We start from the raw sequence: 72089 nt of genomic DNA on the forward strand, positions 1-72089 counted from the left end.
CTGAAGGGAAGCATCGGAATCTAAAATTGGACTCACAGGAGAGGTTCAAATCATAGAGAGTTAAAGTGTCAGTCCTCTTGTACTTAAGTCGGCATTGTGCCTTTTGTATTAAATTCGGATGCAATTTCTGTGCTTCATCGTCAATAAGAAGTTCCAAAGCATACAGTAAACCTGAAGAGAAGCATCGGAATCTAAAACTTGACTCACAGGAGAGGTTCAAATCATAGAAAGTGAGAGTGTCAGTCCTCTTGTACTTAAGTCGGCATTGTGCCTTTTGTATTAAATTCCAATGCAAACTCTGTGTTTCATCGTCAATAAGAAGTTCCAAGGGATACAGTAAACCTGAAGTGAAGCATCGGAATCTAAAACTGGACTCACAGGAGAGGTTCAAATCATAGAAAGTGAGACTGTCAGTCCTCTTGTACTTAAGTCGGCATTCTGCCTTTTGTATTAAATTCCAATGCAAACTCTGTGTTTCTTCGGCAGTAAGAGGTTCCAAGGGATACAGTAAACCTGAAGTGAAGCATCGGAATCTGAAACTGGACTCACAGGAGAGGTTCAAATCATAGAAATTTAGAGTGTCAGTCCACTTGTAGTTAGGTCGGCATTGTGCCTTTTGTATTATATTCGGATGCAACTCTGTGTTTCATCGTCAATAAGAAGGTCCAAGTGGTACAGTAAACCTGAAGTGAAGCATCGGAATCTAAAATTGGACTCACTGGAGAGGTTCAAATCAGAGAGAGTAAGAGTGTCAGTCCTCTTGTACTTAAGTCGGCATTGTGCCATTTGTATTAAATTCGGATGCAATTTCTGTGCTTCATCGTCAGTAAGAAGTTCCAAAGCATACAGTAAACCTGAAGAGAAGCATCGGAATCTAAAACTTGACTCACAGGAGAGGTTCAAATCATAGAAAGTGAGAGTGTCAGTCCTTTTGTACTTAAGTCGGCATTGTGCCTTTTGTATTAACTTCCAATGCAAACTCTGTGTTTCATCGTCTATAAGAAGTTCCAAGGGATACAGTAAACCTGAAGTGAAGCATCGGAATCTGAAACTGGACTCACAGGAGAGGTTCAAATCATAGAAAGTTAGGGTGTAAGTCCTCTTGTACTTAGGGCGGCATTGTGGCTTTTGTATTATATTGGGATGCAACTCTGTGTTTCATCGTCAATAAGAAGGTCCAAGGGATACAGTAAACCTGAAGGGAAGCATCGGAATCTAAAATTGGACTCACAGGAGAGGTTCAAATCATAGAGAGTTAAAGTGTCAGTCCTCTTGTACATAAGTCGGCATTGTGCCTTTTGTATTAAATTCGGATGCAATTTCTGTGCTTCATCGTCAATAAGAAGTTCCAAAGCATACAGTAAACCTGAAGAGAAGCATCGGAATCTAAAACTTGACTCACAGGAGAGGTTCAAATCATAGAAAGTGAGAGTGTCAGTCCTCTTGTACTTAAGTCGGCATTGTGCCTTTTGTATTAAATTCCAATGCAAACTCTGTGTTTCATCGTCAATAAGAAGTTCCAAGGGATACAGTAAACCTTAAGTGAAGCATCGGAATCTAAAACTGGACTCACAGGAGAGGTTCAAATCATAGAAAGTGAGACTGTCAGTCCTCTTGTACTTAAGTCGGCATTCTGCCTTTTGTATTAAATTCCAATGCAAACTCTGTGTTTCTTCGTCAGTACGAGGTTCCAAGGGATACAGTAAACCTGAAGTGAAGCATCGGAATCTGAAACTGGACTCACAGGAGAGGTTCAAATCATAGAATGTTAGAGTGTCAGTCCTCTTGTACTTAGGTCGGCATTGTGCCTTTTGTATTCAATTCGGATGCAATTTCTGTGCTTCATCGTTAATAAGAAGGTCCAAGGGATACAGTAAACCTGAAGTGAAGCATCGGAATCTAAAATTGGACTCTCAGGAGAGATTCAAATCATAGAGAGTTAGAGTGTCAGTCCTCATGTACTTAAGTCGGCATTGTGCCTTTTGTATTAAATTCGGATGCAATTTCTGTGCTTCATCGTCAATAAGAAGTTCCAAAGCATACAGTAATCCTGAAGAGAAGCATCGGAATCTAAAACTTGGCTCACAGGAGAGGTTCAAGTCATAGAAAGTGAGAGTGTCAGTCGTCTTGTACTTAAGTCGGCATTGTGCCTTTTGAATTAAATTCCAATGCAAACTCTGTGTTTCATCGTCAATAAGAAGTTCCAAGGGATACAGCAAACCTGAAGTGAAGCATCGGAATCTAAAACTGGACTCACAGGAGAGGCTCAAATCATAGAAAGTGAGACTGTCAGTCCTCTTGTACTTAAGTCGGCAATCTGATTTTTGTATTAAATTCCAATGCAAACTCTGTGTTTCTTCGTCAGTAAGAAGTTCCAAGGGATACAGTAAACCTGAAGTGAAGCATCGGAATCTGAAACTGGACTCACAGGAGAGGTTCAAATCATAGAGAGTTAGAGTGTCAGTCCTCTTGTACTTAAGTCGGCATTGTGCATTTTGTATTAAATTCGGATGCAATATCTGTGCTTCATCGTCAATAAGAAGTTCCAAAGCATACAGTAAACCTGAACAGAAGCATCGGAATCTAAAACTTGACTCACAGGAGAGGTTCAAATCATAGAAAGTGAGAGTGTCAGTCCTCTTGTACTTAAGTCGGCATTGTGCCTTTTGTATTAAATTCCAATGCAAACTCTGTGTTTCATCGTCAATAAGACGTTCCAAGGGATACAGTAAACCTGAAGTGAAGCATCGGAATCTAAAACTGGACTCACAGGAGAGGTTCAAATCATAGATAGTGAGACTGTCAGTCCTCTTGTACTTAAGTCGGCAATCTGCCTTTTGTATTAAATTCCAATGCAAACTCTGTGTTTCTTCGTCTGTAAGATGTTCCAAGGGATACAGTAAACCTGAAGTGAAGCATCGGAATCTAAAACTTGACTCACAGGAGAGGTTCAATTCATAGAATGTGAGAGTATCACTCCTCTTGAACTTAAGTCGGCATTGTGATTTTGTATTAACTTCCAATGCAAACTCTGTGTTTCATCGTCTATAAGAAGTTCCAAGGGATACAGTGAACCTGAAGTGAAGCATCGGAATCTGAAACTGGACTCACAGGAGAGGTTCAAAACATAGAAAGTTAGAGTGTCAGCCCTTTTGTACTTAGGTCGGCAATGTGCCTTTTGTATTATATTCGGATGCAACTCTGTGTTTCATCGTCAATAAGAAGATCCAAGGGATACAGTAAACCTGAAGTAAAGCATTGGAATCAAAAATTGGACTCACAGGAGAGATTCAAAACATAGAGAGTTAGAGTGTCAGTCCTCTTGTACTTAAGTCGGCATTGTGCCGTTTGTATTAAATTCGGATGCAATTTCTGTGCTTCATCGTCAATAAGAAGTTCCAAAGCATACAGTAAACCTGGGGTGAAGCATCGGAATCTAAAACTGGATTCACAGGAGAGGTTCAAATCATAGAAAGTTAGAGCGTCAGTCCTCTTGTACTTAAGTCGGCATTGGGCCTTTTGTATTAAATTCCGATGCAAACTCTGTGTTTCATCGTCAATAAGAAGGTCCACGTGATACAGTAACCCTGAAGTGAAGCATCGCAATCTAAAACTTGACTCTCAGGAAAGGTTCAAATCATAGAAAGTGAGAGTGTCAGTCCTCTTGTACTTGAGTCGGCGTTGTGCCTTTTGTATTACATTCCGATGCACTTTCTGTGTTTCATCGTCAATAAGAAGGTGCAAGGAATACAGCAAACTTCAAGTGAAGCATCGGAACCTAATACTGGACTCACAGGAGAGGTTCAAATAATAGAAAGTGAGAGTGTCATACCTCTTGTACATAAGTCGGCATTGTGGCTTTTGTATTAAATCCGGATGCAATTAGTGTGTTCCATCGACAATAAGAAGGTCCAAGGGAACCAGTAAACCTGAAGTGAAGCATCGGAATCTAATGCTGGACTCACAGGGGAAGTTCAAATCATAGAAAGTTAGAGTGTCAGACTTCTTGTACTTAAGTCGGCATTGTGCCTTTTGTATCAAATTCGGATGCAATTTCTGTGTTTCATCGTCAATACGAAGGTCCAAGGGATACAGTAAACCTGGATTGAAGCGTCGGAATCTAAAACTGGACTCACACGAGAGGTTCAAATCATAGAAAGTGAGAGTGTCAGTCCTCTTGTACTTAAGTCGGCATTGTGCCTTTTGTATTAAATTCAGATGCAACTTCTGTGCTTCATCGTCAATAAGAAGGTCCAAGGGATACAGTAAACCTGAAGTGAAGCATCGGAATCTAAAACTGGACACACAGGAGAGGTTAAAATCATAGAAAGTGAGAGTGTCAGTCCTCTTGTACTTCAGTCGGCATTGTGCCTTTTGTATTAAATTCGGATGCAAACTCTGTGTTTCGTCGTCAATAAGAAGGTCCAAGGGATACAGTAAACCTGAAGTGAAGCATCGGAATCTAAAACTGGACTCACAGGAGAGGTTAAATCATAGAAAGTTAGAGTGCCAGTCCTCTTGTACTTAAGTGGGCATTGTGCCTTTTATATTAAATTCCGACGCACACTCTGTGTTTCATCGTCAATACGAAGGTCCAAGGGAAACAGTAAACCTCAAGTGAAGCATCGTAATCTAAAACTGGACTCACAGGAGATGTTTAAATCATAGAAAGTTAGGGTGTGATTCCTCTTGTTTTTAAGTCGGCATTGTGCCTTTTGTATTAAATTCTGATGCAATTTCAGTGTTTCAAAGTCAATAAGACGGTTCAAGGGATACAGCAAACCTGAAGTGAAGTATCGGAATCTATAACTAGACTCACAGGAGAGGTTCAAATCGTAGAAAGATACTGTGTCAGTCCTCTTGTACGTAAGTCGGCATTGTGCCTATTGTATTAAATTCGGATGCAAACTCTGTGTTTCATCGTCTATAAGAAGTTCCAAGGGATACAGTAAACCTGAAGTGAAGCATCGCAATCTAAAACTTGACTCTCAGGAGAGGTTCAAATCATAGAATGTGAGAGTGTCAGTCCTCTTGTACTTGAGTCGGCGTTGTGCCTTTTGTATTACATTCCGATGCACTTTCTGTGTTTCATCGTCAATAAGAAGGTGCAAGGAATACAGCAAACCTCAAGTGAAGCATCGGAATCTAAAACTGGACTCACAGGAGAGTTTCAAATAATAGAAAGTGAGAGTGTCATACCTCTTGTACTTAAGTCGGCATTGTGTTTTTTGTATTAAATCCGGATGCAATTAGTGTGTTCCATCGACAATAAGCAGGTCCAAGGGAACCAGTAAACCTGAAGTGAAGCATCGGAATCTAAAGCTGGACTCACAGGGGAGGTTCAAATCATAGAAAGTTAGAGTGTCAGACTTCTTGTACTTAAGTCGGCATTGTGCATTTTGTATTAAATTCCAATGCAAACTCTGTGTTTCATTGTCTGTAAGAAGTTCCAAGGGATACAGTAAACCTGAAGTGAAGCATCGGAATCTAAAACTGGATTCACAGGAGGGGTTCAAATCATAGAAAGTTAGAGCGTCAGTCGTCTTGTACTTAAGTCGGCATTCTGCCTTTTGTATTAAATTCCAATGCAAACTCTGTGTTTCTTCGTCTGTAAGAAGTTCCAAGGGATACAGTAACCCTGAAGTGAAGCATCGGAATCTAAAACTTGACACTCAGGAGAGGTTCAAATATTAGAAAGCTAGAGTGTCACTCCTCTTGTACTTATGTCAGCATTGTGCCTTTTGTATTGAATTCGGATGCAATTTCTGTGTTTCATCGTCAATAAGAAGTTCCAACGCATACAGTAAACCTGAAGTGAAGCATCGGAATCTAAAACTTGACTCACAGTAGAGGTTCAAATCATAGAAAGTAAGACTGTCAGTCCTCTTGTACTTAAGTCGGCATTGTGCCTTTTTATTAAATTCCAATGCAAACTCTGTGTTTCATCGTCTATAAGAAGTTCCAAGGGATACAGTAAACCTGAAGTGAAGCATCGGAATCTAAAACTGGACTCACAGGAGAGGTTCAAATCGTACAAATATAGAGTGTCAGTCCTCTTGTTCTTAGGTCGGCAATGTGCCTTTTGTATTAAATTCGGATGCAATTTCTGTGTTTCATCGTCAATAAGAAGTTCCAAGGCATACAGTAAACCTGAAGTGCAGCATCGGTATCTAAAACTTGACTCACAGGAGAGGTTCAAATCATAGAAAGTGAGAGTGTCAGTCCTCTTGTACTTAAGTCGGCATTGTGCCTTTTGCATTAAATTCCAATGCATACTCTGTGTTTCATCGTCAATAAGATATTCCAATGGATACAGAAAACCTGAAGTGAAGCATCGGAATCCTAAACTGGACTCACAGGAGAGGTTCAAATCATAGAAAGTTAGAGTGTCAGTCCTCTTGTACTTCAGTCAGCATTGTGCCTTTTGTATTAAATTCGGATGCAAACTCTGTGTTTCATCGTCAATAAGAAGGTCCAAGGTATACTGTAAACCTGAAGTGAAGCATCGGAATCTAAAACAGGGCTCACAGGAGAGGTTAAATCATAGAAAGTTAGAGTGCCAGTCCTCTTGTACTTAAGTGGGCATTGTGCCTTTTATATTAAATTCCGATGCAAACTCTGTGTTTCATCGTCAATACGAAGGTCCAAGGGAAACAGTAAACCTGAAGTGAAGCATCGTAATCTAATACTGGACTCACAGGAGATGTTTAAATCATAGAAAGTTAGGGTGTGATTCCTCTTGTTTTTAAGTCGGCATTGTGCCTTTTGTATTAAATTCGGATGCAATTTCTGTGTTTCATCGTCAATAAGAAGTTCCAAGGCATACAGTAAACCTGAAGTGCAGCATCGGTATCTAAAACTTGACTCACAGGAGAGGTTCAAATCATAGAAAGATACTGTGTCAGTCCTCTTGTACGTAAGTCGGCATTGTGCCTTTTGTATTAAATTCGGATGCAATATCTGTGTTTCATCGTCAATAAGAAGGTGCAAGGTATTCAGTAAATCTGAAGTGAAGCATCGGAATCTAAAACTGGACTCAAAGGAGAGGTTCAAATCATAGACAGTGAGAGTGTCAGTCCTCTTGTACTTAAGTCGGCATTGTGCCTTTTGTATTAAATTCCAATGCAAACTCTGTGTTTCATCGTCTATAAGAAGTTCCAAGGGATACAGTAAACCTGAAGTGAAGCATCGGAATCTAAAACTGGACTCACAGGAGAGATTCAAATCATAGAAAAATAGAGTGTCAGTCCTCTTGTACTTAAGTCGGCATTGTGCCATTTGTATTAAAATCGGATGCAATTTCTGTGTTTCATCGTCAATAAGAAGTTACAACGCATACAGTAAACCTGAATTGAAGCATCGGAATCTAAAACTTGACTTACAGGAGAGGCTCAAATCATAGAAAGTGAGAGTGTCAGTCCTCTTGTACTTAAGTCGGCATTGTGCCTTTTGTATTAAATTCCAATGCAAACTCTGTGTTTCATCGTCTATAAGAAGTTCCAAGGGATACAGTAATCCTGAAGTGAAGCATCGGAATCTAAAACTGGACTCACAGGAGAGGTTCAAATCGTAGAAATATAGAGTGTCAGTCCTCTTGTACTTAGGTCGGCAATGTGCCTTTTGTATTAAATTCGGATGCAATTTCTGTGTTTCATCGTCAATAACAAGTTCCAGGGCATACAGTAAACCTGAAGTGAAGCATCGGAATCTACAACTGGACTCACAGGAGAGGTTCAAATCATGGAAAGTGACAGTGTCAGTTCTTCTGTACTTAGGTCGACATTGTGCGTTTTGTTTTAAATTCCGATGCAATTTCTGTGTTTCATCGTCAATAAGAAGGGGCAAGGTATACAGTAAACCTAAAGTGAAGCATCGAAATCTAAAACTGGACTCACAGGAGAGGTTCAAATCATAGAAAGTGAGATTGTCAGTCCTCTTGTACTTAAGTCGGCATAGTGCCTTTTGTATTAAATCCCGATGCAATTTCTGTGTTTCATCGTCAATAAGAATGTCCAAGGGATACAGTAAAACTGAAGTGAAGCATCGGAATCTAAATCTGGACTCACAGGAGAGGTTTAAATCATAGAAAGTTGGATTGTCAGTCCTCTAGTACTTAAGTCGGCATTGTGCATTTTGTATTAAATTCGGATGCAAACTCAGTGTTCCATCGTCAATAACAAGGTCCAAGGGATACAGTAAACCTGAATTGAAGCATCGGAATCTAAAACTGGACACACAGGAGAGGTTCAAATCATAGAAAGTGAGAGTGTCAGTCCTCTTGTACTTAAGTCGGCAATGTGCCTTTTGTATTACATTCGGATGCAATTTCTGTGTTTCATGCCAATAAGAAGGTCCAAGGGATACAGTAAACCTGAAGTGAAGCATCGGAATCCATAACTGGACTCACAGGAGTGGTTCAAATCATAGAAAAATACATTGTCAGTCCTCTTGTACTTAAGTCGGCAATGTGCCTTTTGTATTAAATTCGAATGCAATATCTGTGTTTCATCGTCAATAAGAAGGTGCAAGGTATTCAGTAAATCTGAAGTGAAGCATCGGAATCTAAAATTGGACTCAAAGGAGAGGTTCAATTCATAGAAAGTTTGAGTAACAGTCCTCTTGTAGTTAAGTCGGCATTGTGGCTTTTGTATTAAATTCGGATGCAATTTCTGTGTTTCATCGTCAATAAGAAATTCCAAGGGATACAGTAAACCTGAAGTGAAGCATCGGTATCTAAAACTGGACTCACAGGAGAGGTTCAAATCATAGAAAGTGACAGTGTCAGTTCTTCTGTACTTAAGTCAACATTTAGCGTTTTGTATTAAATTCCGATGCAATTTCTGTGTTTCATCGTCAATAAGAAGGGGCAAGGTATACAGTAAACCTTAAGTGAAGCATCGGAATCTAAAACTGGACTCACAGGAGATTTTCAAATCATAGAAAGTGAGAGTGTCAGTCCTTTTGTACTTAAGTCGGTATTGTGCCTTTTGTATTAAATTTTGATGCAATTTCTGTGTTTCATCGTCAATAAGAAGGTCCAAGGGATACAGTAAACCTGAAGTGAAGCATCGGAATCTAAAAAAGAACTCACAGGAGAGGTTCAAATCATAGAAAGTTATAGTGTCAGTTCTCTTGTACTTAAGTCGGCATTGTGCCTTTTGTATTAAATTCCAATGAAACTCTTTGTTTCATCATCAATAAGAAGGGCCAAGGGATACAGTAAACCTGAAGTGAAGCATCGGAATCTAAAACTGGAGCCAAATGAGAGGTTCAAATCATAGAAAGTGAGAGAGTCAGTCCTCTTCAACTTAAGTCGCCATTGTGCATTTTGTATTAATTTCCGATGCAATTTCTGTGTTGCATCGTCAATACGAAGGTGTAAGGGATACAGTAAACCTGAAGTGAGCATCGGAATCCAAAACTGGACTCACAGGAGAGGTTCAAATCATAGAAAGTGAGAGTGTCCGTCCTCTTGTACTTAAGTCGGCATTGTGCCTTTTGTATTAAATTCGGATGCAATTTCTGTGTTTCATCGTCAATAAGAGTGTCCAAGGGATACAGTAAACCTGAAGTGTAGCATCGGATTCTAAAACTGGACTCACAGGAGAGGTTCAAATCATAGAAAGTTAGAGTGTCAGTACTCTTGTACTTAAGTCGGCATTGTGCTTTTTGTAATAAATTCGGATGCAATTTCTGTGCTTCATCGTCAATAAGAAGGTCCAAGGGATACAGTAAAACTGAAGTGAAGCATCGGATTCAAAATCTGAACTCACAGGAGAGATTCAAATCATAGAAAGTGAGAGTGTCAGTCCTCTTGTACTTAAGTCGGCATTGTGCCTTTTGTATTAAATTCCAATGCAAACCCTGTGTTTCATCGTCCATAAGAAGTTCCAAGGGATACAGTAAACCTGAAGTGAAGCATCGGAATCTAAAACTGGACTCACAGGAGAGGTTCAAATCGTAGAAATATAGAGTGTCAGTCCTCTTGGACTTAGGTCGGCAATGTGCCTTTTGTATTAAATTCGGATGCAATTTCTGTGTTTCATCGTCAATAAGAAGTTCCAAGGCATACAGTAAACCTGAAGTGAAGCATCGGAATCTAAAACTTGACTCACAGGAGAGGTTCAAATCATAGAAAGTGAGAGTGTCAGTCCTCTTGTACTTAAGTCGGCATTGTGCCTTTTGTATTAAATTCCAATGCATACTCTGTGTTTCATCGTCTATAAGATATTCCAATGGATACAGTAAACCTGAAGTGAAGCATCGGAATCTAAAACTTGACTCACAGGAGAGGTTCAAATCATAGAAAGTGAGAGAGTCAGTCCTCTTCAACTTAAGTCGGCATTGTGCATTTTGTATTAATTTCCGATGCAATTTCTGTGTTTCATCGTCAATAAGAAGGTGTAAGGGATACAGTAAACCTGAAGTGAGCATCGGAATCCAAAACTGGACTCACAGGAGAGGTTCAAATCATAGAAAGTGAGAGTGTCCGTCCTCTTGTACTTAAGTCGGCATTGTGCCTTTTGTATTAAATTCGGATGCAATTTCTGTGTTTCATCGTCAATAAGAGTGTCCAAGGGATCCAGTAAACCTGAAGTGTAGCATCGGATTCTAAAACTGGACTCACAGGAGAGGTTCAAATCATAGAAAGTTAGAGTGTCAGTACTCTTGTACTTAAGTCGGCATTGTGCTTTTTGTAATAAATTCGGATGCAATTTCTGTGTTTCATCGTCAATAAGAAGGTCCAAGGGAAACAGTAAACCTGAAGTGAAGCATCGGAATCTAAAACTGGACTCAGAGGAGAGGTTCAAATAATAGATAGCTAGAGTGTCACTCCTCTTGTACTTATGTCAGCATTGTGCCTTTTGTATTAAATTCGGATGCAATTTCTGTGTTTCATCGTCAATAAGAAGTTCCAACGCATACAGTAAACCTGAAGTGAAGCATTGGAATCTAAAACTTGACTCACAGGAGAGGTTCAAATCATAGAAAGTGACAGTGTCAGTCCTCTTGTACTTAAGTCGGCATTGTGCCTTTTGTATTAAATTCCAATGCAAACCCTGTGTTTCATCGTCCATAAGAAGTTCCAAGGGATACAGTAAACCTGAAGTGAAGCATCGGAATCTAAAACTGGACTCACAGGAGAGGTTCAAATCGTAGAAATATAGAGTGTCAGTCCTCTTGTACTTAGGTCGGCAATGTGCCTTTTGTATTAAATTCGGATGCAATTTCTGTGTTTCATCGTCAATAAGAAGTTCCAAGGCATACAGTAAACCTGAAGTGAAGCATCGGAATCTAAAACTTGACTCACAGGAGAGGTTCAAATCATAGAAAGTGAGAGTGTCAGTCCTCTTGTACTTAAGTCGGCATTGTGCCTTTTGTATTAAATTCCAATGCATACTCTGTGTTTCATCGTCTATAAGATATTCCAATGGATACAGTAAACCTAAAGTGAAGCATCGGAATCTAAAACTGCACTCACAGGAGTGGTTCAAATCATAGACAGTGACAGTGTCAGTTCTTCTGTACTTAAGTCGACATTGTGCGTTTTGTTTTAAATTCCGATGCAATTTCTGTGTTTCATCGTCAATAAGAAGGGATAAGGTATACAGTAAACCTAAAGTGAAGCATCGGAATCTAAAACTGGACTCACAGGAGACGTTCAAATCATAGAAAGTGAGAGTGTCAGTCCTCTTGTACTTAAGTCGGCATAGTGCTTTTTGTATTAAATCCCGATGCAATTTCTGTGTTTCATCGTCAATAAGAATGTCCAAGGGATACAGTAAAACTGAAGTGAAGCATCGGAATCTAAATCTGGACTCACAGGAGAGGTTTAAATCATAGAAAGTTGGAGTGTCAGTCCTCTTGTATTAAGTCGGCATTGTGCATTTTGTATTAAATTCGGATGCAAACTCAGTGTTCCATCGTCAATAAGAAGGTCCAAGGGATACAGTAAACCTGAAGTGAAGCATCGGAATCTAAAACTGGACACACAGGAGGGGTTCAAATCATAGAAAGTGAGAGTGTCAGTCCTCTTGTACTTAAGTCGGCAATGTGCCTTTTGAATTAAATTCGGATGCAATTTCTGTGTTTCATCGTCAGTAAGAAGGTCCAAGGGATACAGTAAACCTGAAGTGAAGCATCGAAATCCATAACTGGACTCACAGGAGTGGCTCAAATCATAGAAAAATACATTGTCAGTCCTCTTGTACTTGAGTCGGCATTGTGCCTTTTGTATTAAATTCGAATGCAATATCTGTGTTTCATCGTCAATAAGAAGGTGCAAGGTATTCAGTAAATCCGAAGTGAAGCATCGGAATCTAAAACTGGACCCAAATGAGAGGTTCAAATCATAGATAGTGAGAGAGTCAGTCCTCTTCTACTTAAGTCGGCATTGTGCATGTTGTATTAATTTCCGATGCAATTTCTGTTTTTCATCGTCAATAAGAAGGTGTAAGGGATACAGTAAACCTGAAGTGAGCATCGGAATCCAAAACTGGACTCACAGGAGAGGTTCAAATCATAGAAAGTGAGAGTGTCAGTCCTCTTGTACTTATGTCAGCATAGTGCCTTTTGTATTAAATCCCGATGCAATTTCTGTGTTTCATCGTCAATAAGAATGTCCAACGTATACAGTAAAACTGAAGTGAAGCATCGGAATCTAAATCTGGACTCACAGGAGAAGTTTTAATCATAGAAAGTTGGAGTGTCAGTCCTCTTGTACTTAAGTCGGCATTGTGCATTTTGTATTAAATTCGGATGCAAACTCTTGTGTTCCATCGTCAATAAGAAGGTCCAAGGGATACAGTAAACCTGAAGTAAAGCGTCGGAATCTAAAACTGGACACACAGGAGAGGTTCAAATCATAGAAAGTGAGAGTGTCAGTCCTCTTGTACTTAAGTCGGCAATGTGCCTTTTGTATTAAATTCGGATGCGATTTCTGTGTTTCATCGTCAGTAAGATGGTCTAAGGGATACAGTAAACCTGAAGTGAAGCATCGAAATCTATAACTGGACTCACAGGAGTGGTTCAAATCATAGAAACATACATTGTCAGTCCTCTTGTACTTGAGTCGGCATTGTGCCTTTTGTATTATATTCGAATGCAATATCTGTGTTTCATCGTCAATAAGAAGCTGCAAGGTATTCAGTAAATCTGAAGTGAAGCATCGGAATCTAAAACTGGACTCAAAGGAGAGGTTCAATTCATAGAAGGTTTGAGTAACAGTCCTCTTGTAGTTAAGTCGGCATTGTGGCTTTTGTATTAAATTCGGATGCAATTTCTGTGTTTCATCGTCAATAAGAAGTTCCAAGGGATACAGTAAACCTGAAATGAAGCATCGGTATCTAAAACTGGACCCACAGGAGAGGTTCAAATCATAGAAAGTGACAGTGTCAGTTCTTCTGTACTTAAGTCAACATTTAGCGTTTTGTATTAAATTCCGATGCAATTTCTGTGTTTCATCGTCAATAAGAAGGGGCAAGGTATACAGTAAACCTTAAGTGAAGCATCGGAATCTAAAACTGGACTCACAGGAGAGGTTCAAATCATAGAATGTGAGAGTGTCAGTCCTTTTGTACTTAAGTCGGCATTGTGCCTTTTGTATTAAATTCCGATGCAATTTCTGTGTTTCATCGTCAATAAGAAGGTCCAAGGGATACAGTAAACCTGAAGTGAAGCATCGGAATCTAAAACTGGACTCACAGGAGAGGTTGAAATCATAGAAAGTTAGAGTGTCAGTCCTCTTTTCCTTAAGTCGGCATTGTGCCTTTTGTATTAATTTCGGATGCAATTTCTGTGTTTCATCGTCAATAAGAAGGTCCAAGGGAAACAGTAAACCTGACGTGAAGCATCGGAATCTAATACTGGACTCACAGGAGAGGTTGAAATCATAGAAAGTTAGAGTGTCAGTCCTCTTGTACTGAAGTCAGCATTGTGCCTTTTGTATTAAATTCGGATGCTAACTCTGTGTTTCATCGTCAATAAGAAGGTCCAAGTTATGCAGTAAACCTGAAGTGAAGCAACGGAATCTAAAACTGGACTCACAGGAGAGGTTCAAATCATAGAATGTTAGAGTGTCAGTCCTCTTGGACTTAAGTAGGCATTGTGCCTTTTGTATTAAATTCCAATGCATACTCTGTGTTTCATCGTTTATGAGAAGTTCCAATTAATACAGTAAACCTGAAGTGAAGCATCGGAATCTAAAACTGGACTCACAGGAGAAGGTCAAATCATAGAAAGTGACAGTGTCAGTTCTTCTGTACTTAACTCAACATTTAGCGTTTTGTATTAAATTCCGATGCAATTTCTGTGTTTCATCGTCAATAAGAAGGGGCAAGGTATACAGTAAACCTGTAGTGAAGCATCGGAATCTAAAACTGGACCCAGAGGAGAGGTTCAAATCATAGAAAGTGAGAGTGTCACTCCTCTTGTACTTAAGTCGGCATTGTGCCTTTTGTATTAAATTCCGATGCAATTTCTGTGTTTCATCGTCAATAAGAAGGTCCAAGGGACACAGTAAACCTAAAGTGAAGCATCGGAATCTAAAAAAGGACTCACAGGAGAGGTTCAAATCATAGAAAGTTATAGTGTTAGTTCTCTTGTACTTAAGTCGGCATTGTGCCTTTTGTATTAAATTCCAATGAAACTCTTTCTTTCATCATCAATAAGAAGGGCCAAGGGATACAGTAAACCTGAAGTGAAGCATCGGAATCTAAAACTGGAGCCAAATGAGAGGTTCAAATCATAGAAAGTGAGAGAGTCAGTCCTCTTCAACTTAAGTCGGCATTGTGCATTTTGTATTAATTTCCGATGCAATTTCTGTGTTTCATCGTCAATAAGAAGGTGTAAGGGATACAGTAAACCTGAAGTGAGCATCGGAATCCAAAACTGGACTCACAGGAGAGGTTCAAATCATAGAAAGTGAGAGTGTCAGTCCTATTGTACTTAAGTCGGCATTGTGCCTTTTGTATTAAATTCGGATGCAATTTCTGTGTTTCATCGTCAATAAGAGTGTCCAAGGGATACAGTAAACCTGAAGTGTAGCATCGGAATCTAAAACTGGACTCACAGGAGAGGTTCAAATCATAGAAAGTTAGAGTGTCAGTACTCTTGTACTTAAGTCGGCATTGTGCTTTTTGTAATAAATTCGGATGCAATTTCTGTGCTTCATCGTCAATAAGAAGGTCCAAGGGATACAGTAAACCTGAAGTGAAGCATCGGATTCAAAATCTGAACTCACAGGAGAGGTTCAAATCATAGAAAGTGAGAGTGTCAGTCCTCTTGTACTTAAGTCGGCATTGTGCCTTTTGTATTAAATTCCGATGCAATTTCTGTGTTTCATCGTCAATAAGAAGGTCCAAGGGAAACAGTAAACCTGAAGTGAAGCATCGGAATCTAAAACTGGACTCACAGGAGAGGTTCAAATAATAGATAGCTAGAGTGAAACTCCTCTTGTACTTATGTCAGCATTGTGCCTTTTGTATTAAATTCGGATGCAATTTCTGTGTTTCATCGTCAATAAGAAGTTCCAACGCATACAGTAAACCTGAAGTGAAGCATCGGAATCTAAAACTTGACTCACAGGAGAGGTTCAAATCATAGAAAGTGACAGAGTCAGTCCTCTTGTACTTAAGTCGGCATTGTGCCTTTTGTATAAAATTCCAATGCAAACTCTGTGTTTCATCGTCTATAAGAAGTTCCAAGGGATACAGTAAACCTGAAGTGAAGCATCGGAATCTAAAACTGGACTCACAGGAGAGGTTCAAATCGTAGAAATATAGAGTGTCAGTCCTCTTGTACTTAGGTCGGCAATGTGCCTTTTGTATTAAATTCGGATGCAATTTCTGTGTTTCATCGTCAATAAGAAGTTCCACGGCATACAGTAAACCTGAAGTGAAGCAGCAGAATCTAAAACTTGACTCACAGGAGAGGTTCAAATCATAGAAAGTGAGAGTGTCAGTCATCTTGTACTTAAGTCGGCATTGTGCCTTTTGTATTAAATTCCAATGCATACTCTGTGTTTCATCGTCTATAAGATATTCCAATGGATACAGTAAACCTGAAGTGAAGCATCGGAATCTAAAACTGCACTCACAGGAGTGGTTCAAATCATAGACAGTGACAGTGTCAGTTCTTCTGTACTTAAGTCGACATTGTGCGTTTTGTTTTAAATTCCGATGCAATTTCTGTGTTTCATCGTCAATAAGAAGGGGCAAGGTATACAGTAAACCTAAAGTGAAGCATCGGAATCTAAAACTGGACTCACAGGAGAGGTTGATATCATAGAAAGTTAGAGTGTCAGTCCTCTTTTCCTTAAGTCGGCATTGTGCCTTTTGTATTAAATTCGGTTGCAATTTCTGTGTTTCATCGTCAATAAGAAGGTCCAAGGGAAACAGTAAACCTGACGTGAAGCATCGGAATCTAATACTGGACTCACAGGAGAGGTTGATATCGTAGAAAGTTAGAGTGTCAGTCCTCTTGTACTGAAGTCAGCATTGTGCCTTTTGTATTAAATTCGGATGCAAACTCTGTGTTTCTCCGCCAATAAGAAGGTCCAAGGGATAGAGTAAACCGGAAGTGAACCATCGGTATCTAAAACTGGACTCACAGTAGAGGTTCAAATCATAGAAAGTGAGAGTGTCAGTCCTCTTGTACTTAAGTCGGCATTGTGCATTTTGTACAAAAATTCCGATGCAAACTCTGTGTTTCATCGTCAATAAGGAGGTCCAAGGGATACAGTAAACCTGAAGTGAAGCATCGGAATCTAAAAGTGGACTCTCAGGAGAGGGTCAAATCATGGAAAGTTAGAGTGTCGGTCCTCTTGAAGTTAAGTCGGCATTGTGGCTTTTGTATTAAGTTCGGATGCAATTTCTGTGTTTCATCGTCAATAAGAAGTTCCAAGGGATACAGTAAACCTGAAGAGAAGCATCGGTATCTAAAACTTGACTCACAGGAAAGGTTCAAATCATAGAAAGTGAGAGTGTCAGTCCTCTTGTACTTAAGTAGGCATTGTGCCTTTTGTATTAAATTCCAATGCATACTCTGTGTTTCATCGTTTATGAGAAGTTCCAATTAATACAGTTAACCTGAAGTGAAGCATCGGAATCTAAAACTGGACTCACAGGAGAAGGTCAAATCATAGAAAGTGACAGTGTCAGTTCTTCTGTACTTAACTCTACATTTAGCGTTTTGTATTAAATTCCGATGCAATTTCTGTGTTTCATCGTCAATAAGAAGGGGCAAGGTATACAGTAAACCTGAAGTGAAGCATCGAAATCTAAAACTGGACTCACAGGAGAGGTTCAAATGATAGAAAGTGAGATTGTCAGTTCTCCTGTACTTAAGTCGGCATAGTGCCTTTTGCATTAAATCCCGATGCAATTTCTGTGTTTCATCGTCAATAAGAATGTCCAAGGTATACATTAAAACTGAAGTGAAGCATCGGAATCTAAATCTGGACTCACAGGAGAGGTTTAAATCATAGAAAGTTGGAGTGTCAGTCCTATTGTACTTAAGTCGGCATTGTGCATTTTGTATTAAATTCGGATGCTAACTCTTGTGTTCCATCGTCAATAAGAAGGTCCAAGGGATACAGTAAACCTGAAGTGAAGCGTCGGAATCTAAAACTGGACACACAGGAGAGGTTCAAATCATAGAAAGTAAGAGTGTCAGTCCTCTTGTACTTAAGTCGGCAATGTGCCTTTTGTATTAAATTCGGATGCGATTTCTGTGTTTCATCGTCAGTAAGATGGTCTAAGGGATACAGTAAACCTGAAGTGAAGCATCGAAATCCATAACTGGACTCACAGGAGTGGTTCAAATCATAGAAACATACATTGTCAGTCCTCTTGTACTTGAGTCGGCATTGTGCCTTTTGTATTATATTCGAATGCAATATCTGTGTTTCATCGTCAATAAGAAGGTGCAAGGTATTCAGTAAATCTGAAGTGAAGCATCGGAATCTAAAACTGGACTCAAAGGAGAGGTTAAATTCATAGAAAGTTTGAGTAACAGTCCTCTTGTAGTTAAGTCGGCATTGTGGCTTTTGTATTAAATTCGGATGCAATTTCTGTGTTTCATCGTCAATAAGTAGTTCCAAGGGATACAGTAAACCTGAAATGAAGCATCGGTATCTAAAACTGGACCTACAGGAGAGGTTCAAATCATAGAAAGTGACAGTGTCAGTTCTTCTGTACTTAAGTCAACATTTAGCGTTTTGTATTAAATTCCGATGCAATTTCTGTGTTTCATCGTCAATAAGAAGGGGCAAGGTATACAGTAAACCTTAAGTGAAGCATCGGAATCTAAAACTGGACTCACAGGAGAGGTCCAAATCGTAGAATGTGAGAGTGTCAGTCCTTTTGTACTTAAGTCGGCATTGTGCCTTTTGTATTAAATTCCGATGCAATTTCTGTGTTTCATCGTCAATAAGAAGGCCCAAGGGATACAGTAAACCTGAAGTGAAGCATCAGAATCTAAAACTGGACTCACAGGAGAGGTTGAAATCATAGAAAGTTAGAGTGTCAGTCCTCTTTTCCTTAAGTCGGCATTGTGCCTTTTGTATTAAATTCGGTTGCAATTTCTGTGTTTCATCGTCAATAAGAAGGTCCAAGGGAAACAGTAAACCTGACGCGAAGCATCGGAATCTAATACTAGACTCACAGGAGAGGTTGATATCGTAGAAAGTTAGAGTGTCAGTCCTCTTGTACTGAAGTCAGCATTGTGCCTTTTGTATTAAATTCGGATGCAAACTCTGTGTTTCTCCGCCAATAAGAAGGTCCAAGGGATAGAGTAAACCGGAAGTGAACCATCGGTATCTAAAACTGGACTCACAGGAGAGGTTCAAATCATGGAAAGTTAGAGTGTCGGTCCTCTTGAAGTTAAGTCGGCATTGTGGCTTTTGTATTAAATTCGGATGCAATTTCTGTGTTTCATCGTCAATAAGAAGTTCCAAGGGATACAGTAAACCTGAAGAGAAGCATCGGAATCTAAAACTTGACTCACAGGAAAGGTTCAAATCATAGAAAGTGAGAGTGTCAGTCCTCTTGTACTTAAGTAGGCATTGTGCCTTTTGTATTAAATTCCAATGCATACTCTGTGTTTCATCGTTTATGAGAAGTTCCAATTAATACAGTTAACCTGAAGTGAAGCATCGGAATCTAAAACTGGACCCACAGGAGAAGGTCAAATCATAGAAAGTGACAGTGTCAGTTCTTCTGTACTTAACTCAACATTTAGCGTTTTGTATTAAATTCCGATGCAATTTCTGTGTTTCATCGTCAATAAGAAGGGGCAAGGTATACAGTAAACCTGAAGTGAAGCATCGGAATATAAAACTGGACTCAGAGGAGAGGTTCAAATCATAGAAAGTGAGAGTGTCAGTCCTCTTGTACTTAAGTCGGCATTGTGCCTTTTGTATTAAATTCCGATGCAATTTCTGTGTTTCATCGTCAATAAGAAGGTCCAAGGGACACAGTAAATCTGAAGTGAAGCATCGGAATCTAAAAAAGGACTCACAGGAGAGGTTCAAATCATAGAAAGTTATAGTGTCAGTCCTCTTGTACTTAAGTCGGCATTGTGCCATTTGTATTAAATTCCAATGAAACTCTTTGTTTCATCGTCAATAAGAAGGTCCAAGGGATACAGTAAACCTGAAGTGATGCATCGGAATTTAAAACTGGAACCAAAGGAGAGGTTCAAATCATAGATAATGAGAGAGTCAGTCCTCTTGTACTGAAGTCGGCATTGTGCCTTTTGTATTAAATTCCGATGCAATTTCTGTGTTTCATCGTCAATAAGAAGGTGCAAGGGATACAGTAAACCTGAAGTGAACATCTGAATCCAAAACTGGACTCACAGGAGAGGTTCAAATCATAGAAAGTGAGAGTGTCATTCCTCTTGTACTTAAGTCGGCATTGTGCCTTTTATATTAATTTCGGATGCAATTTCTGTGTTTCATCGTCAATAAAAATGTCCAAGGGATACAGTAATCCTGAAGTGTAGCAACGGAATCTAAAACTGGACTCACAGGAGAGGTTCAAATCATAGAAAGTTAGAGTGTCAGTCCTCTTTTACTTAAGTCGGCATTGTAGCTTTTGTATTAAATTCGGATGTAAACTCTGTGTTTCATCGTCAATAAGAAGGTCCAAGGGATACAGTAAACCTGAAGTGAAGCATCGGAATCTAAAACTGGACTCAAAGGAGACGTTCAAATCATAGAAAGTTAGAGTGTCAGTCCTCTTGTACTTAAGTCGGCATTGTGCCTTTTGTATTAAATTCGGATGCAATTTCTGTGTTTCATCGTCAATAAGAAGGTCCAAGGGATACAGTAAACCTGAAGTGAAGCATCGGAATCTAAAACTGGACTCACAGGAGAGCTTCAAATAATAGAAATTTAGAGTGTCAGTCCTCTTGTACTTATGTCGGCAATGTGCCTTTTGTATTAAATTCGGTGGCGATTTCTGTGTTTCATCGTCAGTAAGATGGTCTAAGGGGTACAGTAAACCTGAAGTGAAGCATCGAAATCCATAACTGGACTCACAGGAGTGGTTCAAATCATAGAAAAATACATTGTCAGTCCTCTTGTACTTGAGTCGGCATTGTGCCTTTTGTATTAAATTCGAATGCAATATCTGTGTTTCATCGTCAATAAGAAGGTGCAAGGTATTCAGTAAATCTGAAGTGAAGCATCGGAATCTAAAACTGGACTCAAAGGAGAGGTTCAATTCATAGAAAGTTTGAGTAACAGTCCTCTTGTAGTTATGTCGGCATTGTGGCTTTTGTATTAAATTCGGATGCAATTTCTGTGTTTCATCGTCAATAAGACGTTCCAAGGGATACAGTAAACCTGAAGTGAAGCATCGGTATCTAAAACTGGACTCACAGGAGAGGTTCAAATCATAGAAGGTGACAGTGTCAGTTCTTCTGTACTTAAGTCAACATTTAGCGTTTTGTATTAAATTCCGATGCAATTTCTGTGTTTCATCGTCAATAAGAAGGGGCAAGGTATACAGTAAACCTTAAGTGAAGCATCGGAATCAAAAACTGGACTCACAGGAGAGGTTCAAATCTTAGAATGTGAGAGTGTCAGTCCTTTTGTACTTAAGTCGGCATTGTGCCTTTTGTATTAAATTCCGATGCAATTTCTGTGTTTCATCGTCAATAACAAGGTCCAAGGGATACAGTAAACCTGAAGTGAAGCATCAGAATCTAAAACTGGACTCACAGGAGAGGTTGAAATCATAGAAAGTTAGAGTGTCAGTCCTGTTTTCCTTAAGTCGGCATTGTGCCTTTTGTATTAAATTCGGATGCAATTTCTGTGTTTCATCGTCAATAAGAAGGTCCAAGGGAAACAGTAAACCTGACGTGAAGCATCGGAATCTAGAACTGGGCTCACAGGAGAGGTTGAAATCATAGGAAGTTAGAGTGTCTTTCCTCTTGTACTGAAGTCAGCATTGCGCCTGTTGTATTAAATTCGGATGCTAACTCTGTGTTTCATCGTCAATAAGAAGGTCCAAGTTATACAGTAAACCTGAAGTGAAGCAACGGAATCTAAAACTGGACTCACAGGAGAGGTTCAAATCATAGAAAGTTAGAGTGTCAGGCCTCTTGTACTTAAGTCGGTATTGTGCCTTTTGTATTAAATTCGGATGCAAACTCTGTGTTTCTTCGCCAATAAGAAGGTCCAAGGGATAGAGTAAACCGGAAGTGAAGCATCGGAATCTAAAACTGGACTCAGAGGAGACGTTCAAATCATAGAAAGTTAGAGTGTCAGTCCTCTTGTACTTAAGTCGGCATTGTGCCTTTTGTATTAAATTCGGATGCAATTTCTGTGTTTCATCGTCAATAAGAAGGTCCAAGGGATACAGTAAACCTGAAGTGAAGCATCGGAATCTAAAACTGGACACACAGGAGAGCTTCAAATAATAGAAATTTAGAGTGTCAGTCCTCTTGTACTTATGTCGGCAATGTGCCTTTTGTATTAAATTCGGTTGCGATTTCTGTGTTTCATCGTCAGTAAGATGGTCTAAGGGGTACAGTAAACTTGAAGTGAAGCATCCAAATCCATAACTGGACTCACAGGAGTGGTTCAAATCATAGAAAAATACATTGTCAGTCCTCTTGTACTTGAGTCGGCATTGTGCCTTTTGTATTAAATTCGAATGCAATATCTGTGTTTCATCGTCAATAAGAAGGTGCAAGGTATTCAGTAAATCTGAAGTGAAGCATCGGAATCTAAAACTGGACTCAAAGGAGAGGTTCAATTCATAGAAAGTTTGAGTAACAGTCCTCTTGTAGTTAAGTCGGCATTGTGGCTTTTGTATTAAATTCGGATGCAATTTCTGTGTTTCATCGTCAATAAGAAGTTCCAAGGGATACAGTAAACCTGAAGTGAAGCATCGGAATCAAAAACTGGACTCACAGGAGAGGTTCCAATCTTAGAATGTGAGAGTGTCAGTCCTTTTGTACTTAAGTCGGCATTGTGCCTTTTGTATTAAATTCCGATGCAATTTCTGTGTTTCTTCGTCAATAAGAAGGTCCAAGGGATACAGTAAACCTGAAGTGAAGCATCAGAATCTAAAACTGGACTCACAGGAGAGGTTGAAATCATAGAAAGTTAGAGTGTCAGTCCTCTTTTCCTTAAGTCGGCATTGTGCCTTTTGTATTAAATTCGGATGCAATTTCTGTGTTTCATCGTCAATAAGAAGGTCCAAGGGAAACAGTAAACCTGACGTGAAGCATCGGAATCTAAAACTGGACTCACAGGAGAGGTTGAAATCATAGAAAGTTAGAGTGTCAGTCATCTTGTACTGAAGTCAGCATTGTGCCTTTTGTATTAAATTCGGATGCTAACTCTGTGTTTCAACGTCAATAAGAAGGTCCAAGTTATACAGTAAACCTGAAGTGAAGCAACGGAATCTAAAACTGGACTCACAGTAGAGGTTCAAATCATAGAGAGTGAGAGTGTCAGTCCTCTTGTACTTAAGTCGGCATTGTGCCATTTGTACGAAAATTCCGATGCAAACGCTGTGTTTCATCGTCAATAAGGAGGTCCAAGGGATACAGTAAACCTGAAGTGAAGCATCGGAATCTAAAAGTGGACTCTCAGGAGAGGTTCAAATCATGGAAAGTTAGAGTGTCGGTCCTCTTGAAGTTAAGTCGGCATTGTGGCTTTTGTATTAAATTCGGATGCAATTTCTGTGTTTCATCGTCAATAAGAAGTTCCAAGGGATACAGTAAACCTGAAGTGAAGCATCGGAATCTAAAACTTGACTCACAGGAAAGGTTCAAATCATAGAAAGTGAGAGTGTCAGTCCTCTTGTACTTAAGTAGGCATTGTGCCTTTTGTATTAAATTCCAATGCATACTCTGTGTTTCATCGTTTATGAGAAGTTCCAATTAATACAGTAAACCTGAAGTGAAGCATCGGAATCTAAAACTGGACTCACAGGAGAGGTTCAAATCATAGAAAGTGACAGTGACAGTTCTTCTGTACTTAACTCAACATTTAGCGTTTTGTATTAAATTCCGATGCAATTTCTGTGTTTCATCGTCAATAAGAAGGGGCAAGGTATACTGTAAACCTGAAGTGAAGCATCGGAATCTAAAACTGGACTCAGAGGAGAGGTTCAAATCATAGAAAGTGAGAGTGTCAATCCTCTTGTACTTAAGTCGGCATTGTGCCTTTTGTATTAAATTCCGATGCAATTTCTGTGATTCATCGTCAATAAGAAGGTCCTAGGGATACAGTAAACCTGAAGTGAAGCATCGGAATCTAAAAAAGGACTCACAGGAGAGGTTCAAATCATTGAAAGTTATAGTGTCAGTCCTCTTGTACTTAAGTCGGCATTGTGCCTTTTGTGTTAAATTCCAATGAAACTCTTTGTTTCATCGTCAATAGGAAGGTCCAACGGATACAGTAAACCTGAAGTGATGCATCGGAATCTAAAACTGGAACCAAAGGAGAGGTTCAAATCATAGATAGTGACAGAGTCAGTCCTCTTGTACTTAAGTCGGCATTGTGCCTTTTGTATTAAATTCCGATGCAATTTCTGTGTTTCATCGTCAATAAGAAGGTGCAAGGGATACAGTAAACCTGAAGTGAGCATCTGAATCCAAAACTGGACTCACAGGAGAGGTTCAAATCATAGAAAGTGAGAGTGTCAGTCCTCTTGTACTTAAGTCGGGATTGTGTCTTTTATATTAATTTCGGATGCAATTTCTGTGTTTCATCGTCAATAAAAATGTCCAAGGGATACAGTAATCCTGAAGTGTAGCATCGGAATCTAAAACTGGACTCACAGGAGAGGTTCAAATCATAGAAAGTTAGAGTGTCGGTCCTCTTGTACTTAAGTCGGCATTCTGCCTTTTGTATTAAATTCGGATGCAATTTCTGTGTTTCATCGTTAATAAGAAGGTCCAAGGGATACAGTAAACCTGAAGTGAAGCATCGGAATCTAAATCGGAACTCACAGGAGAGGTTCAAATCATAGAAAGTGAGATTGTCAGTCCTCTTGTACTTAAGTCGGCATTGTGCCTTTTGTATTAAATTCCAATTCAATTTCTGTGTTTCATCGTCAATAAGAAGGTCCAAGGGATACAGTAAACCTGAAGTGAAGTATCGGAATCTAAAACTGGACTCACAGGAGAGGTTCAAATCATAGAAAGTTAGAGTGTCAGTCCTCTTCTACTTAAGTCGGCATTGTAGCTTTTGTATTAAATTCGGACGTAAACTCTTTGTTTCATCGTCAATAAGAAGGTCCAAGGGATACAGTAAACCTAAAGTGAAGCATCGGAATCTAAAACTGGATTCTCAGGAGAGGTTAAAATCATAGAAAGTGAGAGAGTCAGTCCTCTTGTACTTAAGTCGACATTATGACTTTTGTATTAAATTCGGATGCAAACTGTGTGTTTCATCGTCAATAAGAAGGTCCAAGGGAAACAGTAAACCTGACGTGAAGCATCGGAATCTTAAACTGGACACTCAGGAGAGGTTAAAATCATAGAAAGTGAGAGAGTCAGTCCTCTTGTACTTAAGTCGGCATTGTGATTTTTGAATTAAATTCGGATGCAATGTCTGTGTTTCATCGTCAATAAGAAGGTCCAAAGGATACAGTAAACCAGAAGTGAAGCATCGGAATCTAAAACCCGACTCACAGGAGTGGTTCAAATCATGGAAAGTAAGAGTGTCAGTCTTCTTTTCCTTAAGTCGGCATTGTGCCTTTTGTATTAAATTCGGATGCAATTTCTGTTTCATCGTCAATAAGAAGCTCCAAGGGAAACAGTAAACCTGACGTGAAGCATCGGAATCTAAAAGTGGACTCACAGGAGAGGTTGAATTCATAGAAAGTTAGAGTGTCAGTCCTCTTGTACTGAAGTCAGCATTGTGCCTTTTGTATTAAATTCGGATGCTAACTCTGTGTTTCATCGTCAATAAGGAGGTCCAAGGGATACAGTAAACCTGAAGTGAAGCATCGGCATCTAAACCTGGACTCACTTAGTGAGAGTGTCAGTCCTCTTCTACTTAAGTCGGCATTGTGCCTTTTGTATAAATTCCGATGCAATTTCTGTTTTTTATCGTCAATAGGAAGGTGCAAGGTATGCAGTAAACCTGAAGTGAAGCAACGGAATCTAAAACTGGACTCAAAAAAGAGGTTCAAATCATAGAGAGTTTGAGGGTCAGTCCTCTTGTACTTCCGTCGGCATTGTGCCTTTTGTATTAAATTCGGATGCAAACTCTGTGTTTCATCGTCAATAAGAAGGTCCAAGGGATACAGTAAACCTGAAGTGAAGCATCGGAATCTAAAGCTGGACGCACAGGAGAGGTTCAAATCATAGAAAGTGAGAGTTTCAGTCCTCTTTTACTTAAGTCGGAAATGTGCCTTTTGTATTAAATTCGGATGCAATTTCTGTGTTTCATCGTCAATAAGAATGTCCAAGGGATACAGTAAACCTGAATTGAAGCATCGGAATCCATAACTGGACTCACAGGAGTGGTTAAAATCGTAGAAAGATACAGTGTCAGTCCTCTTTTACTTAAGTCGGCATTGTGCCATTTGTATTAAATTCGGATGCAATATCTGTGTTTCATCGTCAATAAGAAGGTGCAAGGTATTCAGTAAATCTGAAATGAAGCATCGGAATCTAAAACTGGACTCAAAGGAGAGGTTCAATTCATAGAAAGTTTGAGTAACAGTCCACTTGTACTTCACTCGGCATTGTGCTTTTTGTATTAAATTCGGATACAAACTCTGTGTTTCATCGGCAATAAGAAGGTCCAAGCGATACAGTAAACCTGAAGTGAAGCATCGGAATCTAAAAGTGGACTCTCAGGAGCGGTTCAAATCATAGAAAGTTAGAGTGTCAGTCCTCTTGTAGTTAAGTCGTCATTGTGGCTTTTGTATTAAATTCGGATACAATTTCTGTGTTTCATCGTCAATAAGAAGTTCCAACGGATACAGTAAACCTGAAGCGAAGCATCGGAATCTAAAACTTGACTCACAGGAGAGGTTCAAATCATCGAAAGTGAGAGTGTCAGTCCTCTTGTACTTAAGTAGGCATTGTGCCTTTTGTATTGAATTCCAATGCATTCTCTGTGTTTCATCGTCTACAAGAAGTTCCAATGGATACAGTAAACCTGAAGTGAAGCATCGGAATTTAAAACTGGATTCACAGGAGAGGTTCAAATCATAGGAAGTGAGAGCGTCAGTCCTCTTGTACTTAAGTCGGCATTGTGCCTTTTGTATTAAATTCCGATGCAATTTCTGTGTTTCATCGTCAATAAGGTCCAAGGGATACAGTAAACCTGAAGTGAAGCATCGGAATCTGAAAAAGGACTCACAGGAGAGGTTCAAAACATAGAAAGTTATAGTGTCAGTCCTCTTGTACGTAAGTCGGCATTGTGCCTTTTGTATTAAATTCCAATAAAACTCTTTGTTTCATCGTCAATAAGAAGGTCCAAGCGATACAGTAAACCTGAAGTGAAGCATCGGAATCTAAAACTGGACCCAAAGGAGAGGTTCAAATCATAGAAAGTGAGAGAGTCAGTCCTCTGGTACTTAAGCCGGCATTGTGCATTTTGTATTAAATTCCGATGCATTTTCTGCGTTTCATCGTCAATAAGAAGGTGCAAGGGATACAGTAAACCTGAAGTGAGCATCGGAATCAAAAACTGGATTCACAGGAGAGGTTCAAATCATAGAAAGTGAGAGTGTCAGTCCTCTTGTACTTAAGTCGGCATTGTGCCTTTTGTATTAATTTCGGATGCAATTCATGTGTTTGATCGTCAATAAAAATGTCCAAGGGATACAGTAAACCTGAAGTGTAGCATCGGAATCTAAAACTTGACTCACGGGAGATGTTGAAAGCATAGAAAGTTGGAGTGTCAGTCCTCTTGTACTTAAGTCGGCATTGTGCCTTTTGTATTAAATTCGGATGCAATTTCTGTGTTTCATCGTCAATAAGAAGGTCCAAGGGATACAGTAAATCTGAAGTGAAGCATCGGAATCTAAATCGGAACTCACAGGAGAGGTTCAAATCATAGAAAGTGAGAGTGTCAGTCCTCTTGTACTTAAGTCGGCATTGTGCCTTTTGTATTAATTTCCGATGCAATTTCTGTGTTTCATCGTCAATAAGAAGGTCCAAGGGATACAGGAAACCGGAAGTGAAGTATCGGAATCTAAAACTGGACTCACAGGAGAGGTTCAAATCATAGATAGTTAGAGTGTATGTCCTCTTGTACTTAAGTCGGCATTGTAGCTTTTGTGTTAAATTCGGATGCAAACTCTGTGTTTCATCGTCAATAAGAAGGTCCAAGCGATACAGTAAACCTGAAGTGAAGCATCGGAATCTAAAAGTGGACTCTCAGGAGCGGTTCAAATCATAGAAATTTGGAGTGTCAGTCCTCTTGTACTTAAGTCGGCATTGTGCCTTTTGTATTAAATTCGGATGCAATTTCTGTGTTTCATCGTCAATAAGAAGGTCCAAGGGATACAGTACACCTGAAGTGAAGCATCGGAATCTAAATCGGAACTCACAGGAGAGGTTCAAATCATAGAGAGTGAGAGTGTCAGTCCTCTTGTACTTAAGTCGGCATTGTGCCTGTTGTATTAATTTCCGATGCAATTTCTGTGTTTCATCGTCAATAAGAAGGTCCAAGGGATACAGTAAACCGGAAGTGAAGTATCGGAATCTAAAACTGGACTCACAGGAGAGGTTCAAATCAAAGATAGTTAGAGTGTCAGTCCTCTTGTACTTAAGTCGGCATTGTGGCTTTTGTGTTAAATTTGGATGCAAACTCTGTGTTTCATCGTCAATAACAAGTTCCAAGGGATACAGTAAACCTGAAGTGAAGCATCGGAATCTAAAACTGGACTCAAAGGAGAGGTTCAAATCATAGAAAGTTAGAGTGTCAGTCCTCTTTTCCTTAAGTCGGCATTGTGCCTTTTGTATTAAATTCGGTTGCAATTTCTGTGTTTCATCGTCAATAAGAAGGTCCAAGGGAAACAGTAAACCTGACGTGAAGCATCGGAATCTAATACTGGACTCACAGGAGAGGTTGATATCGTAGAAAGTTAGAGTGTCAGTCCTCTTGTACTGAAGTCAGCATTGTGCCTTTTGTATTAAATTCGGATGCAAACTCTGTGTTTCTCCGCCAATAAGAAGGTCCAAGGGATAGAGTAAACCGGAAGTGAACCATCGGTATCTAAAACTGGACTCACAGTAGAGGTTCAAATCATAGAAAGTGAGAGTGTCAGTCCTCTTGTACTTAAGTCGGCATTGTGCATTTTGTACAAAAATTCCGATGCAAACTCTGTGTTTCATCGTCAATAAGGAGGTCCAAGGGATACAGTAAACCTGAAGTGAAGCATCGGAATCTAAAAGTGGACTCTCAGGAGAGGGTCAAATCATGGAAAGTTAGAGTGTCGGTCCTCTTGAAGTTAAGTCGGCATTGTGGCTTTTGTATTAAGTTCGGATGCAATTTCTGTGTTTCATCGTCAATAAGAAGTTCCAAGGGATACAGTAAACCTGAAGAGAAGCATCGGTATCTAAAACTTGACTCACAGGAAAGGTTCAAATCATAGAAAGTGAGAGTGTCAGTCCTCTTGTACTTAAGTAGGCATTGTGCCTTTTGTATTAAATTCCAATGCATACTCTGTGTTTCATCGTTTATGAGAAGTTCCAATTAATACAGTTAACCTGAAGTGAAGCATCGGAATCTAAAACTGGACTCACAGGAGAAGGTCAAATCATAGAAAGTGACAGTGTCAGTTCTTCTGTACTTAACTCTACATTTAGCGTTTTGTATTAAATTCCGATGCAATTTCTGTGTTTCATCGTCAATAAGAAGGGGCAAGGTATACAGTAAACCTGAAGTGAAGCATCGAAATCTAAAACTGGACTCACAGGAGAGGTTCAAATGATAGAAAGTGAGATTGTCAGTTCTCCTGTACTTAAGTCGGCATAGTGCCTTTTGCATTAAATCCCGATGCAATTTCTGTGTTTCATCGTCAATAAGAATGTCCAAGGTATACATTAAAACTGAAGTGAAGCATCGGAATCTAAATCTGGACTCACAGGAGAGGTTTAAATCATAGAAAGTTGGAGTGTCAGTCCTATTGTACTTAAGTCGGCATTGTGCATTTTGTATTAAATTCGGATGCTAACTCTTGTGTTCCATCGTCAATAAGAAGGTCCAAGGGATACAGTAAACCTGAAGTGAAGCGTCGGAATCTAAAACTGGACACACAGGAGAGGTTCAAATCATAGAAAGTAAGAGTGTCAGTCCTCTTGTACTTAAGTCGGCAATGTGCCTTTTGTATTAAATTCGGATGCGATTTCTGTGTTTCATCGTCAGTAAGATGGTCTAAGGGATACAGTAAACCTGAAGTGAAGCATCGAAATCCATAACTGGACTCACAGGAGTGGTTCAAATCATAGAAACATACATTGTCAGTCCTCTTGTACTTGAGTCGGCATTGTGCCTTTTGTATTATATTCGAATGCAATATCTGTGTTTCATCGTCAATAAGAAGGTGCAAGGTATTCAGTAAATCTGAAGTGAAGCATCGGAATCTAAAACTGGACTCAAAGGAGAGGTTAAATTCATAGAAAGTTTGAGTAACAGTCCTCTTGTAGTTAAGTCGGCATTGTGGCTTTTGTATTAAATTCGGATGCAATTTCTGTGTTTCATCGTCAATAAGTAGTTCCAAGGGATACAGTAAACCTGAAATGAAGCATCGGTATCTAAAACTGGACCTACAGGAGAGGTTCAAATCATAGAAAGTGACAGTGTCAGTTCTTCTGTACTTAAGTCAACATTTAGCGTTTTGTATTAAATTCCGATGCAATTTCTGTGTTTCATCGTCAATAAGAAGGGGCAAGGTATACAGTAAACCTTAAGTGAAGCATCGGAATCTAAAACTGGACTCACAGGAGAGGTCCAAATCGTAGAATGTGAGAGTGTCAGTCCTTTTGTACTTAAGTCGGCATTGTGCCTTTTGTATTAAATTCCGATGCAATTTCTGTGTTTCATCGTCAATAAGAAGGCCCAAGGGATACAGTAAACCTGAAGTGAAGCATCAGAATCTAAAACTGGACTCACAGGAGAGGTTGAAATCATAGAAAGTTAGAGTGTCAGTCCTCTTTTCCTTAAGTCGGCATTGTGCCTTTTGTATTAAATTCGGTTGCAATTTCTGTGTTTCATCGTCAATAAGAAGGTCCAAGGGAAACAGTAAACCTGACGCGAAGCATCGGAATCTAATACTAGACTCACAGGAGAGGTTGATATCGTAGAAAGTTAGAGTGTCAGTCCTCTTGTACTGAAGTCAGCATTGTGCCTTTTGTATTAAATTCGGATGCAAACTCTGTGTTTCTCCGCCAATAAGAAGGTCCAAGGGATAGAGTAAACCGGAAGTGAACCATCGGTATCTAAAACTGGACTCACAGGAGAGGTTCAAATCATGGAAAGTTAGAGTGTCGGTCCTCTTGAAGTTAAGTCGGCATTGTGGCTTTTGTATTAAATTCGGATGCAATTTCTGTGTTTCATCGTCAATAAGAAGTTCCAAGGGATACAGTAAACCTGAAGAGAAGCATCGGAATCTAAAACTTGACTCACAGGAAAGGTTCAAATCATAGAAAGTGAGAGTGTCAGTCCTCTTGTACTTAAGTAGGCATTGTGCCTTTTGTATTAAATTCCAATGCATACTCTGTGTTTCATCGTTTATGAGAAGTTCCAATTAATACAGTTAACCTGAAGTGAAGCATCGGAATCTAAAACTGGACTCACAGGAGAAGGTCAAATCATAGAAAGTGACAGTGTCAGTTCTTCTGTACTTAACTCAACATTTAGCGTTTTGTATTAAATTCCGATGCAATTTCTGTGTTTCATCGTCAATAAGAAGGGGCAAGGTATACAGTAAACCTGAAGTGAAGCATCGGAATATAAAACTGGACTCAGAGGAGAGGTTCAAATCATAGAAAGTGAGAGTGTCAGTCCTCTTGTACTTAAGTCGGCATTGTGCCTTTTGTATTAAATTCCGATGCAATTTCTGTGTTTCATCGTCAATAAGAAGGTCCAAGGGACACAGTAAACCTGAAGTGAAGCATCGGAATCTAAAAAAGGACTCACAGGAGAGGTTCAAATCATAGAAAGTTATAGTGTCAGTCCTCTTGTACTTAAGTCGGCATTGTGCCATTTGTATTAAATTCCAATGAAACTCTTTGTTTCATCGTCAATAAGAAGGTCCAAGGGATACAGTAAACCTGAAGTGATGCATCGGAATTTAAAACTGGAACCAAAGGAGAGGTTCAAATCATAGATAATGAGAGAGTCAGTCCTCTTGTACTGAAGTCGGCATTGTGCCTTTTGTATTAAATTCCGATGCAATTTCTGTGTTTCATCGTCAATAAGAAGGTGCAAGGGATACAGTAAACCTGAAGTGAACATCTGAATCCAAAACTGGACTCACAGGAGAGGTTCAAATCATAGAAAGTGAGAGTGTCATTCCTCTTGTACTTAAGTCGGCATTGTGCCTTTTATATTAATTTCGGATGCAATTTCTGTGTTTCATCGTCAATAAAAATGTCCAAGGGATACAGTAATCCTGAAGTGTAGCAACGGAATCTAAAACTGGACTCACAGGAGAGGTTCAAATCATAGAAAGTTAGAGTGTCAGTCCTCTTTTACTTAAGTCGGCATTGTAGCTTTTGTATTAAATTCGGATGTAAACTCTGTGTTTCATCGTCAATAAGAAGGTCCAAGGGATACAGTAAACCTGAAGTGAAGCATCGGAATCTAAAACTGGACTCAAAGGAGACGTTCAAATCATAGAAAGTTAGAGTGTCAGTCCTCTTGTACTTAAGTCGGCATTGTGCCTTTTGTATTAAATTCGGATGCAATTTCTGTGTTTCATCGTCAATAAGAAGGTCCAAGGGATACAGTAAACCTGAAGTGAAGCATCGGAATCTAAAACTGGACTCACAGGAGAGCTTCAAATAATAGAAATTTAGAGTGTCAGTCCTCTTGTACTTATGTCGGCAATGTGCCTTTTGTATTAAATTCGGTGGCGATTTCTGTGTTTCATCGTCAGTAAGATGGTCTAAGGGGTACAGTAAACCTGAAGTGAAGCATCGAAATCCATAACTGGACTCACAGGAGTGGTTCAAATCATAGAAAAATACATTGTCAGTCCTCTTGTACTTGAGTCGGCATTGTGCCTTTTGTATTAAATTCGAATGCAATATCTGTGTTTCATCGTCAATAAGAAGGTGCAAGGTATTCAGTAAATCTGAAGTGAAGCATCGGAATCTAAAACTGGACTCAAAGGAGAGGTTCAATTCATAGAAAGTTTGAGTAACAGTCCTCTTGTAGTTATGTCGGCATTGTGGCTTTTGTATTAAATTCGGATGCAATTTCTGTGTTTCATCGTCAATAAGACGTTCCAAGGGATACAGTAAACCTGAAGTGAAGCATCGGTATCTAAAACTGGACTCACAGGAGAGGTTCAAATCATAGAAGGTGACAGTGTCAGTTCTTCTGTACTTAAGTCAACATTTAGCGTTTTGTATTAAATTCCGATGCAATTTCTGTGTTTCATCGTCAATAAGAAGGGGCAAGGTATACAGTAAACCTTAAGTGAAGCATCGGAATCAAAAACTGGACTCACAGGAGAGGTTCAAATCTTAGAATGTGAGAGTGTCAGTCCTTTTGTACTTAAGTCGGCATTGTGCCTTTTGTATTAAATTCCGATGCAATTTCTGTGTTTCATCGTCAATAACAAGGTCCAAGGGATACAGTAAACCTGAAGTGAAGCATCAGAATCTAAAACTGGACTCACAGGAGAGGTTGAAATCATAGAAAGTTAGAGTGTCAGTCCTGTTTTCCTTAAGTCGGCATTGTGCCTTTTGTATTAAATTCGGATGCAATTTCTGTGTTTCATCGTCAATAAGAAGGTCCAAGGGAAACAGTAAACCTGACGTGAAGCATCGGAATCTACAACTGGGCTCACAGGAGAGGTTGAAATCATAGGAAGTTAGAGTGTCTTTCCTCTTGTACTGAAGTCAGCATTGCGCCTGTTGTATTAAATTCGGATGCTAACTCTGTGTTTCATCGTCAATAAGAAGGTCCAAGTTATACAGTAAACCTGAAGTGAAGCAACGGAATCTAAAACTGGACTCACAGGAGAGGTTCAAATCATAGAAAGTTAGAGTGTCAGGCCTCTTGTACTTAAGTCGGTATTGTGCCTTTTGTATTAAATTCGGATGCAAACTCTGTGTTTCTTCGCCAATAAGAAGGTCCAAGGGATAGAGTAAACCGGAAGTGAAGCATCGGAATCTAAAACTGGACTCAGAGGAGACGTTCAAATCATAGAAAGTTAGAGTGTCAGTCCTCTTGTACTTAAGTCGGCATTGTGCCTTTTGTATTAAATTCGGATGCAATTTCTGTGTTTCATCGTCAATAAGAAGGTCCAAGGGATACAGTAAACCTGAAGTGAAGCATCGGAATCTAAAACTGGACACACAGGAGAGCTTCAAATAATAGAAATTTAGAGTGTCAGTCCTCTTGTACTTATGTCGGCAATGTGCCTTTTGTATTAAATTCGGTTGCGATTTCTGTGTTTCATCGTCAGTAAGATGGTCTAAGGGGTACAGTAAACTTGAAGTGAAGCATCCAAATCCATAACTGGACTCACAGGAGTGGTTCAAATCATAGAAAAATACATTGTCAGTCCTCTTGTACTTGAGTCGGCATTGTGCCTTTTGTATTAAATTCGAATGCAATATCTGTGTTTCATCGTCAATAAGAAGGTGCAAGGTATTCAGTAAATCTGAAGTGAAGCATCGGAATCTAAAACTGGACTCAAAGGAGAGGTTCAATTCATAGAAAGTTTGAGTAACAGTCCTCTTGTAGTTAAGTCGGCATTGTGGCTTTTGTATTAAATTCGGATGCAATTTCTGTGTTTCTTCGTCAATAAGAAGGTCCAAGGGATACAGTAAACCTGAAGTGAAGCATCAGAATCTAAAACTGGACTCACAGGAGAGGTTGAAATCATAGAAAGTTAGAGTGTCAGTCCTCTTTTCCTTAAGTCGGCATTGTGCCTTTTGTATTAAATTCGGATGCAATTTCTGTGTTTCATCGTCAATAAGAAGGTCCAAGGGAAACAGTAAACCTGACGTGAAGCATCGGAATCTAAAACTGGACTCACAGGAGAGGTTGAAATCATAGAAAGTTAGAGTGTCAGTCATCTTGTACTGAAGTCAGCATTGTGCCTTTTGTATTAAATTCGGATGCTAACTCTGTGTTTCAACGTCAATAAGAAGGTCCAAGTTATACAGTAAACCTGAAGTGAAGCAACGGAATCTAAAACTGGACTCACAGTAGAGGTTCAAATCATAGAGAGTGAGAGTGTCAGTCCTCTTGTACTTAAGTCGGCATTGTGCCATTTGTACGAAAATTCCGATGCAAACGCTGTGTTTCATCGTCAATAAGGAGGTCCAAGGGATACAGTAAACCTGAAGTGAAGCATCGGAATCTAAAAGTGGACTCTCAGGAGAGGTTCAAATCATGGAAAGTTAGAGTGTCGGTCCTCTTGAAGTTAAGTCGGCATTGTGGCTTTTGTATTAAATTCGGATGCAATTTCTGTGTTTCATCGTCAATAAGAAGTTCCAAGGGATACAGTAAACCTGAAGTGAAGCATCGGAATCTAAAACTTGACTCACAGGAAAGGTTCAAATCATAGAAAGTGAGAGTGTCAGTCCTCTTGTACTTAAGTAGGCATTGTGCCTTTTGTATTAAATTCCAATGCATACTCTGTGTTTCATCGTTTATGAGAAGTTCCAATTAATACAGTAAACCTGAAGTGAAGCATCGGAATCTAAAACTGGACTCACAGGAGAGGTTCAAATCATAGAAAGTGACAGTGACAGTTCTTCTGTACTTAACTCAACATTTAGCGTTTTGTATTAAATTCCGATGCAATTTCTGTGTTTCATCGTCAATAAGAAGGGGCAAGGTATACTGTAAACCTGAAGTGAAGCATCGGAATCTAAAACTGGACTCAGAGGAGAGGTTCAAATCATAGAAAGTGAGAGTGTCAATCCTCTTGTACTTAAGTCGGCATTGTGCCTTTTGTATTAAATTCCGATGCAATTTCTGTGATTCATCGTCAATAAGAAGGTCCTAGGGATACAGTAAACCTGAAGTGAAGCATCGGAATCTAAAAAAGGACTCACAGGAGAGGTTCAAATCATTGAAAGTTATAGTGTCAGTCCTCTTGTACTTAAGTCGGCATTGTGCCTTTTGTGTTAAATTCCAATGAAACTCTTTGTTTCATCGTCAATAGGAAGGTCCAACGGATACAGTAAACCTGAAGTGATGCATCGGAATCTAAAACTGGAACCAAAGGAGAGGTTCAAATCATAGATAGTGACAGAGTCAGTCCTCTTGTACTTAAGTCGGCATTGTGCCTTTTGTATTAAATTCCGATGCAATTTCTGTGTTTCACCGTCAATAAGAAGGTGCAAGGGATACAGTAAACCTGAAGTGAGCATCTGAATCCAAAACTGGACTCACAGGAGAGGTTCAAATCATAGAAAGTGAGAGTGTCAGTCCTCTTGTACTTAAGTCGGGATTGTGTCTTTTATATTAATTTCGGATGCAATTTCTGTGTTTCATCGTCAATAAAAATGTCCAAGGGATACAGTAATCCTGAAGTGTAGCATCGGAATCTAAAACTGGACTCACAGGAGAGGTTCAAATCATAGAAAGTTAGAGTGTCGGTCCTCTTGTACTTAAGTCGGCATTCTGCCTTTTGTATTAAATTCGGGTGCAATTTCTGTGTTTCATCGTTAATAAGAAGGTCCAAGGGATACAGTAAACCTGAAGTGAAGCATCGGAATCTAAATCGGAACTCACAGGAGAGGTTCAAATCATAGAAAGTGAGATTGTCAGTCCTCTTGTACTTAAGTCGGCATTGTGCCTTTTGTATTAAATTCCAATGCAATTTCTGTGTTTCATCGTCAATAAGAAGGTCCAAGGGATACAGTAAACCTGAAGTGAAGTATCGGAATCTAAAACTGGACTCACAGGAGAGGTTCAAATCATAGAAAGTTAGAGTGTCAGTCCTCTTCTACTTAAGTCGGCATTGTAGCTTTTGTATTAAATTCGGACGTAAACTCTTTGTTTCATCGTCAATAAGAAGGTCCAAGGGATACAGTAAACCTAAAGTGAAGCATCGGAATCTAAAACTGGATTCTCAGGAGAGGTTAAAATCATAGAAAGTGAGAGAGTCAGTCCTCTTGTACTTAAGTCGACATTATGACTTTTGTATTAAATTCGGATGCAAACTGTGTGTTTCATCGTCAATAAGAAGGTCCAAGGGAAACAGTAAACCTGACGTGAAGCATCGGAATCTTAAACTGGACACTCAGGAGAGGTTAAAATCATAGAAAGTGAGAGAGTCAGTCCTCTTGTACTTAAGTCGGCATTGTGATTTTTGAATTAAATTCGGATGCAATGTCTGTGTTTCATCGTCAATAAGAAGGTCCAAAGGATACAGTAAACCAGAAGTGAAGCATCGGAATCTAAAACCCGACTCACAGGAGTGGTTCAAATCATGGAAAGTAAGAGTGTCAGTCTTCTTTTCCTTAAGTCGGCATTGTGCCTTTTGTATTAAATTCGGATGCAATTTCTGTTTCATCGTCAATAAGAAGCTCCAAGGGAAACAGTAAACCTGACGTGAAGCATCGGAATCTAAAAGTGGACTCACAGGAGAGGTTGAAATCATAGAAAGTTAGAGTGTCAGTCCTCTTGTACTGAAGTCAGCATTGTGCCTTTTGTATTAAATTCGGATGCTAACTCTGTGTTTCATCGTCAATAAGGAGGTCCAAGGGATACAGTAAACCTGAAGTGAAGCATCGGCATCTAAACCTGGACTCACTTAGTGAGAGTGTCAGTCCTCTTCTACTTAAGTCGGCATTGTGCCTTTTGTATAAATTCCGATGCAATTTCTGTTTTTTATCGTCAATAGGAAGGTGCAAGGTATGCAGTAAACCTGAAGTGAAGCAACGGAATCTAAAACTGGACTCAAAAAAGAGGTTCAAATCATAGAGAGTTTGAGGGTCAGTCCTCTTGTACTTCCGTCGGCATTGTGCCTTTTGTATTAAATTCGGATGCAAACTCTGTGTTTCATCGTCAATAAGAAGGTCCAAGGGATACAGTAAACCTGAAGTGAAGCATCGGAATCTAAAGCTGGACGCACAGGAGAGGTTCAAATCATAGAAAGTGAGAGTTTCAGTCCTCTTTTACTTAAGTCGGAAATGTGCCTTTTGTATTAAATTCGGATGCAATTTCTGTGTTTCATCGTCAATAAGAATGTCCAAGGGATACAGTAAACCTGAATTGAAGCATCGGAATCCATAACTGGACTCACAGGAGTGGTTAAAATCGTAGAAAGATACAGTGTCAGTCCTCTTTTACTTAAGTCGGCATTGTGCCATTTGTATTAAATTCGGATGCAATATCTGTGTTTCATCGTCAATAAGAAGGTGCAAGGTATTCAGTAAATCTGAAATGAAGCATCGGAATCTAAAACTGGACTCAAAGGAGAGGTTCAATTCATAGAAAGTTTGAGTAACAGTCCACTTGTACTTCACTCGGCATTGTGCTTTTTGTATTAAATTCGGATACAAACTCTGTGTTTCATCGGCAATAAGAAGGTCCAAGCGATACAGTAAACCTGAAGTGAAGCATCGGAATCTAAAAGTGGACTCTCAGGAGCGGTTCAAATCATAGAAAGTTAGAGTGTCAGTCCTCTTGTAGTTAAGTCGTCATTGTGGCTTTTGTATTAAATTCGGATACAATTTCTGTGTTTCATCGTCAATAAGAAGTTCCAACGGATACAGTAAACCTGAAGCGAAGCATCGGAATCTAAAACTTGACTCACAGGAGAGGTTCAAATCATCGAAAGTGAGAGTGTCAGTCCTCTTGTACTTAAGTAGGCATTGTGCCTTTTGTATTGAATTCCAATGCATTCTCTGTGTTTCATCGTCTACAAGAAGTTCCAATGGATACAGTAAACCTGAAGTGAAGCATCGGAATTTAAAACTGGATTCACAGGAGAGGTTCAAATCATAGAAAGTGAGAGCGTCAGTCCTCTTGTACTTAAGTCGGCATTGTGCCTTTTGTATTAAATTCCGATGCAATTTCTGTGTTTCATCGTCAATAAGGTCCAAGGGATACAGTAAACCTGAAGTGAAGCATCGGAATCTGAAAAAGGACTCACAGGAGAGGTTCAAAACATAGAAAGTTATAGTGTCAGTCCTCTTGTACGTAAGTCGGCATTGTGCCTTTTGTATTAAATTCCAATAAAACTCTTTGTTTCATCGTCAATAAGAAGGTCCAAGCGATACAGTAAACCTGAAGTGAAGCATCGGAATCTAAAACTGGACCCAAAGGAGAGGTTCAAATCATAGAAAGTGAGAGAGTCAGTCCTCTGGTACTTAAGTCGGCATTGTGCCTTTTGTATTAATTTCCGATGCAATTTCTGTGTTTCATCGTCAATAAGAAGGTCCAAGGGATACAGGAAACCGGAAGTGAAGTATCGGAATCTAAAACTGGACTCACAGGAGAGGTTCAAATCATAGATAGTTAGAGTGTATGTCCTCTTGTACTTAAGTCGGCATTGTAGCTTTTGTGTTAAATTCGGATGCAAACTCTGTGTTTCATCGTCAATAAGAAGGTCCAAGCGATACAGTAAACCTGAAGTGAAGCATCGGAATCTAAAAGTGGACTCTCAGGAGCGGTTCAAATCATAGAAATTTGGAGTGTCAGTCCTCTTGTACTTAAGTCGGCATTGTGCCTTTTGTATTAAATTCGGATGCAATTTCTGTGTTTCATCGTCAATAAGAAGGTCCAAGGGATACAGTACACCTGAAGTGAAGCATCGGAATCTAAATCGGAACTCACAGGAGAGGTTCAAATCATAGAGAGTGAGAGTGTCAGTCCTCTTGTACTTAAGTCGGCATTGTGCCTGTTGTATTAATTTCCGATGCAATTTCTGTGTTTCATCGTCAATAAGAAGGTCCAAGGGATACAGTAAACCGGAAGTGAAGTATCGGAATCTAAAACTGGACTCACAGGAGAGGTTCAAATCAAAGATAGTTAGAGTGTCAGTCCTCTTGTACTTAAGTCGGCATTGTGGCTTTTGTGTTAAATTTGGATGCAAACTCTGTGTTTCATCGTCAATAACAAGTTCCAAGGGATACAGTAAACCTGAAGTGAAGCATCGGAATCTAAAACTGGACTCAAAGGAGAGGTTCAAATCATAGAAAGTTAGAGTGTCAGTCCTCTTGTACTTAAGTCGGCATTGTGCCTTTTGTATTAAATTCGGATGCAATTTCTGTGTCTCATCGTCAATAAGAAGGTCCAAGGGATACAGTAAACCTGAAGTGAAGCATCGGAATCTAAAACTGGCCTCACAGGAGAGGTTCAAATGATAGAAAGTTAGAGAGTCAGTCCATCTTGTACTTATGTCAGCATTGTGATTTTGTATTAAATTCAGAAGCAATTTCTGTGTCTCATCGTCAATAAGAAGGTCCAAGGGAACAGTAAACCTGAAGTGAAGCATCGGAATCTAAAACTGAACTCACAGGAGAGGCTCAAATCATAGAAAGTGAGAGTGACAGTCCTCTTGTACTTAAGGCGGCATTGTGACTTTTGTATTAAATTCGAATGCAATTTCTGTGTTTCATCGTCAATAGGAAGGGCGAAGGGATACAGTAAACCTAAAGTGAAGCATCGGAATCTAAAACTGGACTCTCAGGAGAGGTTAAAATCATAGAAAGTGAGAGAGTCAGTCCTCTTGTACTTAAGTCGGCATTGTGACTTTTGTATTAAATTCGGATGAAAACTCTGTGTTTCATCGTCAATGAGAAAGTCCAAGGGATACAGTAAACCTGAGGTGAAGCATCGGAATCTAAAACTGTACTCACAGGAGAGGTTCTAAATCATAGAAAGTGAGTGTGTCAGTCCTCTTTTACTTAAGTCGGCATTGTGCCTTTTGTATTAAATTCGGATGCAATGTCTGTGTTTCATCGTCAATAAGAAGGTCCAAAGGATACAGTAAACCTGAAGTGAAGCATCAGAATCTAAAACCCGACTCACAGGAGTGGTTCAAATCATAGAAAGTAAGAGTGTCAGTCCTCTTTTCCTTAAGTCGGCATTGTGCCTTTTGTATTGAATTCGGATGCAATTTCTGTGTTTCATCGTCAATAAGAAGGTCCAAGGGAAACAGTAAACCTGACGTGAAGCATCGGAATCTAAAATGGACTCACAGGAGAGGTTGAAATCATAGAAAGTTAGAGTGTCAGTCATCTTGTACTGAAGTCAGCATTGTGCCTTTTGTATTAAATTCGGATGCTAACTCTGTGTTTCATCGTCAATAAGAAGGTCCAAGTTATACAGTAAACCTGAAGTGAAGCAACGGAATCTAAAACTGGACTCACAGGAGAGGTTCAAATCATTGAAAGTTAGAGTGTCAGTCCTCTTGTACTTAAGTCGGCATTGTGCCTTTTGTATTAAATTCGCGTGCAACCTCTGTGTTTCATCGCCAATAAGAAGGTCCAAGGGATAGAGTAAACTGGAAGTGAAGCATCAGAATCTAAAACAGGACTCACAGTAGAGGTTCAAATCATTGAAAGTGAGAGTGTCAGTCCTCTTGTACTTAAGTTACCATTGTGCATTTTGTACAAAAATTCCGATGCAAACTCTGTGTTTCATAGTCAATAAGGAGGTCCAAGGGATACAGTAAACCTGAAGTGAAGCATTCCCATCTAAACCTGGACTCACAAAGTGAGAGAGTCAGTCCTCTTGTACTTAAGTCGGCATTGTGCCTTTTGTATTAAATTCCGATGCAATTTCTGTGTTTCATCGTCAATAAGAAGGTGCAAGGGATACAGTAAACCTGTAGTGAGCATCGGAAAACAAAACTGGACTCACAGGAGAGGTTCAAATTATAGAAAGTGAGAGTGTCAGTCCTCGTGTACTTAAGTCGGCATTGTGCCTTTTGTATTAAATTCGGATGCAATTTCTGTGTTTCATCGTCAATAAGAAGGTCCAAGGGATACAGCAAACCTGAAGTGAAGCATCGGAATCTAAAACCGGACTCACAGGAGAGGTTCAAATGACAGAAAGTTAGAGTGTCAGTCCTCTTGCACTTATGTCAGCATTGTGCCTTTTGTATTAAATTCAGATGCTTTTTCTGTGTCTCATCGTCAATAAGAAGGTCCAAGGGATACAGTAAACCTGAAGTGAAGCATCGGAATCTAAAACTGAACTCACAGGAGAGGTTCAAATCATAGAAAGTGAGAGTGACAGTCCTCTTGTACTTAAGTCGGCATTGAGACTTTTGTATTAAATTCGAATGCAATTTATGTGTTTCATCGTCAATAAGAAGGGCGAAGGGATACAGTAAACCTAAAGTGAAGCATCGGAATCTAAAACTGGACTCTCAGGAGAGGGTAAAATCATAGAAAGTGAGAGAGTCAGTCCTCTTGTACTTAAGTCGGCATTGTGACTTTTGTATTAAATTCGGATGCAAACTCTGTGTTTCATCGTCAATAAGAAAGTCCAAGGGATACAGTAAACCTGAGGTGAAGCATCGGAATCTAAAACTGGACTCACAGGAGAGGTTCTAAATCATAGAAAGTGAGAGTGTCAGTCCTCTTTTACTTAAGTCGGCATTGTGCCTGTTGTATTAAATTCGGATGCAATGTCTGTGTTTCATCGTCAATAAGAAGGTCCAAAGGATACAGTAAACCTGAAGTGAAGCATCAGAATCTGAAACCCGACTCACAGGAGTGGTTCAATTCAGAGAACGTAAGAGTGTCAGTCCTCTTTTCCTTAAGTCGGCATTGTGCCTTTTGTATTAAATTCGGATGCAATTACTGTGTTTCATCGTCAATAAGAAGGTCCAAGGGAAACAGTAAACCTGACGTGAAGCATCGGAATCTAAAACTGGACTCACAGGAGAGGTTGAAATCAACGAAAGTTAGAGTGTCAGTCCTCTTGTACTGAAGTAAGCTTTGTGCCTTTTGTGTTAAATTCGGATGCTAACTCTGTGTTTCATCGTCAATAAGAAGGTCCAAGTTATACAGTAAACCTAAAGTGAAGCAACGGAATCTAAAACTGGACTCACAGGAGAGGTTCAAATCATTGAAAGTTAGAGTGTCAGTCCTCTTGTACTAACGTCGGCATTGTGCCTTTTGTATTAAATACGGGTGCAACCTCTGTGTTTCATCGCCAATAAGAAGGTCCAAGGGATAGAGTAAACCGGAAGTGAAGCATCGGAATCTAAAACAGGACTCACAGTAGAGGTTCAAATCATTGAAAGTGAGAGTGTCAGTCCTCTTGTACTTAAGTCACCATTGTGCCTTTTGTACAAAAATTCCGATGCAAACTCTGTGTTTCATAGTCAATAAGGAGGTCCAAGGGATACAGTAAACTTGAAGTGAAGAATTGGCATCTAAACCTGGACTCACAAAGTGAGAGTGTCAGTCCTCTTGTACTTAAGTCGGCATTGTGCCTTTTGTATTAAATTCCGATGCAATTTCTGTGTTTCATCGTCAATAAGAAGGTGCAAGGGATACAGTCAACCTGTAGTGAGCATCGGAAAACAAAACTGGACTCACAGGAGAGGTTCAAATCATAGAAAGTGAGAGTGTCAGTCCTCTTGTACTTAAGTCGGCATTGTGCCTTTTGTATTAAATTCGGATGCAATTTCTGTGTTTCATCGTCAATGAAAATGTCCAAGGGATACAGTAAACTTGAAGTGTAGCATCCGAATCTAAAACTGGACTCACAGGAGTGGTTCAAATCATAGAAAGTTAGAGTGTCAGTCCTCTTGTACTTAAGTCGGCATTGTGCCTTTTGTATTAAATTCGGATGCAATATCTGTGTTTCATCGTCAATAAGAAGGTCCAAGGGATACAGTAAACCTGAAGTGAAGCATCGGAATCTAAATCTGAACTCACAGGAGAGGTTCTAATCATAGAAAGTGAGAGTGTCAGTCCTCTTGTACTTAAGTCGGCATTGTGCCTTTTGTATTAAATTCAGATGCAATTTCTGTGTTTCATCGTCAATATGAAGGTCCAAAGGATACAGTAAACCTGAAGTGAAGCATTGGAATCTAAAACTGGACTCACAGGAGAGGTTCAAATCATAGAAAGTGAGAGTGTCAGTCCTCTTGTACTTAAGTCGGCATTGTGCCTTTTGTATTAAATTCGGATGCAATTTCTGTGTTTCATCGCCAATAAGAAGGTCCAAAGGCTACAGTAAACCTGAAGTGAAGCATTGGAATCTAAAACTGGACTCACAGGAGAGGTTCATATATAGATAGTTTGAGTGTCAGTCCTCTTGTACTTAAGTCGGCATTGTGCCTTTTGAATATTATTCCGATGCAATTTCTGTTTTCATCGTGAATGTGCAGATCCAAGGGATACAGTAATCCTTAAGTGAAGCATCGGAATCAAAAACTGGTCTTACAGGATGGCTCAAAACATAGCCAGTAAGAAGACTCAGTATTCTTGTACTTAAATCGGCATAGTGACTTTTGTATTACATTCCAATGCAATTTCTGAGTTTCATCGACAATGTGAAGGCTTAAGGGATACACTGAACCTGAAGTGAAGCATGGGAATCCTAACTGGTCTCACAGGAAGGCTCAAAACATCGTCAGTAAGAAGACTCAGTCTTCTTGTACTTAAATCGGCATAGTTCCTTTTGCATTTAATTCCACTGCAATTTCTGTGTTTCATCGTCAATGTGAAGGTCAAAGAGATACAGTAAACCTGAAGTGAAGCATCGGAATCTAAAACTGGTCTCACAGGAACGGCTCAAAACATAGACAGTAAGAAGACTCAGTCTTCTAGTACTTAAGCAGGCATTGTGCGTTTTGTATTTAATTCCGATGCAATTTCTGTGTTTCATAGTCAATGTGAAGGTCCAAAGGATACAGTTAACCTGAAGTGAAGCATCGGAATCTAAAACTGGCCTCACAGGAGGACTCAAAACGTAGACAGTGAGAAGACTCAGTGTTCTTGTATTTAAGTCGACTTTGTGCCTTTTGTACTTAATTCCAATGCAATTTCTGTGTTTCATCGTCAATGTGAAGGTCCAAGGGAGACAGTAAACCTGAAGTAAAGCATCGGAATGTAAAACTGGTTTCACAGGTAGGGCTCAAATCATAGACAGTAAGAAGACTCAGTCTTTTTGTACTTAGATCGGCTTTATGTTGTTTTTTAGTCCGGTGCAAATTTTTTTGTTTCATCGCCATTGTGAAGGTCCAAGGGATACAGTAAACCTGAAGTGAAGCATCCGAATCTAAAACTGTTCTCACAGGAAGGTTCAAAACATAGAGAGTAAGAAGACTCAGTCTTCATGTACTTAAGTCGGCATCGTGGCTATTGTGTTTAATTCCGATGCAATTTCAGTGTTTCATCGTCAATGTGAAGGTCCAAGGGATACAGTAATCCTTAGGTGCAGCACGGATCCTAAAACAGGTCTCACACTAAGGCTCAAAACATAGGCAGTAAGGCGAGTAAGTCTTATTGTCCTTAAGTTGGCACTGTGCGATTTGTATTTAATTCCGATGCAATTTCTGTTTTTCATCGCGAATGTGCAGGTCCAAGGGATACATTAATCCTTAAGCGAAGCATCGGAATCAAAAACTAGTCGTACAGGATGGCTCAAAACATAGCCAGTAAGAAGACTCAGTCTTCTTGTACTTAAATCGGCATAGTGACTTTTGTATTACATTCCGATGCAATTTCTGAGTTTCATCGACAATGTGAAGGCTTAAGGGATACAGTGAAACTGAAGTGAAGCATCGGAATCCTAACTGGTCTCACAGGAAGGCTCAAAACATTGCCAGTAAGAAGACTCAGTCTTCATGTACTTAAATCGGCATAGTTCCTTTTGCATTTAATTCCACTGCAATTTCTGTGTTTCATCGTCAATGTGAAGGTCCAAGAGCTACAGTAAACCTGAAGTGATGCATCGGAAACTGAAACTGGTCTCACAGGAACGGCTCAAAACATAGACAGTAAGAAGACTCTGTCCTCTAGTACTTAAGTAGGCATAGTGCGTTTTGCATCTAATTACGATGTAATTTCAGTGTTTCAACGTCAATGTGAAGGTCCAAGGGATACAGTAATCCTGAAGTGCAGCACGGATTCTAAAACTGGTCCCACACTAAGGCTCAAAACATAGGCAGTAAGACGAGTATGTCTTCTTGTACTTAGGTCGGCATTGTGCCTTTTGTATTTAATTCCGATGCAATTTCTGTGTTTCATAGACAATGTGAAGGTCCAAGGGATTACAGTTAACCTGAAGTGAAGCATCGGAATCTAAAACAGGTCTCACAGGATGGCTCAATACATAAACAGTAAGAAGACTCAGTCTTCTTATACTTAAGTCGACTTTCTGCATTTTGTACTTAATTCCGATGCAATGTCAGTGCTTCATCGTCAATGTGAAGCTCCAAGGGACACAGTAAACCTGAAGTAAAGCATCGGAATCTAAAACTGGGTTCACAGGTAGGCTCAAAACATAGACAGTAAGAAGACTCAGTCTTCTAGTTCTAAAATCTCCATTGTGCCTTTTGTATTTAATTCCGATGCAGTTACTGTGTTTCGTCGTCAATGTGATGGTCCAAGGGATACAGTAAACCTGAAGTGTAGCATCGAAATCTAAAACTGGTCTCACAGGAAGGGCTCAAATCATAGACAGTAAGAAGACTCAGTCTTTTTGTATTTCAATCGGATTTGTGCTTTTTTTTTTTAATTCCGGTGCTGTTTCTTAGCTTCATCGCCAAAGTGAAGGTCCAAGGGATACAGAAAACCTGAAGTGAAGCATCCGAATCTAAAACTGTTCTCACAGGAAGGTTCAAAACATAGAGACTAACAAGACTCAGTCTTCATGTACTTAAGTCGGCAACGTGGCTATTGTGTTTAATTCCGATGCAATTTCTGTGTTTCATCGTCAATGTGAAGGTCCAAGGGGTACAGTAAACCTGAAGTGAAGCATCGGCATCTAAAACTGGACTCACAAAGTGAGAGTGTCAGTCCTCTTGTACTTAAGTCGGCATTGTGCCTTTTGTATAAATTCCGATGCAATTTCTGTTTTTCATCGTCAATAGGAAGGTGCAAGGTATGCAGTAAACCTGAAGGGAAGCATCGGAATCTAAAACTGGACTCACAGGAGAGGTTAAAATCATAGAAAGTGAGAGTGTCAGTCCTCTTGTACTTAAGTCGGCATTGTGCCTTTTGTATTAAATTCGGATGCAATTTCTGTGTTTCATCGTCAATAAGAAGGTCCAAGGGATACAGTAAACCTGAAGTGAAGCATCGGAATCTAAAACTGGACTCGCAGGAGAGGTTCAAATGATAGAAAGTTAGAGTGTCAGTCCCCTTGTACTTATGTCAGCATTGTGCCTTTTGTATTAAATTCAGATGCAATTTCTGTGTCTCATCGTCAATAAGAAGATCCAAGGGATACAGTAAACCTGAAGTGAAGCATCGGAATCTAAAACTGAACTCACAGGAGAGGTTCAAATCGTAGAAAGTCAGAGTGACAGTCCTCTTGTACTTAAGTCGGCATTGTGACTTTTCTATTAAATTCGAATGCAATTTCTGTGTTTCGTCGTCAATAAGAAGGGCGAAGGGATACAGTAAACCTAAAGTGAAGCATCGGAATCTAAAACTGGACTCAGAGGAGAGGTTTCTAAATCATAGAAAGTGAGAGTGTCAGTCCTCCTTTACTTAAGTCGGCATTGTGCCTTTTGTATTAAATTCGGATTCAATGTCTGTGTTTCATCGTCAATAAGAAGGTCCAAAGGATACAGTAAAACTGAAGTGAAGCATCAGACTCTAAAACCCGACTCACAGGAGTGGTTCAAATCATAGAAAGAAAGAGTGTCAGTCCTCTTTTCCTTAAGTCGGCATTGTGCCTTTTGTATTAAATTCGGATGCAATTTCTGTGTTTCATCGTCAATAAGAAGGTCCAAGGGAAACAGTAAACCTGACGTGAAGCATCGGAATCTAAAACTGGACTCACAGGAGAGGTTGAAATCATAGAAAGTTAGAGTGTCAGTCCTCTTGTACTGAAGTCAGCATTGTGCCTTTTGTATTAAATTCGGATGCTAACTCTGTGTTTCATCGTCAATAAGAAGGTCCAAGTTATACAGTAAACCTGAAGTGAAGCAACGGAATCTAAAACTGGACTCACAGGAGAGGTTCAAAACATTGAAAGTTAGATTGTCAGTCCTCTTGTACTTAAGTCGGCATTGTGCCTTTTGTATTAAATTTGGGTGCTACCTCTATGTTTCATCGCCAATTAGAAGGTCCAAGGGATAGAGTAAACCGGAAGTGAAGCATCGGAATCTAAAACAGGACTCACAGTAGAGGTTCAAATCATTGAAAGTGAGAGTGTCCGTCCTCTTGTACTTAAGTCACCATTGTGCCTTTTGTACAAAAATTCCGATGCAAACTCTGTGTTTCATAGTCAATAAGGAGGTCCGAGGGATACAGTAAACCTGAAGTGAAGCATTGGCATCTAAACTTCGACTCACAAAGTGAGAGTGTCAGTCCTCTTGTACTTAAGTCGGCATTGTGCCTTTTGTATTAAATTCTGATGCAATTTCTGTGTTTCATCGTCAATAAGAAGGTGCAAGGGATAAAGTAAACCTGTAGTGAGCATCGGAAAACAAAACTGGACTCACAGGAGAGGTTCAAATCATAGAAAGTGAGAGTGTCAGTCCTCTTGTACTTAAGTCAGCATTGTGCCTTTTGTATTAAATTCGGATGCAATTTCTGTGTTTCATCGTCAATAAAAATGTCCAAGGGATACAGTAAACTTGAAGTGTAGCATCGGAATCTAAAACTGGACTAACAGGAGAGGTTCAAATGATAGAAAGTTAGAGTGTCAGTCCTCTTGTACTTAAGTCGGCATTGTGCCTTTTGTATTAAATTCGGATGCAATATCTGTGTTTCATCGTCAATAAGAAGGTCCAAGGGATACAGTAAACCTGAAGTGAAGCATCGGAATCTAAATCTGAACTCACAGGAGAGGTTCTAATCATAGAAAGTGAGAGTGTCAGTCCACTTGTACTTAAGTCGGCATTGTGCTTTTTGTATTAAATTCAGATGCAATTTCTGTGTTTCATCGTCAATATGAAGGTCCAAAGGCTACAGTAAACCTGAAGTGAAGCATTGGAATCTAAAACTGGACTCACAGGAGAGGTTCAAATCATAGAAAGTGAGAGTGTCAGTCCTCTTGTACTTAAGTCGGCATTGTGCCTTTTGTGTTAAATTCGGATGCAATCTCTGTGTTTCATCGTCAATAAGAAGGTGCAAGGGATACAGTAAACCTGAAGTGAAGCATCGGCATCTAAAACTGGACTCACAAAGTGAGAGTGTCAGTCCTCTTGTACTTAAGTCGGCATTGTGCCTTTTGTATAAATTCCGATGCAATTTCTGTTTTTCATCGTCAATAGGAAGGTGCAAGGTATGCAGTAAACCTGAAGGGAAGCATCGGAATCTAAAACTGGACTCACAGGAGAGGTTAAAATCATAGAAAGTGAGAGTGTCAGTCCTCTTGTACTTACGTCGGCATTGTGCCTTTTGTATTAAATTCAGATGCAATTTTTGTGTCTCATCGTCAATAAGAAGGTCCAAGGGATACAGTAAACCTGAAGTGAAGCATCGGAATCTAAAACTGAACTCACAGGAGAGGTTCAAATCATAGAAAGTCAGAGTGACAGTCCTCTTGTACTTAAGTCGGCATTGTGAATTTTGTATGAAATTCGGATGCAATATCTGTGTTTCATCGTCAATAAGAAGGTCAAAGGTGCACAGTAAACCTGAAGTGAAGCATCGGAATCTAAAACTGGACTCACAGGAGAGGTTCAAATCATAGAAACTTAGAGTGTCAGTCCTCTTGTACTTATGTCGGCATTGTGCCTTTTGAATTTAATTCCGACGCAATTTCTGTGTTTCATAGTCAATAAGAGGGTCCAAGGTATACGGTAAACCTGAAGTGAAGCATCGGAATCTAAAACTGGACTCACAGGAGAGGTTCAAATCATAGAATGTTAGAGTGTTGGTCCTCTTGTAATTAAGTCGGCATTGTGCCTTTTATATTAAATTCGGATGTAATTCCTGCGTTTCATCGTCAATAAGAAGGTCCAAGGGATACAGTAAACCCGAAGTGAAGTATCGGAATCTAAAACTGGAATCACAGGAGAGGTTCAAATCATAGAACGTTAGAGTGTCAGTACTCTTGTACTTAAGTCGGCATTGTGGCTTTTGTATTGAATTCGGACGCAATTTCTGAGTTTCATCGTCAATAAGAATGTCCAAGGGATACAGTAAGCCTGAAGTGAAGCATCGAAATCTAAAACTGGACTCACAGGAGAGGTTCAATTTTAGAAACTTAGAGTGTCAGTCCTCTTGTACTTAAGTCGGCATTGTGCATTTTGAATTTAATTGCGATGCAATTTCTGTATTTCATCGTCAATAAGAAGGTTCAAGGGATACAGTAAACCTGAAGTGGGTCATCGGAATCTAAGACTGGACTCACAGGGGAGGTTCAATTATAGAAAGTTTGAGTGTCAGTCCTCTTGCACTTAAGACGGCATTGTGCCTTTTGAATTTAATTCCGATGCAATTTCTGTGTTCCATCGTCAATAAGAAGGTCCAAGGTATACAGTAAACCTGAAGTGAAGCATCGGAATATAAAACTGGACTCACAGGATGGGATCAAATCATAGAAAGTTAGAGTGTCTATCCTCATTTCCTTAAGCCGGCATTGTGACTTTTGTATTAAATTCGGATGCAATTTCTGTGTTTCATCGTCAATAAGAAGGTCCAAGGTATACAGTAAACCTGAAGTGAAGCATCGGAATCTAACACTGGACTGACAGGAGAGGTTCAAATCATAGAAAGTGAGAGTGTCAGTCCTCTTGTACTTAAGTCGGCATTGTGCCTTTTGTATTAAATTCGGATGCAATTTCCGTGTTTTATCGCCAATAAGAAGGTCCAAGGTATACAGATCATAGAAAGTTAGAGTGTCAGTCCTCTTGTAATTAAGTCGGCATTGTGCCTTTTCTATTAAATTCGGATGCAATTTCTGCATTTCATCGTCAATAAGGAGGTCCAAGGGATACAGTAAACCTGAAGTGGAGCATCGGAATCTAAAACTGGACTCACAGGAGAGGTTCAAATCAAAGAAAGTGAGAGTGTCAGTCCCCTTGTACTTAAGTCAGCATTGTGCTTTTTTAATTTAATTCCGACGCAATTTCTGTGTTTCATCGTCAATAAGAGTGTCCAAGGTATACAGTAAACCTGAAGTGAAGCATCGGAATCTAAAACTGGTCTCACAGGAGAGGTTCAAATCATAGAAAGTGAGAGTGTCAGTCCTCTTGTACTTAAGTCGGCATTGTGCCTTTTGTATTAAATTCGGATGCAGTTTCCGTGTTTTATCGCCAGTAAGAAGGTCCAAGTTATACAGATCATAGAAAGTTAGAGTGTCAGTCCTCTTGTAATTAAGTCGGCATTGTGGCTTTTGTATTAAATTCGGATGCTATTTCTGCGTTTCATAGTCAATAAGAAGGTCCAAGGGACAGAGTAAACCTGAAGTGAAGCATCGGAATCTAAAACTGGACTCACAGGAGAGGTTCAAATCATAGAATATTAGAGTGTCAGACCTCTTATACTTAAGTCGGCATTGTGACTTTTGTATTAAATTCGGATGCAAACTCTGTGTTTCATCGTCAATAAGAAGGTCCAAGGGTTACAGTAAACCTGAAGTGAAGCATCGGAATCTAAAACTTGACTCACAGGAGCTGTTCAAATCATAGAAATTTAGAGTGTCAGTGCTCTTAACTTAAGTCGGCATTGTGCCTTTTGTATTAAATTCGAATGCAAACTCTGTGTTTCATCGTCAATAAGAAGGTCCAAGGGATAGAGTAAACCTGAAGTGAAGCATCGGAATCTAAAACTGGACTGACAGGAGAGGTTCAAATCATTGAAAGTGAGAGTGTCAGTCCTCTTGTACTTAAGTCGGCATTGTGCCTTTTGTATTAATTTCCGATGCAATTTCTGTGTTTCATCGTCAATAAGAAGGTGCAAGGTACACAGTAAACCCGAAGTGAAGCATCGGAATCTAAGACTGGACTCACAGGAGAGGTTCAAATCATTGAGAGTGAGAGTGTTAGTCCTCTTGTATATAAGTCGGCATTGTGCCTTTTGTATTAAATTCGGATGCAATTTCTGTGTTTCATCGTCAATAAGAAGGTCGAACGCATACAGTAAACCTAAAGTGGAGCATCGGAATCTAAAACTGGACTCACAGGAGAGGTTCAAATCATAGAAAGTTAGAGAGTCAGTGCTCTTGTACTTAAGTCGGCATTGTGACTTCTTTATTAAATTCGGATGCAATCTCGGAGCTTCATCGTCAATAAGAAGATCCAAGGCTTACAGTAAACCTGAACTGAAGCATCGGAATGTAAAACTGGACTCACAGGAGAGGTTCAAATCATAGAAATTTAGAGTGTCAGTCCTCTTGTACTTAAGTCGGCATTGTGGCTTTTGTATTAACTTCGGATGCAACCTCTGTGTTTCATCGTCAATAAGAAGGTCCAAGGGATAGAGTAAACCTGAAGTGAAGCATCGGAATCTAAAACTGGACTCACAGGAGAGGTTCAAATCTTAGAAAGTGAGAGTGTCAGTCCTCTTGTACTTAAGTCGGCAATGTGCCTTTTGTATTAAATACCAATGCAAACTCTGTGTTTCATCGTCAATAAGAAGGTCCAAGGGATTCAGTGAACCTGAAGTGAAGCATCGGAATCTAAAACTGGACTCACAGGAGAGGTTCAAATCATAGAAAGTGAGAGAGTCAGTCCTCTAGTACTTAAGTCGGCATTGCGCCTTTTGTATTAAATTCGGATGCAATTTAGGTGTTTCATCGTCAATAAGAAGGTGCAAGGTATACAATAAACCTGAAGTGAAGCATTTGGAATCTAAAACTGGACTCACAGGAGAGGTTCAAATCATAGAAAGTGAGACTGTCAGTCCTCTTGTACTTAAGTCGGCATTGTGCCTTTTGTAGTAAATTCGGATGCAATTTCTGTGTTTCATCCTCAATCAGATGGTCCAATGTATACAGTAAACCTGAAGTGAAGCATCGGAATCTAACACTGGACTGACAGGAGAGGTTCAAATCATAGAAAGTGAGAGTGTCAGTCCTCTTGTACTTAAGTCGGCATTGTGCCTTTTGTATTAAATTCGGATGCAATTTCCGTGTTTTATCGCCAATAAGAAGGTCCAAGGTATACAGATCATAGAAAGTTAGAATGTCAGTCCTCTTGTAATTAAGTCGGCATTGTGCCTTTTCTATTAAATTCGGATGCAATTTCTGCATTTCATCGTCAATAAGGAGGTCCAAGGGATAAAGTAAACCTTAAGTGAAGCATCGGAATCTAAAACTGGACTCACAGGAGAGGTTCAAATCTTAGAAAGTGAGAGTGTCAGTCCTCTTGTACTTAAGTCGGCAATTTGCCTTTTGTATTAAATTCCAATGCAAACTCTGTGTTTCATCGTCAATAAGAAGGTCCAAGGGATTCAGTGAACCTGAAGTGAAGCATCGGAATCTAAAACTGGACTCACAGGAGAGGTTCAAATCATAGAAAGTGAGAGAGTCAGTCCTCTAGTACTTAAGTCTGCATTGCGCCTTTTGTATTAAATTCGGATGCAATTTAGGTGTTTCATCGTCAATAAGAAGGTGCAAGGTATACAATAAACCTGAAGTGAAGCATTTGGAATCTAAAACTGGACTCACAGGAGAGGTTCAAATCATAGAAAGTGAGACTGTCAGTCCTCTTGTACTTAAGTCGGCATTGTGCCTTTTGTAGTAAATTCGGATGCAATTTCTGTGTTTCATCGTCAATAAGATGGTCCAAGGTATACAGTAAACCTGAAGTGAAGCATCGGAATCTAACACTGGACTGACAGGAGAGGTTCAAATCATAGAAAGTGAGAGTGTCAGTCCTCTTGTACTTAAGTCGGCATTGTGGCTTTTGTATTAAATTCGGATGGAAACTCTGTGTTTCATCGTCAATAAGAAGGTCCAAGGGATAGAGTAAACCTGAAGTGAAGCATCGGAATCTAAAACTGGACTCACAGGAGAGGTTCAAATCTTAGAAAGTGAGAGTGTCAGTCCTCTTGTACTTAAGTCGGCAATGTGCCTTTTGTATTAAATTCCAATGCAAACTCTGTGTTTCATCGTCAATAAGAAGGTCCAAGGGATTCAGTGAACCTGAAGTGAAGCATCGGAATCTAAAACTGGACTCACAGGAGAGGTTCAAATCATAGAAAGTGAGAGAGTCAGTCCTCTAGTACTTAAGTCGGCATTTCGCCTTTTGTATTAAATTCGGATGCAATTTCTGTGTTCCATCGTCAATAAGAAGGTCCAAGGTATACAGTAAACCTGAAGTGAAGCATCGGAATATAAAACTGGACTCACAGGATGGGATCAAATCATAGATAGTTAGAGTGTCTATCCTCATTTCCTTAAGCCGGCATTCTGATTTTCTATTAAATTCGGATGCAATTTCTGCATTTCATCGTCAATAAGGAGGTCCAAGGGATACAGTAAACCTGAAGTGGAGCATCGGAATCTAAAACTGGACTCACAGGAGAGGTTCAAATCATAGAAAGTGAGAGTGTCAGTCCTCTTGTACTTAAGTCAGCATTGTGCTTTTTTAATTTAATTCCGACGCAATTTCTGTGTTTCATCGTCAATAAGAGTGTCCAAGGTATACAGTAAACCTGAAGTGAAGCATCGGAATCCAAAACTGGACTCACAGGAGAGGTTCAAATCATAGAAAGTGAGAGTGTCAGTCCTCTTGTACTTAAGTCGGCATTGTGCCTTTTGTATTAAATTCGGATGCAATTTCCGTGTTTTATCGCCAGTAAGAAGGTCCAAGGTATACAGATCATAGAAAGTTAGAGTGTCAGTCCTCTTGTAATTAAGTCGGCATTGTGCCTTTTGTATTAAATTCGGATGCTATTTCTGCGTTTCATAGTCAATAAGAAGGTCCAAGGGACAGAGTAAACCTGAAGTGAAGCATCGGAATCTAAAACTGGACTCACAGGAGAGGTTCAAATCATAGAATATTAGAGTGTCAGACCTCTTATACTTGAGTCGGCATTGTGACTTTTGTATTAAATTCGGATGCAAACTCTGTGTTTCATCGTCAATAAGAAGGTCCAAGGGTTACAGTAAACCTGAAGTGAAGCATCGGAATCTAAAACTTGACTCACAGGAGCTGTTCAAATCATAGAAATTTAGAGTGTCAGTGCTCTTAACTTAAGTCGGCATTGTGCCTTTTGTATTAAATTCGGATGCAAACTCTGTGTTTCATCGTCAATAAGAAGGTCAAGGGATAGAGTAAACCTGAAGTGAAGCATCGGAATCTAAAACTGGACTGACAGCAGAGGTTCAAATCATAGAAAGTGAGAGTGTCAGTCCTCTTGTACTTAAGTCGGCATTGTGCCTTTTGTATTAATTTCCGATGCAATTTCTGTGTTTCATCGTCAATAAGAAGGTGCAAGGTACACAGTAAACCCGAAGTGAAGCATCGGAATCTAAGACTGGACTCACAGGAGAGGTTCAAATCATAGAGAGTGAGAGTGTTAGTCCTCTTGTATATAAGTCGGCATTGTGCCATTTGTATTAAATTCGGATGCAATTTCTGTGTTTCATCGTCAATAAGAAGGTCGAACGCATAAAGTAAACCTAAAGTGGAGCATCGGAATCTAAAACTGGACTCACAGGAGAGGTTCAAATCATAGAAAGTTAGAGAGTCAGTCCTCTTGTACTTAAGTCGGCATTGTGACTTCTTTATTAAATTCGGATGCAATCTCTGAGCTTCATCGTCAATAAGAAGATCCAAGGCTTACAGTAAACCTGAACTGAAGCATCGGAATGTAAAACTGGACTCACAGGAGAGGTTCAAATCATAGAAATATAGAGTGTCAGTCCTCTTGTACTTAAGTCGGCATTGTGGCTTTTGTATTAAATTCGGATGCAAACTCTGTGTTTCATCGTCAATAAGAAGGTCCAAGGGATAGAGTAAACCTGAAGTGAAGCATCGGAATCTAAAACTGGACTCACAGGAGAGGTTCAAATCTTAGAAAGTGAGAGTGTCAGTCCTCTTGTACTTAAGTCGGCAATGTGCCTTTTGTATTAAATTCCAATGCAAACTCTGTGTTTCATCGTCAATAAGAAGGTCCAAGGGATTCAGTGAACCTGAAGTGAAGCATCGGAATCTAAAACTGGACTCACAGGAGAGGTTCAAATCATAGAAAGTGAGAGAGTCAGCCCTCTAGTACTTAAGTCGGCATTGCGCCTTTTGTATTAAATTCGGATGCAATTTAGGTGTTTCATCGTCAATAAGAAGGTGCAAGGTGTACAATAAACCTGAAGTGAAGCATTTGGAATCTAAAACTGGACTCACAGAAAGGTTCAAATCATAGAAAGTGAGACTGTCAGTCCTCTTGTACTTAAGTCGGCATTGTGCCTTTTGTATTAAATTCGGATGCAATTTCCGTGTTTCATCGCCAATAAAAAGGTCCAAGGTATACAGATCATAGAAAGTTAGAGTGTCAGTCCTCTTGTAATTAAGTCGGCATTGTGCCTTTTGTATTAAATTCGGATGCTATCTCTGCGTTTCATCGTCAATAAGGAGGTCCAAGGGATACAGTAAACCTGAAGTGGAGCATCGGAATCTAAAACTGGACTCACAGGAGGGGTTCAAATCATAGAAAGTGAGAGTGTCAGTCCTCTTGTACTTAAGTCGGCATTGTGCCTTTTGTATTAAATTCGGATGCAATTTCCGTGTTTCATCGCCAATAAAAAGGTCCAAGGTATACAGATCATAGAAAGTTAGAGTGTCAGTCCTCTTGTAATTAAGTCGGCATTGTGCCTTTTGTATTAAATTCGGATGCTATTTCTGCGTTTCATAGTCAATAAGAAGGTCCAACGGACAGTGTAAACCTGAAGTGAAGCATCGGAATCTAAAACTGGACTCACAGGAGAGATTCAAATCATATATTATTAGAGTGTCAGTCCTCTTGTACTTAAGTCAGCATTGTGCCTTTTGTATTAAATTCCGATTCAAACTCTGTGTTTCATCGTCAATAAGAAGGTCCAAGGGATACTGTAAACCTGAAGTGAAGCATCGGAATCTAAAACTGGACTCACAGGAGAGTTTCAAATCATAGAAAGTGAGAGTGTCAGTCCTCTTTTACTTAAGTCAGCATTGTGCCTTTTGTATTAAATTCGGATGCAATTTCCGTGTTTCATCGCCAATAAGAAGGTCCAAGGTATACAGATCATAGAAAGTTAGAGAATCAGTCCTCTTGTAATTAAGTCGGCATTGTGCCTTTTCTATTAAATTCGGATGCAATTTCTGCATTTCATCGTCAATAAGGAGGTCCAAGGGATACAGTAAACCTGAAGTGGAGCATCGGAATCTAAAACTGGACTCACAGGAGAGGTTCAAATCATAGAAAGTGAGAGTGTCAGTCCTCTTGTACTTAAGTCGGCATTGTGCCTTTTGTATTAAATTCGGATGCAATTTCCGTGTTTCATCGCCAATAAAAAGGTCCAAGGTATACAGATCATAGAAAGTTAGAGTGTCAGTCCTCTTGTAATTAAGTCGGCATTGTGCCTTTTGTATTAAATTCGGATGCTATTTCTGCGTTTCATAGTCAATAAGAAGGTCCAACGGACAGTGTAAACCTGAAGTGAAGCATCGGAATCTAAAACTGGACTCACAGGAGAGATTCAAATCATATATTATTAGAGTGTCAGTCCTCTTGTACTTAAGTCAGCATTGTGCCTTTTGTATTAAATTCCGATTCAAACTCTGTGTTTCATCGTCAATAAGAAGGTCCAAGGGATACTGTAAACCTGAAGTGAAGCATCGGAATCTAAAACTGGACTCACAGGAGAGTTTCAAATCATAGAAAGTGAGAGTGTCAGTCCTCTTTTACTTAAGTCAGCATTGTGCCTTTTGTATTAAATTCGGATGCAATTTCCGTGTTTCATCGCCAATAAGAAGGTCCAAGGTATACAGATCATAGGAAGTTAGAGAATCAGTCCTCTTGTAATTAAGTCGGCATTGTGCCTTTTCTATTAAATTCGGATGCAATTTCTGCATTTCATCGTCAATAAGGAGGTCCAAGGGATACAGTAAACCTGAAGTGGAGCATCGGAATCTAAAACTGGACTCACAGGAGAGGTTCAAATCATAGAAAGTGAGAGTGTCAGTCCTCTTGTACTTAAGTCGGCATTGTGCCTTTTGTATTAAATTCGGATGCAATTTCCGTGTTTCATCGCCAATGAAAAGGTCCAAGGTATACAGATCATAGAAAGTTAGAGTGTCAGTCCTCTTGTAATTAAGTCGGCATTGTGCCTTTTGTATTAAATTCGGATGCTATTTCTGCGTTTCATAGTCAATAAGAAGGTCCAACGGACAGTGTAAACCTGAAGTGAAGCATCGGAATCTAAAACTGGACTCACAGGAGAGATTCAAATCATAGATTATTAGAGTGTCAGTCCTCTTGTACTTAAGTCAGCATTGTGACTTTTGTATTAAATTCGGATGCAAACTCTGTGTTTCATCGTCAATAAGAAGGTCCAAGGGTTACAGTAAACCTGAAGTGAAGCATCGGAATCTAAAACTTGACTCACAGGAGAGGTTCAAATCATAGAAATTTAGTGTGTCAGTGCTCTTAACTTAAGTCGGCATTGTGCCTTTTGTATTAAATTCGGATGCAAACTCTGTGTTTCATCGTCAATAAGAAGGTCCAAGGGATAGAGTAAACCTGAAGTGAAGCATCGGAATCTAAAACTGGACTCACATTAGAGGTTCAAATCATAGAAAGTGAGAGTGTCAGTCCTCTTGTACTTAATTCGGCATTGTGCCTTTTGTATTAGATTCCGATGCAAACTCTGTGTTTCATCGTCAATAAGAATGTCCATGGGATACAGTAAACCTTAAGTGAAGCATCGGAATCTAAAACTGGACTCACCGGAGAGGTTAAAATCGTAGAAAGTGAGAGTGTCAGTCCTCTTATACCTAAGTCGTCTTTGTGCCTTTTGTATTAAATTCCGATGCAATTTCTGGGTTTCATCGTCAATAGGAAGGTGCAAGGTATACAGTAAACCGGAAGTGAAGCATCGGAATCTAAAACTGGACTCACAGGAGAGGTTCAAATCATACAAATCGTGAGTGTCAGTCCTCTTGTACTTAAGTCGGCATTGTGACTTTTGTACTAAATTCGGATGCAATTTCTGTGTTTCATCGTCAATAAGAAGGTCCAAGGGATACAGTAAACCTGAAGTGAAGCATGGGAATCTAAAACTTGACTCACAGGAGAGGTTCAAATGATAGAAATTTAGAGTGTCAGTCCTCTTGTACTTAATTCGGCATTGTCACTTTTGTATTAAATTCGGATGCAATATCTGTTTCATCGTCAATAAGAAGGTCAAAGGTACACAGTAAACCTGAAGTGAAGCATCGGAATCTAAAACTCGACTCACAGGTGACGTTCAAATCATAGAAATTTAGAGTGTCAGTCCTCTTGTACTTAAGTCGGCATTGTGCTTTTTGAATTTAATTCCGACGCAATTTCTGTGTTTCATAGTCAATAAGAGGGTCCAAGGTATACGGTAAACCTAAAGAGAAGCATCGGATTCTTAAACTGGACTCACAGGAGAAGTTCAAATCATAGAATGTTAGAGTGTCAGTCCTCTTGTAATTAAGTCGGCATTGTGATTTTTGTATTAAATTCGGATGCAATTTCTGCGTTTCATCGTCAATAAGAAGGTGCAAGGGATACAGTAAACCTGAAGTGAAGTATCGGAATCTAAAACTGGACTCACAGGAGAGGTTCAAATCATATAACGTTAGAGTGTCAGTACTCTTGTACTTAAGTCGGCATTGTGGCTTTTGTATTAAATTCAGACGCAATTTCTGTGTTTCATCGTCAATAAGAAGGTCCAAGGGATACAGTAAACCTGAAGTGAAGCATCGGAATCTAAAACTGGACTCACAGGAGAGGTTCAACTATAGAAACTTAGTGTGTCAGTCCTCTCGTACTTAAGTCGGCATTGTGCATTTTGAATTTAATTCCGATGCAGTTTCTGTGTTCCTACGTCAATAAGAAGATCCTAGGGATACAGTAAACCGGAAGTGAAGTTTCGGAATCTAAATCTGGACTCACAGGGGAGGTTCAAACCATAGAAAGATATAGTGTCAGTCCTCTTGTACTTAGGTCGGCAGTGTGCCTTTTGTATTAAATTCGGATGCAATTTCTGTGTTTCATCGTCAATAAGATGGTCCAAGGTATAAAGTAAACCTGAAGTGAAGCATCGGAATCTAAAACTGGACTCACAGGAGAGGTTCAAATCATAGAAAGTGAGACTGTCAGTCCTCTTGTACTTAAGTCGGCATTGTGCCTTTTATATTAATTTCCGATGCAATTTCTGTGTTTCATCGTCAATAAGAAGGTGCAAGGTACACAGTAAACCCGAAGTGAAGCATCGGAATCTAAAACTGGACTCACAGGAGAGGTTCAAATCATAGAGAGTGAGAGTGTTAGTCCTCTTGTGTATAAGTCCGCATTGTGCCTTTTGTAATAAATTCGGATGCAATTTCTGTGTTTCATCGTCAATAAGATGGTCCAAGGTACACAGTAAACCTGAAGTGAAGCATCGGAATCTAAAACTGGACTCACAGGAGAGTTTCAAATCATAGAAAGTGAGAGTGTCAGTCCGCTTTTACTTAAGTCGGCATTGTGCCTTTTGTATTAAATTCGGATGCAATTTCCGTGTTTCATCGCCAATAAGAAGGTCCGAGGTATGCAGATCATAGAAAGTTAGAGTGTCAGTCCTCTTGTACTTAAGTCAGCATTGTGCTTTTTTAATTTAATTCAGACGCAATTTCTGTGTTTCATCGTCAATAAGAGTGTCCAAGGTATACAGTAAACCTGAAGTGAAACATCGGAATCTAAAACTGGACTCACAGAAGAGGTTCAAATCATAGAAAGTGAGAAAGTCAGTCCTCTTGTACTTAAGTCGGCAATGTGCCTTTTGTATTAAATTCCAATGCAAACTCTGTGTTTCATCGTCAATAAGAAGGTCCAAGGGATTCAGCGAACCTGAAGTGAAGCATCGGAATCTAAAACTGGACTCACAGGAGAGGTTCAAATCATAGAAAGTGAGAGAGTCATTCCTCTAGTACTTAAGTCGGCATTGCGCCTTTTGTATTAAATTCGGATGCAATTTAGGTGTTTCATCGTCAATAAGAAGGTGCAAGGTATACAATAAACCTGAAGTGAAGCATTTGGAATCTACAACTGGACTCACAGGAGAGGTTCAAATCATAGAAAGTGAGACTGTCAGTCCTCTTGTACTTAAGTCGGCATTGCGCCTTTTGTAGTAAATTCGGATGCAATTTCTTTGTTTCATCGTCAATAAGATGGGCCAAGGTATACAGTAAACCTGAAGTGAAGCATCGGAATCTAAAACTGGACTCACAGGAGAGTTTCAAATCATAGAAAGTGAGAGTGTCAGTCCCCTTTTACTTAAGTCGGCATTGTGCCTTTTGTATTAAATTCGGATGCAATTTCCGTGTTTCATCGCCAATAAGAAGGTCCAAGGTATACAGATCATAGAAAGTTAGAGAATCAGTCCTCTTGTAATTAAGTCGGCATTGTGCCTTTTCTATTAAATTCGGATGCAATTTCTGCATTTCATCGTCAATAAGGAGGTCCAAGGGATACAGTAAACCTGAAGTGGAGCATCGGAATCTAAAACTGGACTCACAGGAGAGGTTCAAATCATAGAAAGTGAGAGTGTCAGTCCTCTTATACTTAAGTCAGCATTGTGCTTTTTTAATTTAATTCCGACGCAATTTCTGTGTTTCATCGTCAATAAGAGTGTCGAAGGTATACAGTAAACCTGAAGTGAAGCATCGGAATCTAAAACTGGACTCACAGGAGAGGTTCAAATCATAGAAAGTGAGAGTGTCAGTCCTCTTGTACTTAAGTCGGCATTGTGCCTTTTGTATTAAATTCGGATGCAATTTCCGTGTTTTATCGCCAATAAGAAGGTCCAAGGTATACAGATCATAGAAAATTAGTGTGTCAGTCCTCTTGTAATTAAGTCGGCATTGTGCCTTTTGTATTAAATTCGGATGCTATTTCTGCGTTTCATAGTCAATAAGAAGGTCCAAGGGACAGAGTAAACCTGAAGTGAAGCATGGGAATCTAAAACTGGACTCACAGGAGAGGTTCAAATCATAGAATATTAGAGTGTCAGACCTCTTGTACTGAAGTCGGCATTGTGACTTTTGTATTACATTCGGATGCAAACTCTGTGTTTTTTCGTCAATAAGAAGGTCCAAGGGTTACAGTAAACCTGAAGTGAAGCATCGGAATCTAAAACTTGACTCACAGGAGCTGTTCAAATCATAGAAATTTAGAGTGTCAGTGCTCTTAACTTAAGTCGGCATTGTGCCTTTTGTATTAAATTCGGATGCAAACTCTGTGTTTCATCGTCAATAAGAAGGTGCAAGGTACACAGTAAACCCGAAGTGAAGCATCGGAATCTAAAACTGGACTCACAGGAGAGGTTCAAATCATAGAGAGTGAGAGTGTTAGTCCTCTTGTATATAAGTCGGCATTGTGCCTTTTGTATTAAATTCGGATGCAATTTCTGTGTTTCATCGTCAATAAGAAGGTCGAACGCATACAGTAAACCTAAAGTGGAGCATCGGAATCTAAAACTGGACTCACAGGAGAGGTTCAAATCATAGAAAGTGAGAGAGTCAGTCCTCTAGTACTTAAGTCGGCATTGCGCCTTTTGTATTAAATTCGGATGCAATTTAGGTGTTTCATCGTCAATAAGAAGGTGCAAGGTATACAATAAACCTGAAGTGAAGCATTTGGAATCTAAAACTGGACTCACAGGAGAGGTTCAAATCATAGAAAGTGAGACTGTCAGTCCTCTTGTACATAAGTCGGCATTGTGCCTTTTGTAGTAAATTCGGATGCAATTTCTGTGTTTCATCGTCAATAAGATGGTCCAAGGTATACAGTAAACCTGAAGTGAAGCATCGGAATCTAAAACTGGACTCACAGGAGAGATTCAAATCATAGAAAGTGAGAGTGTCAGTCCCCTTTTACTTAAGTCGGCATTGTGCCTTTTGTATTAAATTCGGATGCAATTTCCGTGTTTCATCGCCAATAAGAAGGTCCAAGGTATACAGATCATAGAAAGTTAGAGAGTCAGTCCTCTTGTAATTAAGTCGGCATTGTGCCTTTTCTATTAAATTCGGATGCAATTTCTGCATTTCATCGTCAATAAAGAGGTCCAAGGGATACAGTAAACCTGAAGTGGAGCATCGGAATCTAAAACTGGACTCACAGGAGAGGTTCAAATCATAGAAAGTGAGAGTGTCAGTCCAATTGTACTTAAGTCAGCATTGTGCTTTTTAAATTTAATTCCGACGCAATTTCTGTGTTTCATCGTCAATAAGAATGTCCAAGGTATATAGTAAACCTGAAGTGAAGCATCGGAATCTAAAACTGGACTCACAGGAGAGGCTCAAATCATAGAAAGTGAGAGTGTCAGTCCTCTTGTACTTAAGTCGGCATTGTGCCTTTTGTATTAAATTCGGATGCAATTTCCGTGTTTCATCGCCAATAAAAAGGTCCAAGGTATACAGATCATAGAAAGTTAGAGTGTCAGTCCTCTTGTAATTAAGTCGGCATTGTGCCTTTTGTATTAAATTCGGATGCTATTTCTGCGTTTCATAGTCAATAAGAAGGTCCAACGGACAGAGTAAACCTGAAGTGAAGCATCGGAATCTAAAACTGGACTCACAGGAGAGATTCAAATCATAGATTATTAGAGTGTCAGTCCTCTTGTACTTTAGTCAGCATTGTGACTTTTGTATTAAATTCGGATGCAAACTCTGTGTTTCATCGTTAATAAGAAGGTCCAAGGGTTACAGTAAACCTGAAGTGAAGCATCGGAATCTAAAACTGGACTCACAGGAGAGGTTCAAATCATATAACGTTAGAGTGTCAGTACTCTTGTACTTAAGTCGGCATTGTGGCTTTTGTATTAAATTCAGACGCAATATCTGTGTTTCATCGTCAATAAGAAGGTCCAAGGGATACAGTAAACCTGAAGTGATGCATCGGAATCTAAAACTGGACTCACAGGAGAGGTTCAACTATAGAAACTTAGTGTGTCAGTCCTCTCGTACTTAAGTCGGCATTGTGCATTTTGAATTTAATTCCGATGCAGTTTCTGTGTTCCTACGTCAATAAGAAGATCCTAGGGATACAGTAAACCTGAAGTGAAGCATCGGAATCTAAATCTGGACTCACAGGAGAGGTTCAAATCATAGGAAGTTAGAGTGTCAGTTCTCTTGTACTTAGGTCGGCAGTGTGCCTTTTGTATTAAATTCGGATGCAATTTCTGTGTCTCATCGTCAATACGATGGTCCAAGGAATACAGTAAACCTGAAGTGAAGCATCGGAATCTTTAACTGGACTCACAGGAGAGGTTTAAATTATAGAAAGTTAGGGTGTGAGTCCTCTTGTACTTAAGACGGCTTGTGCCTTTTGTATTAAATTCGGATGCAATTTCTGTGTTTCATCGTCAATAAGAACGTTCAAGGTAAACAGTAAACCTGAAGTGAAGCATCGGAATCCAAAAGTGGACTCAAAGGAGACGTTCAAATCATAGAAAGTTAGAGTGTCAGTCCTCTTGTACTTCAGTCGGCATTGTGCCTTTTGTATTAAATTCGGATGCAAACTCTGTGTTTCATCGTCAATAAGAAGGTCCAAGGGATACAGCAAACCTGAAGTGAAGCATCGGAATCTAAAACTGGACACACAGGAGAGGTTCAAATCATCGAAAGTTAGAGTGATAGTTCTCTCGTACTTTAGTCGGCATTATGCCTTGTGTATTAAATTCGGATGCATTTTCTGTGTTTCATCGTCAATAAGAAGATCCTAGGGATACAGTAAACCTGAAGTGAAGTTTCGGAATCTAAATCTGGACTCACAGGGGAGGTTCAAACCATAGAAAGATATAGTGTCAGTCCTCTTGTACTTAGGTCGGCAGTGTGCCTTTTGTATTAAATTCGGATGCAATTTCTGTGTTTCATCGTCAATAAGATGGTCCAAGGTATAAAGTAAACCTGAAGTGAAGCATCGGAATCTAAAACTGGACTCACAGGAGAGGTTCAAATCATAGAAAGTGAGACTGTCAGTCCTCTTGTACTTAAGTCGGCATTGTGCCTTTTATATTAATTTCCGATGCAATTTCTGTGTTTCATCGTCAATAAGAAGGTGCAAGGTACACAGTAAACCCGAAGTGAAGCATCGGAATCTAAAACTGGACTCACAGGAGAGGTTCAAATCATAGAGAGTGAGAGTGTTAGTCCTCTTGTGTATAAGTCCGCATTGTGCCTTTTGTAATAAATTCGGATGCAATTTCTGTGTTTCATCGTCAATAATATGGTCCAAGGTATACAGTAAACCTGAAGTGAAGCATCGGAATCTAAAACTGGACTCACAGGAGAGTTTCAAATCATAGAAAGTGAGAGTGTCAGTCCGCTTTTAATTAAGTCGGCATTGTGCCTTTTGTATTAAATTCGGATGCAATTTCCGTGTTTCATCGCCAATAAGAAGGTCCAAGGTATGCAGATCATAGAAAGTTAGAGTGTCAGTCCTCTTGTACTTAAGTCAGCATTGTGCTTTTTTAATTTAATTCCGACGCAATTTCTGTGTTTCATCGTCAATAAGAGTGTCCAAGGTATACAGTAAACCTGAAGTGAAGCATCGGAATCTAAAACTGGACTCACAGAAGAGGTTCAAATCATAGAAAGTGAGAAAGTCAGTCCTCTTGTACTTAAGTCGGCAATGTGCCTTTTGTATTAAATTCCAATGCAAACTCTGTGTTTCATCGTCAATAAGAAGGTCCAAGGGATTCAGTGAACCTGAAGTGAAGCATCGGAATCTAAAACTGGACTCACAGGGGAGGTTCAAATCATAGAAATTTAGAGTGTCAGTCCTCTTGTACTTAAGTCGGCATTGTGGCTGTTGTATTAAATTCGGATGCAAACTCTGTGTTTCATCGTCAATAAGAAGGTCCAAGGGATAGAGTAAACCTGAAGTGAAGCATCGGAATCTAAAACTGGACTCACAGGAGAGGTTCAAATCATAGAAAGTGAGAGAGTCAGTCCTCTAGTACTTAAGTCGGCATTGCGCCTTTTGTATTAAATTCGGATGCAATTTAGGTGTTTCATCGTCAATAAGAAGGTTCAAGGTATACAATAAACCTGAAGTGAAGCATTTGGAATCTAAAACTGGACTCACAGGAGAGATTCAAATCATCGAAAGTGAGAGTGTCTGTCCCCTTTTACTTAAGTCGGCATTGTGCCTTTTGTATTAAATTCGGATGCAATTTCCGTGTTTCATCGCCAATAAGAAGGTCCAAGGTATACAGATCATAGAAAGTTAGAGAGTCAGTCCTCTTGTAATTAAGTCGGCATTGTGCCTTTTCTATTAAATTCGGATGCAATTTCTGCATTTCATCGTCAATAAGGAGGTCCAAGGGATACAGTAAACCGGAAGTGGAGCATCGGAATCTAAAACTGGACTCACAGGAGAGGTTCAAATCATAGAAAGTGAGAGTGTCAGTCCTCTTGTACTTAAGTCAGCATTGTGCTTTTTAAATTTAATTCCGACGCAATTTCTGTGTTTCATCGTCAATAAGAGTGTCCAAGGTATATAGTAAACCTGAAGTGAAGCATCGGAATCTAAAACTGGACTCACAGGAGAGGTTCAAATCATAGAAAGTGAGAGTGTCAGTCCTCTTGTACTTAAGTCGGCATTGTGCCTTTTGTATTAAATTCGGATGCAATTTCCGTGTTTCATCGCCAATAAAAAGGTCCAAGGTATACAGATCATAGAAAGTTAGAGTGTCAGTCCTCTTGTAATTAAGTCGGCATTGTGCCTTTTGTATTAAATTCGGATGCTATTTCTGCGTTTCATAGTCAATAAGAAGGTCCAACGGACAGAGTAAACCTGAAGTGAAGCATCGGAATCTAAAACTGGACTCACAGGAGAGATTCAAATCATAGATTATTAGAGTGTCAGTCCTCTTGTACTTAAGTCAGCATTGTGACTTTTGTATTAAATTCGGATGCAAACTCTGTGTTTCATCGTTAATAAGAAGCTCCAAGGGTTACAGTAAACCTGAAGTGAAGCATCGGAATCTAAAACTGGACTCACAGGAGAGGTTCAACTATAGAAACTTAGTGTGTCAGTCCTCTCGTACTTAAGTCGGCATTGTGCATTTTGAATTTAATTCCGATGCAGTTTCTGTGTTCCTACGTCAATAAGAAGATCCTAGCGATACAGTAAACCTGAAGTGAAGCATCGGAATCTAAATCTGGACTCACAGGAGAGGTTCAAATCATAGAAAGTTACAGTGTCAGTTCTCTTGTACTTAGGTCGGCAGTGTGCCTTTTGTATTAAATTCGGATGCAATTTCTGTGTCTCATCGTCAATACGATGGTCCAAGGAATACAGTAAACCTGAAGTGAAGCATCGGAATCTTTAACTGGACTCACAGGAGAGGTTTAAATCATAGAAAGTTAGGGTGTGAGTCCTCTTGTACTTAAGACGGCTTGTGCCTTTTGTATTAAATTCGGATGCAATTTCTGAGTTTCATCGTCAATAAGAAGGTTCAAGGTAAACAGTAAACCTGAAGTGAAGCATCGGAATCCAAAACTGGACTCAAAGGAGAGGGTCAAATCATAGAAAGTTAGAGTGTCAGTCCTCTTGTACTTCAGTCGGCATTGTGCCTTTTGTATTAAATTCGGATGCAAACTCTGTGTTTCATCGTCAATAAGATGGTCCAAGGGATACAGCAAACCTGAAGTGAAGCATCGGAATCTAAAACAGGACACACAGGAGAGGTTCAAATCATCGAAAGTTAGAGTGATAGTTCTCTCGTACTTTAGTCGCGCATTATGCCTTGTGTATTAAATTCGGATGCAATTTCTGTGTTTCATCGTCAATAAGGCGGTTCAAGGTAAACAGTAAACCTGAAGTGAAGCATCGGAATCCTTAACTGGACTCAAAGGAGAGGTTCAAATCATAGAAAGTGAGACTGTCAGTCCTCTTGTCCTTAAGTCCGCATTGTGCCTTTTGTAGTAAATTCGGATGCAATTTCTGTGTTTCATCGTCAATAAGATGGTCCAAGGTATACAGTAAACCTGAAGTGAAGCATCGGAATCTAAAACTGGACTTACAGGAGAGTTTCAAATCATAGAAAGTGAGAGTGTCAGTCCTCTTGTACTTAAGTCGGCATTGTGCCTTTTGTATTAAATTCGGATGCAATTTCCGTGTTTCATAGTCAATAAGAAGGACAAGGGACAGAGTAAACCTGAAGTGAAGCATCGGAATCTAAAACTGGGCTCACAGGAGAGGTTCCAATCATAGAATATTAGAGTGTCAGTCCTCTTGTACTTAAGTCGGCATTGTGACTTTTGTATTAAATTCGGATGCAAACTCTGTGTTTCATCGTCAATAAGAAGGTCCAAGGGTTACAGTAAACCTGAAGTGAAGCATCGGAATCTAAAACTTGACTCACAGGAGAGGTTCAAATCATAGAAATTTAGAGTGTCAGTGCACTTAACTTAAGTCGGAATTGTGCCTTTTGAATTAAATTCGGATGCAAACTCTGTGTTTCATCGTCAATAAGAAGGTCCAAGGGATAGAGTAAACCTGAAGTGAAGCATCGGAATCTAAAACTGGACTCACAGGAGAGGTTCAAATCATAGAAAGAGAGAGTGTCAGTCCTCTTGTACTTAATTCGGCATTGTGACTTTTGTATTAGATTCCGATGCAAACTCTGTGTTTCATCGTCAATAAGAATGTCCATGGGATACAGTAAACCTTAAGTGAGGCATCGGAATCTAAAACTGGACTCACCGGACAGGTTAAAATCGTAGAAAGTGAGAGTGCCAGTCCTCTTATACCTACGTCGTCAGTGTGCCTTTTGTATTAAATTCCGATGCAATTTCTGTGTTTCATCGTCAATAGGAAGGTGCAACGTATACAGTAAACCTGAAGTGAAGCATCGGAATCTAAAACTGGACTCACAGGAGAGGTTCTAAACACAGAAATCGTGAGTGTCAGTCCTCTTGTACTTAAGTCGGCATTGTGACTTTTGTATTAAATTCGGATGCAATTTCTGTGTTTCATCGTCAATAAGAAGGTCCAAGGGATACAGTAAACCTGAAGTGAAGCATCGGAATCGAAGACTTGACTCACAGGAGAGATTCAAATTATAGAAATTTAGAGTGTCAGTCCTCTTGTACTTAATTCGGCATTGTGACTTTTGTATTAAATTCGGATGCAATATCTGTGTTTCATCGTCAATAAGAAGATCAAAGGTACACAGTAAACCTGAAGTGAAGCATCGGAATCTAAAACTGGACTCACAGGAGAGGTTCAAACCATAGAAATTTAGAGTGTCAGTCCTCTTGTACTTAAGTCGGCATTGTGCTTTCTGAATTTAATTCCGACGCAATTTCTGTGTTTCATAGTCAATAAGAGGGTCCAAGGTATACGGTAAACCTGAAGTGAAGCATCGGAATATAAAACTGGACTCACAGGAGAGGTTCAACTATAGAAACTTAGAGTCTCAGTCCTCTTGTACTTCAGTCGGCATTGTGGATTTTGAATTTAATTCCGATGCAATTTCTGTGTTCCTACGTCAATAAGAAGATCCTAGGGATACAGTAAACCTGAAGTGAAGCATCGGAATCTAAATCTGGACTCACAGGAGAGGTTCAAATCATAGAAAGTTAGAGTGTCAGTTATCTTGTACTTAGGTCGGCGGTGTGCCTTTTGTATTAAATTCGGATGCAATTTCTGTGTCTCATCGTCAATACGATGGTCCAAGGAATACAGTAAACCTGAAGTGAAGCATCGGAATCTAAAACTGGACTCACAGGAGAGTTTCAAATCATAGAAAGTGAGAGTGTCAGTCCTCTTGTTTTTAAGTCGGCATTGTGCCTTTTGTATTAAATTCGGATGCAATTTCCGTGTTTCATAGTCAATAAGAAGGTCCAAGGGACAGAGTAAACCTGAAGTGAAGCATCGGAATCTAAAACTGGACTCACAGGAGAGGTTCCAATCATAGAATATTAGAGTGTCAGTCCTCTTGTACTTAAGTCGGCATTGTGACTTTTGTATTAAATTCGGATGCAAACTCTGTGTTTCATCGTCAATAAGAAGGTCCAAGGGTTACAGTAAACCTGAAGTGAAGCATCGGAATCTAAAACTTGACTCACAGGAGAGGTTCAAATCATAGAAATTTAGAGTGTCAGTGCTCTTAACTTAAGTCGGAATTGTGCCTTTTGAATTAAATTCGGATGCAAACTCTGTGTTTCATCGTCAATAAGAAGGTCCAAGGGATAGAGTAAACCTGAAGTGAAGCATCGGAATCTAAAACTGGACTCACAGGAGAGGTTCAAATCATAGAAAGAGAGAGTGTCAGTCCTCTTGTACTTAATTCGGCATTGTGACTTTTGTATTAGATTCCGATGCAAACTCTGTGTTTCATCGTCAATAAGAATGTCCATGGGATACAGTAAACCTTAAGTGAAGCATCGGAATCTAAAACTGGACTCACCGGACAGGTTAAAATTGTAGAAAGTGAGAGTGCCAGTCCTCTTATACCTACGTCGTCAGTGTGCCTTTTGTATTAAATTCCGATGCAATTTCTGTGTTTCATCGTCAATAGGAAGGTGCAACGTATACAGTAAACCTGAAGTGAAGCATCGGAATCTAAAACTGGACTCACAGGAGAGGTTCTAAACACAGAAATCGTGAGTGTCAGTCCTCTTGTACTTAAGTCGGCATTGTGACTTTTGTATTAAATTCGGATGCAATTTCTGTGTTTCATCGTCAATAAGAAGGTCCAAGGGATACAGTAAACCTGAAGTGAAGCATCGGAATCGAAGACTTGACTCACAGGAGAGATTCAAATTATAGAAATTTAGAGTGTCAGTCCTCTTGTACTTAATTCGGCATTGTGACTTTTGTATTAAATTCGGATGCAATATCTGTGTTTCATCGTCAATAAGAAGATCAAAGGTACACAGTAAACCTGAAGTGAAGCATCGGAATCTAAAACTGGACTCACAGGAGAGGTTCAAACCATAGAAATTTAGAGTGTCAGTCCTCTTGTACTTAAGTCGGCATTGTGCTTTCTGAATTTAATTCCGACGCAATTTCTGTGTTTCATAGTCAATAAGAGGGTCCAAGGTATACGGTAAACCTGAAGCGAAGCATCGGAATTTAAAACTGGACTCACAGGAGAGGTTCAACTATAGAAACTTAGAGTCTCAGTCCTCTTGTACTTCAGTCGGCATTGTGGATTTTGAATTTAATTCCGATGCAATTTCTGTGTTCCTACGTCAATAAGAAGATCCTAGGGATACAGTAAACCTGAAGTGAAGCATCGGAATCTAAATCTGGACTCACAGGAGAGGTTCAAATCATAGAAAGTTAGAGTGTCAGTTATCTTGTACTTAGGTCGGCGGTGTGCCTTTTGTATTAAATTCGGATGCAATTTCTGTGTCTCATCGTCAATACGATGGTCCAAGGAATACAGTAAACCTGAAGTGAAGCATCGGAATCTAAAACTGGACTCACAGGAGAGGTTTAAATCATAAAAAGTTAGGGTGTGAGTCCTCTTGTACTTAAGACGGCTTGTGCCTTTTGTATTAATTTCGGATGCAATTTCTGTGTTTCATAGTCAATAAGAAGGTTCAAGGTATACAGTAAACCTGAAGTGAAGCATCGGAATCCAAAACTGGACTCAAAGGAGAGGTTCAAATCATAGAAAGTTAGAGTGTCAGTCCTCTTGTACTTCAGTCGGCATTGTGCATTTTGTATTAAATTCGGATGCTAACTCCGTGTTTCATCGTCAATAAGAAGGTCCAAGGGATACAGTAAACCTGAAGTGAAGCATCGGAATCTAAAACTGGACACACAGGAGAGGTTCAAATCATCGAAAGTTAGAGTGACAGTTCTCTTGTACTTAAGTCGGCATTGTGCCTTATGTATTAAATTCGGATGCATTATCTGTGTTTCATCGTCAATAAGAAGATCCTAGGGATACAGTAAACCTGAAGTGAAGTTTCGGAATCTAAATCTGGACTCACAGTGGAGGTTCAAACCATAGAAAGTTAGAGTGCCAGTCCTCTTGTACTTAGGTCCTCAGTGTGCCTTTTGTATTAAATTCGGATGCAATTTCTGTGTTTCTTCGTCAATAAGATGGTCCAAGGTATAAAGTAAACCTGAAGTGAAGCATCGGAATCTAAAACTGGACTCACAGGAGAGGTTCAAATCATAGAAAGTGA

Source organism: Schistocerca piceifrons, chromosome X (assembly GCF_021461385.2).
Source record: "Schistocerca piceifrons isolate TAMUIC-IGC-003096 chromosome X, iqSchPice1.1, whole genome shotgun sequence".
NCBI lineage: Eukaryota > Metazoa > Arthropoda > Insecta > Orthoptera > Acrididae > Schistocerca > Schistocerca piceifrons.